Below are 57,557 nucleotides of genomic sequence, written 5' to 3' on the forward strand. Positions count from 1 at the left end.
GCCAATAATATTATCTATTCGAAATTAATTAATTACGTTGACCCACATATTAACAATTTGGTTATATGCCATTTACGCCCACATATGTCATTTGCCACATATGTCACAAAAAGCCCTACATAAGCAAATCAAATCGACAAGCTAAGCTGGTTATTTTCTAAAATGTTTGTAAACAAGAAAAAAGAATTTTGGAAAAATGTAATTTTTGTTGATGAAAACACATATAACATTTTCGGATCGGATGGAAAAAAAAAAAAAAAAAAAAAACGTTTGGCGGAAACCAAATACAACTATGCATGTCAAAAATTTAAGACTTTCTGTGAAATATGGAGGTGACAATCATATAGTCTGGGGTTGCATGGCACGCACTTGTATCTGGAACTTCCATTTTATTAGTTGTACAATGAATAAACATGTCTATTTTTACATTCCCAACCGAAATGTAAAGCAAAGTGTGAGCTCAAGACATTTTAAATTATAAAAAGATAATGAACCGAATCGTAGAGGACCCATCACTGTTATTTGCAATTAATAGGTCTTCTACCACTGTCCCAGTGCTATTAAGACTCCTGTACAAAATCCAGACTTTAATCGCATTGAGCATGCGTAGGATTATTCGCAGTAAAAACTGTATGAAAATCAAATTTCTAACAAGCAAGAGTTAAGAAAAGCAGGAGTTGGTTGAAGTGAGGGCCAATTTTGATGGATCATTTTGAAAAACATTGGTCCATTTGTAATCTTCTAATAATAGAATGCGTGCATTTGGTGGTATATTAAGTTTCTACAGAAAATGTCACTTTTAAAACCATGAAGAATTTCAGCGTTCGCTTAATGTAAGACATATCATACATTGTTTTTACATATATTGTAAATATTTTGATAGTATGTAATCTAAGAATTATTTATTATAATTTTAATGCATCACTGAGGAAATTGTTTCAAAATATACTGAATGTAATTTAATAATATATAGTAACACTAATTTTTTTTAAATCATGGAACGTATTCAGCAACAATACTTCTATATCCTAACACAGACAAATAAAAAATACTTTGCTGAAACCGTGTTGTTTCTGTGTAACAATTCATATTGTTACAATTCCAATCATTGTATCTATTCCAACAAAGTGAGTGGGATAATTGTTTCTCTTTATTCTGACTTATGTTGCCGTCCACTTCGCAGAGTAAACGGATTTCTCCTGAAATGTTATCAAGATGGTTTATTTTTTTATTAGAATTTTATTTCTGCCGAATCCAACATAATAAAGTGGAATTCGATGCATGTATTGATAATTCATAAATACACTGTAAGTTTATTTGCTGTTTTTAATGAACTACTGTTAAGCTTAATAAATTTTCAATATTTTATTTAAGAACACATTTTTATAATTGAATTTTATATTCTGCTAAAAAAAGCCCAATTTTTGAAAATTTGATTTTTTAATAATTATTCAGATAATTGAATGTCGTACTTCCCAAGAAAATAGTTGTATTGTTAAATGTTAGAGTGATCTTTCCTAAACGTAGAATTGAAATTATATGAATTTGCTATCTTTGGAATCAATCGTTATAGGAATAATTAATGACAGAAGTTGCGAAACCTCGCACATATGTTTATAATTTAGTTGAAGTCAATTTTCCCTGCCGATATCGCAGCCCCAACAATTAAAAGAAATAATACTGATACAAACTGATGGTCACTGATTTTTTTTTCAGACACACGTCATATAATGTTTTTCATTAAATTAACTCTTTGAAATCTGTGTGTCTAAAATGTAGATATTTACTGAATTGTGGAAATCAAATTTTTTTATTGATCTATTTTTTTTAAACTAAGAAAATATTTGAAATTAAAAACACATAATTGTGCTTTTTTTTATTAAATTTATTTGTGCACGAAAGCACTTTATTTTAATTTTCAATAAGTTTTCGTCAATATTAAGTCATTTATTGTATAACACAACCCTCTTTTGAATTCAAACTTCTTAGAAATCTGGCGGTTGATTTTATAATAATTGTAACACGACTGTTTTGATGAAATAGTGTATCTGACCATCATGGTGCTTTATAGAATACATAAAACTTGAAAAGAGAAAGAAAGAATTTTTTTAGATAAATATGAAATCGTATAGTGTCTATATTCTCTAAATTTAAAATCAAGTCTTCTGAAATGCGCCATTTTCTTTCATCATTATGAACATTTGTTTTTGCCATTTTTAAGCAGTTTTGCATATTCTCTACTCATTTCTCTGGTTGTAATGATTGTTATTTAAAATTCATTGATCTGCCGTTGGATTCGAAGCATTTTGACATTTAGAAAACGAGTGGCAATGGTCTATGGAGTGGGATAAAAGTCCTTAAAAATGATGGTCACTGGTGTGGGGTAAAACCCCAAGACGTTTGAATGATGGTCACTGTAGTGAGGTAAATCTCCATAAAGTTTGAATGATGGTCACTGTAGTGGGGTAACCCCCCGCAAAATTTGAATAATGGTCACTGACATTGGGCAAATCTCCGTAAATTAATCTTGAACAATGTTCACTGGCGTGGGATAAAACCCATTAAACCTTGTATGATGGTCACTGGCACTTATTAAAACCTTGTAAACCATGAGTGATGGTTCGGAGTAAAATCCTCTAAACCTTGATTTCTAAATTTTGTGAGAAATGATGTATGTTTGATGGTCACTGGCGTGGGATAAAATCCCGTAAACCATGAATGATTGCCACTGGCGAAGTATAAAACCAACCAAACTAAGAATAATGGTCAATGGCGTGGAATAATATTCCGTAAACCTTTAATGATGGTCACTGGCATGGTGTAAAACACTATAAACCATAAGTGATGGTCACACGCACGAAGTGAAATCCTGTAATCCTTTATTTCTAAATTTTATATGGAAAGATGAGAGCTTGATGGTAAATCCCCGTAAACCTTGAATGATGGTCACTGGTGTAGGGTAAATGCCCTTAAACAAACCTTGGATGATGGTCACTGGCGGGTAAAACCACGTAAATCTTGAATGACGGTCTCTGGCGTAGGGTAAAACCCCGTTAATTAACTTGAAATGATGATGACTGGCTTTTGGTAAAACTCCGTAAACTTTGAATGATGCATGGTAACTGTCATGGAGTAAAATCCTGTAAACCATGAGAGATATTGCCAGACACAAGGATTAGAGTGTGTTAGTTATGTCCAGTCTTGTGTATATGATGGTCAATGGCGTGAGAAAATGCTCCATAAATCTTGAATGATTGCCTTTTAAAGTCCTGCACGTCAAAGGAGATACTGAATGTGGTATGATACCCATTGCAAAATAAGAATTTTGGTATCCAGAGCTCTGGAAATCCATCCATGCTCGTTGAAAATATTTTCAACTTTTTGCTTTACTACATATAAATATTGACCACATGGAAAAAAAGTGAGTATTTTTGAATCTGGATATACAGATTCAGTGAATTCAGTCTGTACGAAAATTATAATTGCGTGAATGTATTTATCTGAATTTTTAAAATGATATCGATGAATATTATTGCATATAATTCTCAAATGTAGTATTAGTAAGAGACGGAAAAGAGTATTTAATATTTTATATAGTTTTAATTAATATAAATATATATTTAAATATAGTAAACGAGTGAGGAAATCTCTAGTTTACGAATATGAATTTTACAATATCAAATTATGTTCCGCAGGTCTCTTTTACTACGATTGTGTATAGTACATAGTGTTATTTTTTATTAATGTTTTTTATTTATTTATTTTTATAGTTTAATAAGTTGAAAACTGGAAATGGAAAATTTAAATGAAAAAATGATTTTATAATTTAAAATCATATTGATCATTAAGTGGAATAATCATAACCTGGAAATTATTAAAGAACCGAGCATGCAAAAAGCAATGGAACATCATATTTGTACATGCTGCCATTGCCATAAATATTTTGACGAATGACTGGAAACAATATATGACCTTATTAAATGCCCATATTTAACGCCATCAGGTGTAAGCCATATTCGAAAAGATAATTTCTGCGTCCTCGTGAATGTATATTCGAATATTTCGATCTACGATACCGAAGATTATACAGGATATCTCTGAATTCTGGGCCAAACTTTAATGTGTAAAATATATACAAAGAAGCATTTTTTCTGTTTAACAATATGGGGTTAGAAATAAAAAGTGTACGCGGAACAAGTAAGTGAATGCAAGTAAAAGCAAAGCGCAAAAACTCCAGTTGATTCTGTTGAGGACTCCAATGCAAAACTGTCAGTCATTCTGCAACTGAACACCAGGGATCTTCGAAAAAGTGTGTGCCAATCATTTGCTATATGATTCCAGAAGAGTGCTGATGTTGGCGGGGGCACATATTTCACTTACTGAAATATTTTTTTTTAAGTGAACAGCTTTCTTTTCATTTCTTGGTCATTTATTTCCCACCAAAACGTTTCAATTCCAACTTCACATTCCTGTATTAAAAAAAAAAAAGATTCTTTATACTTATTTTATTTACTTTTCTAATTTGGCCATGATTTCGAATTCACCATATAAGCAAGGTGTTTTCGTAGACAGATTGATAGAGAAAACAACGGAAATTGGAAAATGAAGCCACTACCACAAATTTTGAAAGTTAGTAGTAGATTTATTTTCATATTTTTCAATAAATTTTTTCAATGTAGTTTTTTTTTCTTCACATATTTCAATCAGTTGTGTATTTCAACAAAACTTTTCGTTTATCAAGTCCATGGGACCTCGATTACGAACAAACCTATGAAACATAAGTCAGTTGTTTTCTAATTTGATTTTTTTTTAAATTTTTGTTTTGAAAAAAATAATAGATTTTTTAGTCAGCATTTATTAACAGTGTTGATATATAGAAAAGAGCGAATGATCTCCTGGAAATATTCTCTCATAATAGATCTTATTGGTTTTTTTTCAATGTCTTCAGTTTATACGGGCTATATACCTACCGGGGAACCTGCTCTGCACATTTCGCTAAAGTGGTAATGCATTCCATGTGCCGTACCTATTGGGTGATGTGGAAAGCGGTTACATTTTGAATAATTGTATCATCCCAATGTAGATTCTTTTCATATATTTCAATCAGTTGTGTATTTCAGCAAAACGTTTCCTTTATCGAGCCTTAGAGACCTGGATTACGAACAAAACTATTGAAATAGAGTCAGTTGTTTTTCTGATTTGAAATTTTTTTATTGTGGTTTTGGAAAGACAGAATAGATTTTTCAGTCAATATTTATTAACTGTATGGATATATAGATAATCGTGAATGATCTTCTGGAAATTTTCTCTCATAATAGGTGTTATTGTTTTATTTTTTTTCTATTTCCAGTCTTCAGTTTATACGGGCGATATACCTACTGGGGAACCTGCTCTGCACATTTCGCTAAAGTGGTAATGCATTCCATGTGCCGTACCTCTTGGGTGATGTGGAAAGCGGTTACATTTTGAATAATTGTATCATCCCAATGTAGATTCTTTTCATATATTTCAATCAGTTGTGTATTTCAGCAAAACGTTTCCTTTATCGAGCCTTAGAGACCTGGATTACGAACAAAACTATTGAAATAGAGTCAGCTGTTTTTCTGATTTGAAATTTTTTTATTGTGGTTTTGGAAAGACAGAATAGATTTTCAGTCAATATTTATTAACTGTATGGATATATAGATAATCGTGAATGATCTTCTGGAAATTTTCTCTCATAATAGGTGTTATTGTTTTATTTTTTTTTCTATTTCCAGTCTTCAGTTTATACGGGCGATATACCTACTGGGGAACCTGCTCTGCACATTTCGCTGAAGTGGTAATGCATTCCATGCGCCGTACCTCTTGGGTGATTTGGAAAGCGGTTGAATTTTGAATAATTTAATTTTCATATTGTAGTATCTTTTCATATATTTCAATCAGTTGTGTATTTGAACAAACCGTTTCATTTATCCAAGTCCAACTCGATTACGAACAAAACTATTTGAACTACTTTATATCTAGAATGCAAGAAACAAATGTATAGATACTTTCATTGAATATAAATTTTTCATTTTTGGTGATATCATTGTAAAATTACTTTATTCTCTACTTTCAATTTTGTCTTACTTTAAACGAAAAACAAATCCAGAGAAACTGAAATATAAACATCATTTAGAAGAAGGATATTAAATTTAGCATTGAAAAATTCTTATTTTGGATGCTTATTTTAATTTTAAAAAATACTTTTATCAATTGAATCATATATTTTTAATGAAATGTCTATAATCTCCATCTTTTTACTTTTCCATATCTTTTTTTTGTGTGTGTGTGTGCGAAATAAAGTTTATCTGTTGAAAAAATTATGTCTTATATTATTTGTGTTTTGTTAATTTGGAACAAAATACCATGAAATCTCTTTTCCATTTTTTTTGTACCTCCAGGAGATTTGTGTCTGTAGATATATTGTGGCACTCTCAGTTTTTTTTTTTGTTTAAGTTAATAGATTATTTTATTGTATACAGAAGATCTAATTAATAATGCATTCTTTACATATACACTTTAAAACTGAATTTGAAATATTCAAACGATGTTCAAAACTATTTGAGCTGAATGTAGTGAAGACATGCTTTCTTATATTAATATCAATTTTAATTGCCGCAATATTTTCAGAAATAAAATGATGTATCTGTATCAGTGAACCTGAGCCTTCGCCACAGTGGTCTGTTCTCCGCTTTGGTATGAAAGGATTATAGGTTTTTTAACAAGATGCCATCCACCGGCTTGCCATGAATGGAAGTTCAAGTACATTAAGTAGGATTTGAGGTTCAAAGCATGATGCCATCCACCGGTTTGCCATGAATGTGAGTTCAAGTACATTAAGTCAGATCTGGGTTCAAAGCATTGTCGGACGATGAAGGTTAAATAACCTCCCACTTGAGTGGTGTGGAATTGGATGAATAAATAATAGGCGGATGTGCCATTTTTATCATGTGTTTGTGGATCAAAATTAAGAGGTACATTCTCATATAATTATTCTTAGTGTTTCGTGCTGGGAAATTTATATAATTAAAACATTGGCTTGAATTTTAATCCTTTACACTTTTCTATAAGAAAATATTATTCGTAATTAATTGATAATCAATAATCAGAATTAACAAAATAAAGTTAATATTCAGTTATCTTTTCTGATACATATGTTTGATCAATTATATGAAAGTGAAATGCCCCATAAAAATTGATTTAACAACAACTGTCTTTTAATTGTTAGGATTTGCTTAAAGATGAAACATTTCTAAAATCTATCATCACCAAATAAAAATACAACATAATTTCAGAGTTCAGAATATAAAAGTGCTGCTCATGTTGAATCCACATAATTAATAAAGTAAAAAAAAATAATTTCCTGTTTAGTTTTTATAATAAAATTTAATTAATATGCTTAACTTTCGTGGTTTCTTTCTAGGTATTGTTACTTTTGTACTTTTTCTGATTCAAAATTCTTTTATTTTTGTTTACAAAAAAATAGATATTTCAGACAGCATTTAATAGCTGTCTTGTTATAAAGAAGAACATTTATTTAACTGTAATTACTCAACTGCCTCCCCCTTATAAAATAACTAGCTGTCTTTGGTGCTCCCTAGGTTCGACAGGATGAGTGTTTGCTATAAATATCAATTAAATATTTTGTACAACTTTGTCTTAATGGATTCATCAGCAAAAACATTTTGAGCAACATAATTTGATAGACATTTTCATTGTAAGATTTTATAAACTTTACATCATTATTGCAATTTTTTTCCTAATCTTTTTGTCTATATTCAATTATATTGTAATATTTCAAATTTTTGTGCAATTTAAAAAATTTATTAAAAAACATATCAGACTAAAACTGAAACGGCATTCATTATAAGCACACTATACTTGATGGAACTGGTATGGGAACTTTTTAATTTTGGATTCATATTTACAGAAAGCCTAGACTTTATTAGCCTAGAGTTTTATTTAGATTTCCACTATAGAAATATATTAAATTTAAAATAAAGGATGTTTATTATTCGAAATTAGAAGCTGTTTACATTTTTAAGCCTATGAATTTTAATTAAATATTGATGCTATACTCGATAATTTGTTGCACTCAATGCTTGTTAACATGTGCCTGCGTTGTGATAAAGACTAATACTCTTGGTCAATATGTAAATAATCATTAGTTAAATATGTAAAGTAGGATTTAGGAAATTATTAAAACTATTTCAATGAAGGTTTATTTGGTAGAATATTTCATTCAAGTTTATCTTATTATGCACAGAGAACAATTCTATCATTTGTTCTTTCATGTTATATGAATGTTAGCCCTTAGCACTCTGATGGATCTTTTCAGGCACCATTAAAGACGGTGCATCGTTTTGACGTTTTTATTTATTTTTCAGTTTTGATTGTTAAAAATTCCTACAGAATGTTAAAAAGACGTAGATTAATTTTTCTGGGAAATTCAACTTAAAACAATTATATATTAATTTATTTTTTGGTGCAATAAACGAGCCCTTGTATTAAGTGCATAGTTATGCGTCAAACTACTTTTCAGAGTGCAAATCCTTAATACCGATCGTCGACACTTGAGCGAGATCCGAACATTTTTCAATAACGCATCCATCGAATCATTTATATGGAAATGATTTGTTGTTCTCCAACGCTGAAAGAAAGATTTGTGGCCTTGGATTCGGAGAAGTTAAGATTCAGTTCTGAAAGGTGATTACACAAAAATACCGTCTGTTCGTTGGAATCTAAAGTTAAATCTAATATAAAGATTCCTAAGCGTCTTTCTACTAAAATGGCAAGATTAAGAATGAGTATGTGTGTGTGTGTGGGGGGGGGGGGTCATTGTCGGCAAAGTGTCGCTCTCCAGTTAACTGCGGTCTCCAAATTAGAACATTTTAGAATTTTTTTCATTTCGAGATGGGACATTAAATTTCTAACCGAATCTTCATTACAATAGTCCATATGTTAATTTTCTGATCGGAAGATTAGTCACTAAAACTGCTAAATTGTGTAATAAAATAATAATGCAATTAAAGGGCAGAGAAAATTCCAGTTAGTAAACGTGGAGGCAAAAACGTGTTAAGACCTATTTAAGAAACCACAAAAGGATACTCCATTTTGTCTTAATGTTTTTAGATAAATCTGTGTGACATGAATATTCGAAAGATTTGGTTGGAACTATGATTGAATCCTGAGGACATTTCACAGGACACGGTACAAACCCTTCCATAGGAGATACGTCCTGTCATCTGTAAGAAATAGCTATATCCTTTTACAATTTCTATACCCGAAAGGACGGCAAATACCAACCAAAAAGCCATAATTTTCTCATCTACATTTTTCAAGTGTCACCGGGAGAGGGGGTGATCAGTTAAGTAGTATGGTTTGCATATATTGCTGAATATGTTTCATGTATAATTGAAGAAAATACATTATTTCAGATATCGAGTTTATTCAAATTTTTAAATCTAAAATTAAAATGTAGAATAGAGAACAGAATCAGAGTGTCTTGATGGTTTAGTTTTGATTTAGTTTCAGTTCGGATTTTAAACAAGAATTAAGTCTGTTTTGAATGGACCTCATAATGCAAAACATTAGCCAATTGAAGTATCTGACACTTAAGTAAACTTTGAATCATGACGACAATTTACGTTTATGGACGCTGTGAAATAGAAAGGCCACTTGTTTAAAAATGAAGAAAGTTCAGGAAAACAAAGACTTCCTCATTTTATTTCATTTATATTATAATTTTCTTTAATTCTATTCCGAAACAACCTTTCATACAAATCTGATTACTGAAACATACAAGGCGCACTATAAATTTGGGTAAACCTAAAGAAATAAAAATAGTGATTGTAAAAATTTAAGGGATATGTTGAGAGAACATATGAATTATTTTACCTCTAAAAAATAATTAAAAACTGGCCGAAAGATGACGATAATTAATTAAATGAAATTGTGCATGTAAAAACACAGCACAGAAAAAATGTTGAACATGTCTTCCAACACAAAGTATTTAGCAGCTTAACTACACTATTACAGCCGAGTGTAACATGCCGGCATCGATGTCTTCGACGACCTATTGAATGGCATCTTTCAGTTCCATCAAAAAGGCCAGAGAACCCCGGGAGACATAAGACTTTAGGTATTCCCACAAGCAGAGATCCGTTGGAATAAGGTCCTGCGATCATGAGGATCAACTGAAATTACATCCTCGGTTTATCACACGGTCCACAGTGAATGTGTGTAGAATAAATGTCTTAATGTAAAGAGCAGTTTGAAACAGGAAACTATTCTTCTTTAGGCATCCTGCAAGCAGTCTTTGCTGCAAATATGCACAACGTTCTTTCAGAAACGTAAAATCCCTTCTGCAATGACGGAAATGGTTTCCCAACCAAATATACTACAACGCTCTTTAAAAAAATGAATAAAATGATATATAGAATAGAATAAAAAAATGAATAGAAAATAGAGCTTTTATTTGCCTTGATTCCTTTCACAGTGCGGAACTTTCGAAATGCTTTAGTCGTAAATTCACCATTCTTAAAAAAAAAAAAAAAAAAAAAAAAAAAAAAAAAAAAAAAAAAAAAATCACTTATTTTCGTTCCTATAACTATAGCATGCTTCTAGCATCGAATGAGGATACAATTCCAGCTTTTTGTTTTGTGGTAATCCTGATTTGCATAGACCATAAGGATTTCATGTGTATGCGCTAGAAATGGGTCAATTGTAGAATACTTTTTAAATGGGGGAAAAAAAACTGAGCATAATCCTTCATATTTTTGAACATATTCTTTCACACCACAATTTCTCTCGAATATTACCTTTTTTATTACGATTTTTTGGGGGGGAGGAAATTATGACACACCCAATTTTTTAGATGAAAATAATCACAAATTTGCATTGAAGAAATGTTAAGCCCATTGAAAATGAAAAGAAAGGAGATCGTCCTTTTAAAAGATTATGGAGGAACCGAAAAAAAAACTACTTTTGTCTTATTGTTAAGAATCTGTTAAGACTTTTTAAACGAATATTAATGAATCTCAAATCTGTGAAGCAATTAGGAGAAAACAAAAGATAAAAATGTTCTTTTAAAAAAGGCGATTAAAGATAGATTCCTGTTTTTTAGATAGTCATTTTTCTAATTTAAAATCTTTAATATACACGTTGGTAAAAATCAAACAATGTATATTTTCTTTAACTGACGAGTTCTTTAAAGCTTTTAGAAGTTTTGGTTGTTTAAATCTATGACCAAAATGCTCTCAATTCTTATTTATTATGTTACTCAAGCTTCAAAGTTTCATTTCCCATTCCTTCTATACAAAATTTGTTTTAATACTAGTTTTTCTATATCATTTCTTTCTGCCAGCTCAATTGGGTGCTTAAGTTAAATCATTAACATCATAGATATTTGCATAAAGTGGAGGCTCATATGAAATATTAGATGCATAATTCTTTAGTAGAATCGAATCCATGAGCTCAAACTTAGGACACAAGGCTCTAGCACGTTATTAAAGATATAATTCATTCGTAATATATTCATTGCTTTTAATCTATTATAACTATATAGTCAGAGCTACTTAATTTAAAAACAGAGTTCATTGTCTACAGCATGAAACTATTCAAGAAACAGAAACAGAGGTCTCCAATTCAATAATAGATTATTACACATTTTTGATAAGAAGGAATTCTTGTTGAAGTTGAAAATTAAGGGAACAATATAGTTGCATGCCGTGAGACATACCCCTGCAACTTTCATACATTTGACGATACGTATTTCCACTCACAGAATATTTCAGAGAATACCTCTAAGAGCGCACAACTATGAACACCATGCGAACTTCCATATTTGTATGCCTTATCAAATATTCGGGAAATCTTTTATGGTTTCTTCAGCAAAAGCTAAATCCTGTTACAGACCTGAAAATGATTTCCCCGAAGCTTATAACATTTCACTAAGTGTAATGGAATCAACTGACGTTGAAGAGGAAAAGCAAAGAATACCAGGTAGTGAAGATGAGATGTCACGTCAAGAGAACAAATGGCTGTGTTTGAATAACGATAAAAGGGATTTTATGGATTCTCTATGGACAGGTCCTTCATTTAATTGCAACATGTCTGAACCAAGAAAACTAATTGTGAATCCTGATTTTCTACCAGAAGGAAACGAGTCTGAAGATGGCAAGATAGAGGTCTCAGGGTATGTAACTGATGAACATACTTCACTTGAAATGCATTCTAATCTTTACAGTAAGAGCAAGAAAACGGACACCAATGTAAAAGAACACATTTCTTCTAAAACAGATAACAACGCTGTGGTTAAACCTTCAGGAATGTGTCCTCGCAAAAGAAATTTCCCTGCAGTTTATATCCTAAGAAATTAAACTTGTGAATACAGGTATTACAAAATTGTACAAATGGCTCAAAATACCGGTATCTCGGTATAAAGGTATTGCAATCTCTAAAAGAAAAGTAAAAGCGTTTTGCTGTGCTTGATATTTTTATTTAAATTCCCGTTGATAAGCCTATATATATTTCAAAATGAAAGTTGTTTATTATTCGAAATGGAAAGCTGTTTACATTTTTAAACAATAAGAATATTAATTAAATATTGATCTTATACTTAATAAACAACTACTTTCATTGCTAGTTAACATGTCCTTTCGTTGTCAAAATGCCAATATTCTTGGCCAATATGTAAATAATAGGATTTAGGAAAACATTGAAAACTGTTTCAATGAAGATTTAACTTGATATTAAATGCTATGTCATTAAAGTTTATCTTTCCCAAGCACGACGAAGAGGCCATTTATTTAATCACATTATAAGAATGTAAATATCAATAATCAAAACTTGCGCGAGGTCCAAATAATTTTCAATAGCGCATTCTTATGTGGAGAAATAGGCAATTTGATTCTACCAACACTAAAAGAAAGATTAACGGATTTTTGATCTGCACTACAATTTTAAAATGCAAATTCTGCAACCTTATAGTCAAACGCTGGATTCCTGAACATTTCGATCCAGTTCTGAAAGCAGATTCCTTTAAAATATCATCTTCTCTTTGAAACCTCCTACAAGTTAAATCGAATATAAAGGGTCTTTCGTCTAAAATGATTAGTTCATAAATGAACGGAAATTGGCAGGGGGGGGGGGGAGGGGTGATTTCGTCATTCTCGGTATAATCAGTTTTCTGTGATCTCCTGATTAGAACATTTCAGGCATTTTATCATTTCGAGATGGGAAGATTAGCCACCGAACCTGCTAAATTGCCTAACCCCACGATTCTCAACCTGTGGGGCGCGCCCCTTAGGGGGGCGCGAGAATATGCAAGAGAAACCATTATTATAAAAAAATTGATTAACTGACTGGAAGGAAAGCACACATACACATAGAAAACAAAATACATTTCGACATGTTTAATAACTTATTGAAGTAAAACAACTTACTAAATCAAAACATACTAAATTAAAAACAAATTTAATAATTATTAGTGACTTCCTTGGACCTGTCTTACAAAACAAAGTTTTTCGAAGGAAGGCTTAATATTAGAAATAGCCACTCTCAGTTCTGTTTCTATATTTTGTCTTCAAAGAAGTCACAGCAGAAAATCCAGTTTCACAAAGGTAGGATGTTGAATGGTAATAGAATGTGAAATGTCTTGTTTTTAGTGCAGAAAAATCATCCTTACTCTTGCCCAAAATTCGAATAGTGATTTATTACTAAATTGTCTTTCAGTTTCGTCACGTCGTGAAGTCTATGAATTTTTCTTCCTCATCAATTGAGAATCCTTCGGGAGTCGTACGAAATGGATCCCTAATCCACTCGCTATCAGTTTGTCGTCAGCATGAAAATACTTTTTAAAATTCTTTGCCAGCATGGCTAAATGATTTTCAATGATTACAAAAACAACTTTTACATGTTCTTCTTCAGCCTTATAAGTTTTAGTCAATCACCCACATTTACAAACGTTTCTAGATTTTTTGCTTTAAATTTCTGCTTCACAAATCCAATTTTCTACAAAAAGCATTAACTTTATCACTCGTATCCAACATATCTGAATTTGCTCCTTAGAGTTGAAGATTAAAGTTATTTAATTTCTCGAATATGTCAACGTTAATTTCATCACAAATAAACTATCGCGAAAATTCTCGGCCTCCTGTCTGTTTTCTTCTTCTAGGAAATGGCGATTTCTTCTCTTAATTCATAAACACGTTGCAAAAATTTCCCACGTAATGACCATCTTGCCTCGCAATAACATAGTATCGCTGAATATACTGAACCCATGTCTTTACAAAGTGCGGAATAGATTCTCGATTTCAGGGGTCTCATTTTTATATAATTTACTACGGTTACAACCGTTAGTTACCACAAAATTCAAACCAGGACTCATTTCTTTCGAAGCCAAAGTTTCTCTGTGGATTATGCAATGTGTGTACTGAGGCGATTTTTGTTTTAAAAGTGCTTGTATATCTTGGAATCTTTCGGACATTGAACGAGCACCATCGGTGCTTATTACGAAGCAATTTTTCCATTCTATATTGGCCTCGTTCATAAAATCATATAAAATAGCAAATAATGCGAGCGCTGATGTTTTGAGTTCTATTGGTTTGCAGAAAAGTAGTTTTTCTCCTACTGATATATTATCACAAATTCGAACATAGGCAATTAAATGAGCCTTTATTACTATCTGTTGCTTCGTCAAGCTGTATTGAAAACAATTTGTCACACAACTTCGAGGAAAGCTGACACTGTACATCTTCAGCTGTATCGCCAATTCGAAGGGCAACAGTATCATTTGAAAGAGGTATGGACTGCAATTGTTTTGAAAAATTATCTCCAAACATAGTTTCTACAATCTCAATTGCTGCTGGCAAAATAAGCTCTTCTCCGATGGTGTGATGTTCTTTACATCTGGCTGTTTTATATGAACTTTCTAAGATGCAATTAAAACTTTTTTTATTCACAGACAAAGTTTCTTTAAAAAATGATTTTTGCTTATTATATGATTTTAATTTTAATTCGAAGAATTATTTGGGATTGTTGACGTACTCACTGTGAAACGTTTCCGAATGTCGTTTAAGTTTATAAGGTTTCATGCTGTCTGTGGACAACATTTTTGAGCAAATGATACACATGGGCCTTTCTTCTTCATTTACTTCAGTACTTTTAAACCAAAAATTTAAGTATTCTTGAGAATATTTCCTTGATTTTATTTTCGGAACCACGATCGTCTATGTACTTGTTAATACTTGACTATCGTCTAATGCTTGCTTACTTCCGCTTAAAAATTTATTCATGAGTCTGCATAAATCTGCTGCCGTGAATATTTTATATGGTGAATTGCAATTAACACAAAAACATATTAACATACAAATTCACAATAGATTCGATAGCGATAAAAGGATCGACTCGAAAGAGGCTGGCTGGAATTGAAACTTGCGTTATCGAATATTTTCCTTCTGCTTATGAAAAAACATTTGTTCCGCGCATGCTCGAGACGGCATCGGTCGTGTGGATTCCCTTCCACAAACATTCCTATTTTTCTCACTTTTTTTTTCTCTTGCTTCTGTTTTCCTTTATTATTCGAAAAAGGTATTCCCAGTTTCTAAATTTAGCTCACCCCATCTAGGTTAACTTTCATTGACGAATTTTTCTACTTTCATATTCCTTTAGCGTTATTTTTTCCTTATTTGGCTTTCATTTCAAATATAATGCTTAAATTTCCTCTGCTTACATTCGCTTCATCTGTTCACCGCCGGCATGTCCAAAATGTAAGATTTGGTTTCTCGCCAACGTTGGCTCTCTTTCACTCTTGTTTTGGCAGTCAGTTAATTAATAATTTAAAAACAGAATCCAAAATACTCAATATACATTATTGTTATATAAATTTTATTGTAAGCTGGGGGCGCGATGAAAATTATGATTGAAAACTGGGCCACGAATACTAAAAGGTTGAGAAACGCTGGCCTAACTAAATAACAATGCAATTTAAAAACAGAGAAAATTTCAGTTTATAAATGTAAAAGCAAACACGTGCCCCTTATGTTCATTCCTATTTAAGCAACCTCGAAAAATACCCCGCTTTGTCTTAAGACATTAAGATAAATCTGAGTTACCTGAACGCCGCGACATCATTCGCAAGAATTATGATTGAATAATGAGAATCATTTACAGGCCATGGTGCAACATCTTCCGTAGGAGGTACGGTCCGTCATCGGTTGTCAGTTATTCTTACCCACAACATTTTTATATCGGAGACGACGGTGAAAACCAATCACAGTGTTAGAAGCTTCCAATCCCTATTTTTTTATTTCTCCATGAAAATTTAAATTCACATTTCAGGACAGAGACAAGTTATTAACTAGAAATTAAATTTTCACCTCTTACTTATGAAAATTGACTATTTTGGCATCATTTGAAATTCAGAAAATTATTTTAAAGCAAAATTTGTTCTTTCAGTGTATTTCACCTAGCAACGAATGTACCTCTAAACCTTTTTAAAGAACACAGTTTTTTTCCCGACAAACGTAAATTAAAAAAAAAAAAAAAAAAAAAAAAAAACATTGCAAAACCTATTATTACTTTTTCAGTTACACCATTTTACATAATACATATTGAAAGATAGTTGCAAGGACCTTGCCCAAATTTTAAATAAAATAAAAAATATGGTCCCTGATTTGTACTTTTTAATATTTCTCTCTTCTCTGATTAAGCTCTTTTTAAAATTTTTAGATCATTGTATAGGTTTCTTTAAAATCTACGACTTTTATTTGAATTCTGAGTTTAATAGATTTACCTTTATTTCAATGCGAAAAAAGTGATGTTAGGTTTTCCACCCTATCCGTCCACCCCTTTTTAAACCGGTTGATTACTAAGAGGCTTTTTCTTAACAGTCAGCTTGCCAATAAATATTTTATTTTTCCATATTTCCATATTTTTTATTTTCCATTAATATCCATATGTGTATATTTTTCCAAGGACGAGTATACATCGAATGGACTACTAAAAATTATAAAAAATTTAATCTCACGCGATAAAAATTTTGGAATAGCACTGTGAAAATAACAGGGTTGTGATGACCTTCATCTTAATATGAATTTTCTTATCAATACTGGGTGAACTTTCTGGAGCTTTTTTCTATTTGAAAATTCGATTTTAAGTTCATCTGACAATCTTGAGGGCAGAAAAATCATCGATGAAAAGGTTTAATATAAAATTATGCAGACTAAAATATCTGCCAAACAGAATTTATTTTGTGATAACTTAACATATTTTTCAGAAGTGTATTTTCTATTCTTTTACCGGAAAATTTATTAATTAAAATTTTAAAGTTATATAAGTATGCGCTTTCATGAATTGATTCTTATGTATGTGCAAAATAAAATTTCCATAATTCAATGTCTCTGCAAATAATTTTGTTTTTATTACATTTTTTTAGCATTAGTCACCGTGTAAAATGTTAATTTGAGCAGAAAACGAAGTGCATGCTTAAATTTTTATGATTTTTACGTTGTTTGGTAAATTCATTAAAGTTTAATAAATTCTTCTAAAATAACAGATATTTTAGAAAAAAAACCCATTTGTTCTTTATTATAAATCATTTCTGAATTTTAAATTATAGAAAATAATAATCTGCATTGTATTGAAGGGAATATAATTATTACCTTTTATAATTCCAAATTTCCCTTTATACAATAGGATGGTTCGATTCCTAGTTTATTATTTATAAATTCGAGTTATAAGAAGATTCTTGTTTTATTATCATATAAATTAGAAACAGCCAAACTATCTTAAATTCCAAATACTTATACTTGTAGAAACTCAGAGTACTTTTGAGCATTGCAATTTTTTAATGTTTGGCGGAAATTTTAATGGATGGCTAGAAACATAATAATCAGCACATTAACATAAAATCTCGATTATTTAAAAAGGATTTTAACATTCAACCATTGTTTCATTTTCATATACTGGAACAATGAGTTTTAATGAATAAAATATCAAAATAATGGGACAAAGTTATATTAACTGGTTGACACAAGCAAACAAACAAACAAAAAAACAAAAACAAAAACAGGTTTAAGAGATTTAAAATGCAAATGAAAGCAATCACTTTCAAAATTTTAAAAATATTAACGAAAATGAGACCTCTATTTAGAGAAATCCCAAGTTATACAAAATTTGAATAACAATACTAAGAATAATAATAATATGATTATTTTCAAGCATTCCAAACTCCGTTAAATTCTCGTTGCGTCTTAATTCAAATAAATTTATTGGAACATTATTTGAATTTAGCACTCATTGTTAGTAGCACTTTATATTCATATACCTACGTATGTTATTACTTCAAGTATCAAATAAAAGAAATTTTAAGTATCAGAAATTAAAAAAAAATTTTTTTTAGGTTTCTTAAAATTGGCAACCTTTTTAGTTAAAATTTATTCTTTTCAAATTTCCAGAATGAATTTAAGAAATTCATCTATCCCCCTCCCCCTTCTCCCTTTTTCCAATCATGTTTTTCCAAGTTACAGAGTGAGAGCAGAAAGCACGCTTCACTGACATCAGTCAAACAGACCATAAATGTGAAATGTATATACTTGACAGCGGTTAATCCAAAAGTATATTTTTTTCGAGAGTTTTACTTTAAAAATTGTTTACTATTTATTGATTAACGTTGAGGCTTCTAATTTTTTTTGAAGGATTGAATAAATTAAAAGAAAAATCAATAAATATAAATGGAGTAGAGGATAATTAAAAACATTTTACAAGAAAAAAAAAAGTAAATTATACATGCCAGGATGAGACTTAAATAATAAATAAAATTAATAAATAATTTAAAAGATGGAAGCTTTAAAGACTGGAATAGATAATGTCATTAATTGCGATTCAAAATTATCAAAGTAATGCCCATTAAAGAAAAACGCAAACATTTTGATAACGTAATTTAATAATGAAAAAAAACACCACCTTCTTTCCATAGAACCAAACCCCCGGGAGGCACCTCGAAATGAGGATGGGATGCTTCCGGTATGGTGGTTGGATCTCGCCACCCTGGAGGGTACAGAAATAGGTGGGGGATCTGACTCCTCCCATCGATGACGGGACGTACTTTCTTCGTTGAGGGTAGCACCGGTAGCCCGTGATGGCCCTTAGAACTCAACCACACTTCCCACCAGTGTTGCTGTTGCGGCGGTCCGGTCATTTCAGACTTATGGTTTAAATCCGTGGGCCTTCGTAACAGGTCGGAGAATCAGTTGGTTGACTATATTTAATAGCCTTGTACCAGCTCTGTTCGTTATTTATTTGAACCATTTTAATACCCATAATATCTTAATGCAGTATATATATATATATGCTGCATTAGGATATTATGGGTATATATATATATATATATATATATATATATATATATATATATATATATATATATATATGTATATAAAAGTAATATAAAACTATTTGTACCTTTAATTTCACTCTGCTGTCATTTCACTTTTTTATTCGTCTTGTAAATTACACAAATATTAAATAGAAGCCATCTTTTTTAGTTTCCAACAAAGGAAGAAAATCACGATTTAAAATAATTCACAGAACGATGAAAACGGTTTCAAATGCAACCGGAAATAATGGAAATAGCAATTTTAAAAATTTTGATCTTGAAAAAGGCAATTAAAAAAAAGTTAAATGATGTAAAAAATCTTTGTTTCCTGTAATAGTTTTTGCAGTAATTGAAGAGAAAAAAATCGCTTGATTTTTATTTAAATTTTGAGACAATCAATATGAGGTGCAGTTTCCCATCTTCCAAAGTATATATGTGCAATATTTGTTATGTATTGATCTAATAGCCACTCCCTCCCTCTCTCATCCCCTAAAAATATTTTTAAAAATTGTTAGTAGAAAGAGAGAGACTAGAAGAAAACATGACAAATTCTCATGGCTTAAACACGAAGGTGAAATTTCCAAGGCAAACTGTAAAGACTGGATCCTAACACAATCAGGAATCCTTTAGTTTAGGGAGATGTATCTCTTATTCAGCGGTAATGTGCGGCCGCTGTCTCTTTAGAACAAATATCGCAAATCCATTCTTTCTTATGCCAACTTATTCCTGAAGTCATTTCAGGTGAAATAATTTCTTTTTTCTAACCCATGGATGTTTCGATCCGGTTAATTTTCGGTTCCTTATTTCATATGGAAAAATCAGAATATTTACAAAATTCAATCGCAGTGTTTTATTTCTTTTCACTGATAAATGATATTTCAAAATATGAGTACGGACGAATGAAAGTGTCTTAGAAGACATTGCTTGAAAATGATACCTTATATGAACAGGCTGAAGATGATATGAGGATAAAATTAGCTTTTCAGACTTTATCCATTTGCACTCGAATAGTGACTCTCACACACCTTGCAAGACGGTGCACCATTTTGACGCTTTATTTATTTAATTTTAAATGCTAAAAATACCTGCAGAGAAGTAAGAAGGCGCAAATTAATTAAACAGGAGAATTCAAATTCAAACAATTATATATATTTATTTTTTGGAGCAATTAACATGTCTTTGTATTAGATGAATATTTACATATCGAAAGACTTTTCCGAGTGCAAATTGTTACATGAGCTATGTACACTGGTGAAAAGAGTAAAAGAAGGGAAGCATCGGCAAAAATAGTAAATAAATGTATCATGAGATTCTTCTTTTCTTTTCTGAAAGCCGACGGTGATTTTGGGGGGGGGGGCTTATGGTGCATGAGTTTGAAACTCATTATTCCATGCTTGGAAATAAATTGCAGATGCATTGCTTAGTTATAAAGAGAAATATCACATTTCTTACAAAAGGAAGCATTCATTTGGAATTAAAAGGAAGAAACATTGAAAAAAATCAGTATTCAATGTTGCTCACAAAAGGAATAAAAGCTAATTTAATTTTGTCACATCCGAGATAAATTTACTATAAACACAATTCACACATTTTTATAATATGCCTTTTTTGTCTTGTCTTGATGTAAAACTGAATATTAGATATTTGAACGACATACCTCCTCCAACAAATATTAAATAAAATGTCCGCGATAGCCTGGTTGGTAAGGCTTGGGCTCGCGTACCTTGGGTTGCGAGTTCGAACCCGGCCGGCCAAAGACTCCCCGCGTGTGTTGTGGTTGGCGCGCATATAAATCTGTCGTGGTAACAAAGTTCTCCATGTCGAGAATAATACCACTGGGGGTACAGGATAAGGGGTGATCGTTCTCTGATTTAGGTCTAAATTACGATCTGTGAATGAAATGCATGAATGAAGTCTGCCCCTTTAAAAGGATTGTGATGTGTGTGTGTAGCTAAGTCGTACTCTTAGTGCTAGATGGCGCTACTGAAAAGCAAGAGACATGCCCTTGGCTTAAAATCACTGACTTCTACTAAAGTCAGTAAGCTTGCCTATGACAAGTGCCATTATATAAAAAAAAAACAAAATATTCCAAACGAAGACTTGTGCAGAACTTTTAGATTTAAGTAAATATACAGTTGTTATGTGCATGTACACATATTTTCTATGCTAATACCTAATCCCATATTCGATATTAAATTCTTGTTTAAACTTCCATTAGGCTATCATATATTCAATACGCTTGCAATGAAGGGTGGCTTCACTTGAAAATTCTGAGCTATTTTTTGAAGAGTATTTGAACAAAACTGAGGATTATTACTTAATATAGAATTTGTTTCTTTATTCTCCTAATTCTTTATATTTCAAAGCATTTATGAAATTTAAAAGGCGTTAATCCATATAAGTTGCATTTATTTGGATACCTTGATATTTCGTTTATTTTATATTTTCAGATTAGTTCAATTTTTTAAAAATCTTACTAAAAATCGTGCACTAAAAATTATAATCCGATTTTGTATCCAATAGATAATGTGCAGAAGCCTAAATTTTGTAATTAAAGATAAATGTGGTAAATACTGAATTTTTGGCTCAAGATTTTACTAGGTACAAAATCGACTTAACTTTTGATGAGCATTAAATTATTGCTTTCCCTTACAAGTACATAAAAGGAAAAAAAAAAAAATAGATTGTCGAAATTCATTCGACATCCTGTGGTGTATGTTACGGTATTTAATAGATCCAGCGTCAGAGGAAGGATTCGAGTACAACGGAACTAGAGTTAAAATGCATTTTTCATTATGATTTAATTTTCACGTAATGAATACCAGATCTCCTTTTATTGAAAATGTGTTGCATCATGTTTGTTTTTCAGACAAAATTTTCATTTATATAAGAATATTTATTCCTTTATTGAATCAAATTATTCTGTCTAAAGAAATTAATTTTCAGTACTTGTCATCATGTTGAGTATGTAAAATAAGAAGCAATGGTGTGCTCAGTGTTTCTGTACTCTTCTTTACGTGTTTAAAAATGGTTTATTTTGAATAGACCTTTTAATTTTGAGCAATGGTCAAAAGACGTGGGATATACTGTTAATTATCAAGTGAAATATTTGAAATAGAAACCCCCATACTGCTAAAGATGAAAGGATTGCAGGATTTGCTTCCGGTTTTTGTTTTACTGATGTTATCTTACTTCTCAGTCCTGATCCAAAATAATCCTTCAAGCATAATCTAATTCATGAAATATATCTTAGAGGCAAATAATCATAAATATGCCTTGAAATGTTTTTTTTTATCGGCAGAAAATAAAAAGGAAACCGAATCGCTTCTTTTGGTTTATAGGGAGACGAAATAAAAAAAATCTTAATTTAATCAGTAAAATATTTTGATAAATAGTTTTTTAACAGAATCTCATTCAATTTCAAACCATTTCATAGCTATTAGTGAAGTTGAGTGATTGCATTCAAAGAAAAATTTTTTTAAACAAAATGTAAATTTTTATTTAATACACATATATAATTCAATTTTAAAATCTTAAACTTTTATTTTCCTCTTGCTTTATAATATTTTTGAAATTCTTGATTGTTCAAAGGAATCACGCAATTTTGAATCATGATTTTATATTGCTCAAATGAATCATGAAAATACACTCAAAGTAATCAATTCGAACCAACTAGAGGACACAGGTTAAAAAAAAAATCTTGCATCACCGATTCTCTCTACGCTAATTCTGTTATAGTACGAGAGGTAATATTTTTTTGATATTAACTTAATTGACTTCCATGTTAAGGTAATTCAAATAATAAAATAGGTAATCACGTAAAGCGTAGACTGATGTTAAATATCAGGCCTCGTTTTCATTATTAGAATCGAGTGTAGTAATTAAATTTAGAACAAGGGGCTCTAGTATGTTATTTAAGAAACCTTCAATTCATAATTTATTGAAGTTTCAAACAGAAGTACCTTTTTTAACTGTAGAAAATCTCAGAAATATAAAAACTCAATACAACGCCTACAGCATGAAACTGCTATAACTACATAAATTCCAATTTCTTTGCTTCTATAAAAGTTTATTGTGCATTTGTGATAAGACAATATTATTTTGAGTGAAAATAATGGGTAAATGCCGTTGCAAACGTTGTGGAAATATATTAATACGTGGTGAGGATCACCCTTGCTTCATTCACAAAAAAATTGACTACAGGTATTCAATACAACAGGAAGCAAAATCCGATGACAACCTTGATGACGGAAACGATAAATCTACGGAAAGTTCGAATGACAATTCACAGAATTTAAGTCGTGCTTTTGGACGAAACGAAAGTAAAAGATCACTGCTCAGAAGTTTGCTTCTATTTCAAAATAATGAAAGAAACAAGTCTACGAATTCTGCAGGGAGCTCCAACTATTCACAACCAAGGAATCCTTCTGATAGTTCATATTTTCATCCCATTTCAGATTTTCAAGCGATTCAAGTCCAAACAAATCAAAATGTCTCTTTTACGGCTTCTTCAGAAAATGCTGAATCTAATAACAGACATGAAAATGATTGTATCGAAACCTATAACAGAGAACAAGCTGCTGCCGGATCGAGGGGTATTGATATACAAAATCTAAGAGGATCAGGTGTATCGGATCATCTGCATGCAAAACCTGATGAAGAATGCAAAATGTCTCTTGAAGATAGCAAATCGCAGTCTTTGAAAAAAGATAAAAATTATTTTGTAGATGATTTAGAATATATCAGAAATGCTCTTACAGATAATAACAATATTTTTGGAACTGCGAATTCAACTGAGAATCGTGATCTGCCACCAGGAGATTACGAGCCGAAAAATTGCAAAATGCAAGTGTCACAATGTGTAAATGATGAACATATTTCACCGGAAGTGCCCTCTCAGGTTCACACTAAGAAGACGAAAGTGGCTACCTTCGTGAAGGAACCTCGTTCTACCAAAAAAGATGACAATGCTGTGGCTGGACCTTCCGGACTCTGTGCCCGTAAGAAGAAATTTCCTAAGACGTACAGTAGGAAAGATACTTTTAAACCGAATTATCAAACACACACTGGCAATGAGCCCTTTATGTGCAATATATGTAAGAAAAAATTCTCTAAGAAATCAGATTTCGACCGACATTACATAATGCACACTGGCGAAAAGCCTTATGAATGCGCTATATGTGAAGAAAAATTCAGTTGGAAATCATGTCTCATCATCCATTATCGATTACATTCTGGCGAAAAGCCTTATGTGTGTGAATTTTGTAATAAAGGTTTTGCTCAAAAGAGTAATCTTAAAATACATGTAAGGACACACACTGGAGAAAGGCCATATAAATGTCCATCTTGTGAAGAGTCTTTCATAAACAGCAGCAATTGTAAAAAGCATCACAAAAGAAAGCACGAGTGATACTAATTTTAAAAGTACAGAAATAATTCTTTTACTCTAGTCTGAAGTAGCTTGGAATTCATTACTGAGTTTAAAAAAATTTTCATTACTACAATTTTATTAAACATTTTTTTTTACGAATTTTGCTAATTGGACGAAGTTCATTTATAGATATTAAACTTATAAGCTATTTTTTAAATTTGTTATTGACGATGAAAATGCGTTTTTCTGCTTAAATGACTATATTTTTAAGTGTTTATTGTTTTTAATTTTTTAAAAATCTTTTTTATAGTTTTTAATCCTAATGAGTTATATTCTTGTGATTTTAAACCAAACATAGAAGTCTAAACTCCCATTTAATAAAACAATCGTTATTCCCTGCTTCCGCTTTAATTCATATATCATTACGATATTTTAATTGAAATTCCCATCGACTCATATCTGTAATAATTGACAGCAATACTTCTATTTTGAATTGGTGTAATAAATTGTGTTTTTTTTTTATCTTCATGATTAATTAAAGAATAAATATTTGCTCCAATTGGACAATTTAGATAAAACGTAATATCTATAGTGAATATTAATGACTAATTTCGCAAGTTATCCCTTTTTCCGTATTTCGTAGATTATGTGCTACGACATATATTTAATGCATTTTTGTAAATAGTTTAATAAGCATTTTTATGTTAGATTTAAGATTCGAATATCTTTGTGATATTTTTTTTCTTTCTAAGAAATTGTTTGTGGTCATTTGCAATCAAGGAATAAATTATGTGAATTCAATGTGAATTTTATTTTGAATAATTTGTATATTCTCTTCTAATAGTAAAGATAAATGTGTTGATACATGCTGGACAATAAGAAACCAAGCTTCGGCAAATGTGTATTTTAAATATCGGCAGTTTGCAGATCCGAAAGAGGATTTTGTAATGATTGCTATCAGTTTAATTAGTTATAAAACAAATGAAATTTTGGCTTCTTTCTTCAATAATTTCAGAAGCAAAAAATTATTTTCAAATCATACTAAAATTCGAGGCTTATTCATTTCAAAGATACAATTTTTAGATGTATAAATGTATTTTAAATTTTTAACAAATGAAAAATAAATTAAAATTTATTTTACAGCAATATGTTTTATTGTTGAAGTGAAACTCTGATTAATTTCACTTGTATTAACTTTTTATCTTATATTTTAACCTTTTGAATGGCCAAGAAATTATGATTCGGCTTATTTTTTCATGTTGAGGATTTCAATATAAAATGTGAAGTATTCTTTTATCTAAAATTTTAAAGTAAGTATTATTACCTTTTTTTGTTTTTGAATCATAAGATACTAATCATTATTTAAATAGACCCTTTTTATAACATTTCTGCCATTCTTATAAAGTAATTGGATGAAATGAGAAAAATGAATAAAAGACAGAAAATGAGAAAAAGTTATTCAAAAATAAATAGGATTTTGTGTGACTTTTAAAATAGTATAGGTTATATATCTAAAGAAAAACTCTGAAGCAAAAATTTATTTTATGGAGGATGTTATTAAAACTATATTATATAAAATGTTAAAATAAATCTTTTTTACCATCAATCCAAACGCACCATCTGTCACAAAATCTGTTAATCTATACTTATAATAAAGCTCAATGTGTGTGTGTGTGTTGGCGCTCTACAGGCCAGACCGTTTGACCTACAGTTACCAAATTTGGTACATGTATACCTTGGAGGTTGGGAATGTGCACCTGGGGTTCCTTTTTTCGAATCTTTAATTAGAATTTTAATTATTAATTAAAAACTAACTTTCCCGCCAAAAAACTCTTCCATTTTCCCCACCGCCAACTTTTCCGCCAAATGAGTAAGGCTTCAGTTTTTTTTTCTCCCAACAGTAAGGAGGCTAGGGTTAATATTTTTCGGCGGATTATTTCAAACGATTCTGTTTATTTTCTTAATGTTTGATGAATTTAAAATTAAACATTGTTCATCAATCGATCTTTCAGATTCATTCTGAAGTACTTTTCAATTAAAATAAAACAGAATAAAGGAAATTAAAAATTTCTAATCCGCATAGCGTTACCCCAACTGGCGTAGAAAAAAAAGCACGTATTTGTGTTACGTAACTGGCGTTGAAAATTCACGCATGCGCATTATGTTGACAATTATTATCAACAGATGCGAACTGGATTTAAATTATTTTTAGGTTCGCTGTATGCGTTTGTAATTAAAATGTATTTATGTTAGTTATATATTTTTTTCATATGCTTATAGTTTTAAGTACAACGTTTTTTAAGTAGTTTTTTTTAAATCCGTTTTTAACCGTTTATTTTAAACGATTCGTTTTATTTTCTTAGTGTTTGATGCATTTAAAATTAAACATTGTTAATGAATCGATCTGTTCATGATGAATCTAAGAAAATTTTATTGACAAATTCTTGAGATAATTATAATTAAATTAAAAAAGATATTCTTTAGTGCCCATAAAGTTTAAACGCTGAGTGACTCTATTTTCAGTAATCAGATTATAAAAAAATGCTTTGTTTCAGTAAAAAATATTATTATATTAATTGAAGATTAATTCTTTCCACTTTAATTTAAAGAATAAATTCTACGGGTGCTAACAGAAAAATAGAGAGATACATATTACGTTATAACTGAAGGCCTTTATAATATTATGAATAAATTATATGACAATCAAAATTTTAAGTTTTAAAATATTTTGATGAAGAAGCTATTAAAGTAGGAAAATATTTAATTATTAAAATTTTAACGAACATTAAGATTGGCGAACAGGCTGGTCGACAAACTCTTGAGATATTACATAAATTATGAAAGATATTTTTTGTACCCATAAAGTTTAAATGCTCAGTGACTCTGTTTTTATTAATCATGTTATTAAAAAAATTAACATTTATTGACGAACACGAACACACTGATATTCACCGTTACTCTGATTAGACATTATAAAATCTGAATAGCTAAACATAAACGTGTAAACAGCTGTGCGCTGGTTTCTATGGCAACACAGCTGAAAAGGGAAAAGTAGTTTCTAAAACAGAACATCTGCTTTAAACAATTTTATAGAATAACTTTTCCCCTTTTTCGTTTCATTTTTTAAAAAATAACATATTTAATAAGAACACCTGCTTTACTCAATTTTTTAGAATAATTTTTTCCTTTTTCGCTTGCTTTAAAAAAACAACTAAACATAAAAAAGAAACATATCAAAATTCTAGACAAACTGCGCATGCGCCTGTCTCCATGGGAACAGAGCTGGAAAGGGAAAAGTCGTCTGTAAGACAGAAACCCAATTTTTTAGAATAATTTTTTTTTTCCCTTCTTCGCTTGCTTTAAAAAAAATATTTAATAAAAACACCTGCTTTACACAAATTCTTAGAATAATTTTTTCTCTTTTTCGTTTGCGTTAAAAACAAAAAGACATATTTAATATTTTGGCAACATACAGTTAAATAGTTTGAGAAAAAGAATTGAATACAAATCTCAAAAAGAATTTTTCAAATCCGATAATCAAATTTTAACGTACAAATAACTGAACCTAAAAACTTTAACTGTTTTGTAAATTTGGTACTGATTTTAAAGAAAAAAAAAATTATATTTTCTATATAAAACGTATGTCTCCCTCAAGGAAAAATAAATGTTTAAGGTCAATTCAAAACCGAGAAAGGAAAAGAATCGCGACTTCTCGGGAAAACGAAAATCAAGAATTTCATCAACAACGGCAAGTGTTTAACAGCCAAAGAATGTCCAATTTAAGAGCATCGGAAACGGACGAGGAAAGACGAAATAGACGAGTTTCTAACAGCCAAAGAATGTCAATTTTAAGAGCATCGGAAACGGAGGAGGAAAGACGCAATAGACGTGCATCTAACAGCCAAAGAATGTCCACTTTAAGAACTTTGGAAACTATTGATCATCGCCAATTAAGGCAATTAAATAACGGGATGAGGATGTCAAACAGAAGAAATAAAATCTGGAGACAAAAAGAAAATTCTGCATTTGCATATGATTCCAATATTTCTTATAATTGGGATTCTCTAATTGAAATTGGTCGAATGGTTATTGAATGCAGTTTCTGCAAGGCTCTTAAATGGAAAGGCGAATCCAGTAGCATGTGCTGTAATAATGGTAAAATTCAAATTCCTTTGCTACAAACACCTCCAGAACCACTCCTCACGCTTCTCTCGACCGATTCTCCTGATGCAATTAATTTTCAAACTAACATAAGAAGATATAATTCATGTTTTCAAATGACTTCATTCGGTTCAGGACGAGAAATTAGAGAGCTAGGTTTTATGCCAACATTTAAAGTTCAAGGACAAGTGTACCATAGAATAGGTAGTTTACAGCCACAACCAAATGAGGAGCCAAAATTTCTTCAAGTTTATTTCGTTGCTGATAAAGAACAACAGGTTGAACAGCGCTGCAGGAATGTGAATGACATAAAACCAGGAATAGTGTCGCAACTACAAGAAATTCTACATCAGCATAATAGTTATGTTCGAAGTTTTAAATGTGCAATGGAAAAAATCACGCCAGAAATGAAAATTGTCATTCATGCAGATAAAGTACCCTCCGGTGAACATGAAAGAAAATTTAATGCTCCGACAATATCAGAAGTTGCAATTATCTTAGCTGGCGATAAACATGGCAGTCGTGATATTTCGTTAGAGCTGAGGAGTAATGAAATAAAAAAGATAGCGGAAACTCATCGCGCGTACGATGCATTACAATATCCATTAATATTTTGGCAAGGTGAGGAGGGATATAACTTTGAATTGCGACAAACCAATCTTTCAGGTGAAAAAAACTACAAAAAAAATTTCAGCAATGGATTTTTATGCTTTTAGGATTATGTTTCGTACATCAAATTTCAATATTATTTTAAGGTGCAAAGAACTTTTTCAACAATTTGTTGTAGATATGTATGCTAAAATTGAAACCGAGCGACTACGATTTATACGTTTGAATCAAAAGAAACTCCGTGTCGAAGATTATATCCATTTGAGAGATGCTATAACTAATGATGATAATATAAAACAAATTGGAAAACCAACAATTTTACCATCTACTTTCACAGGCAGTCCTCGATACATGCATGAAAGAACTCAAGATGCCATGACATACGTTAGAAATTATGGAAGCCCTCATTTATTTATTACCTTCACATGCAATCCACAATGGAGGGAGATTACAGAAGAGTTGATATTAAGACAAAAAAGCCATGATAGGCATGATATAATATGTCGAGTATTTTATTTGAAACTGAAATCGCTCCTAAATCTTATAAACAAAGGGAAAATATTTGGGGAAATAAGATGCTTTATTTATACAGTTGAATGGCAGAAGCGTGGACTTCCACATTCACATATTCTTCTGTGGTTTCAGGAAAAATTTTATGCTCATAAGATTGATGACCTAATTACTGCTGAATTGCCAAATCCTGAAACGGATCCAATATTATACAACGTTGTTAAGACACAGATGATACATGGGCCCTGTGGGAGCATTAACCCTCTGTCACCATGTATGAAGGATGGAAAATGTACAAAAAGGTATCCAAGAGATTTTTTAAAAGAAACACAAACAGGTCACGACGGATATCCACTTTATCGTAGATGGAAACCTGAAGACGGAGGCCAAGTAACAATAAAGAAAGTTCGTGGCTCTGAGGTTGTGATAGATAATCGATGGATTGTTCCTTTTTGTCCATTGTTATCAAGAGCACTCAATGCACATATTAACGTCGAATATTGCAGTTCTATAAAATCTATCAAATATGTGTGCAAATATATAAACAAAGGTTCTGACATGGCTATATTTAATTAAAAAAATAATGACATTCAGCATGACGAAATTCAAACGTATGAAATAGGAAGATATCTCAGCAGCAATGAAGCAGTTTGGAGGATATTGGGGTTTCCTATTCACGAAAGGCATCCCACTGTTGTTCATTTAAATGTGCATCTTGACAATGGTCAGAGAGTTTACTTTACAGAAGAAAATGTTTTAGAACGAGTGCAAGCTCCACCAGAAACTACTTTAACTGCATTTTTCTCTTTATGTCAAAGTGATGCATTTGCTCGATCTTTATTGTATCATCAAATGCCTAAATATTATACATGGAGTAAAAGCAACAAGAACTGGGTTCCTAGGAAATCTGGACAAGCTGTGCCTGATCACCCAGGAATTAAATCAAGTGATGCTCTTGGTCGTGTCTACACCGTTCACCCAAGTAATTCGGAATGTTTCCATCTAAGATTATTGCTTCATGAGGTTACAGGCCCAACATCTTTTTCTGATTTAAAAACATTTAACGGAATTGTTTGTGAAACTTTCAAACAGGCTTGCGAACTGAGAGGGCTTCTGGAAGACGATTCTCATTGGAAAAGTACGTTAGATGAAGCAGCTACAACGCATTCAGGGCGAATGTTGCGAGATCTATTTGCCGTTATTCTTCACACTTGCTGCGTATCTAATCCTGTACAGTTATGGAATTTACATAGAGAAAATATGTCAGAAGACATTTTGCATAAAACAAGAATTACAGTTAATAATATGGATTTAGATTACAATGATGAAATATTTAATAGCGCTTTACTTGCTCTTGAAGATAAAATTAAAGCATTGGGAGGTACAGATTTAAAAGTCTTTGGACTTCCAGAGATACACCGTGATATTAATAACAGTTTAAATTATGAAATAATAAGAGAGAAATGTTACAACATTCATCAACTAACATCATATATTGAAACAAATGAACCTAATCTGACTGACGATCAAAGACTTGCTTTTGAAAAAATTACATCTGCAGTTTATACAGAAACTGGTGGTATATACTTTTTGGATGCTGCAGGTGGAACAGGTAAAACGTACCTAATTAATCTTTTATTAGCAAAAATTAGACAAATGAATCTAATTGCTCTTGCAGTAGCTTCCTCTGGCATTGCTGCAACTCTCTTGACGGGCGGAAGAACAGCTCATTCAGTCTTCAAATTACCAATAAATTTATCGTTTGTTAAAAATCCAGTTTGCAGCATCTCAAAAAGTTCAGATAGAGCAAAATTGCTTAAGAAATGTAAATTAATTGTATGGGATGAATGTACAATGGCACATAAGTTGGCATTGGAAGCTCTTAATACAACTATGCAAGATATTTTTCAAAATAACAAGTGCATGGGTGGCGTAACTCTGGTTTTATCTGGTGATTTTCGCCAAACTTTGCCTGTTATTCCACGAGGCACAAAAGCAGATGAAATGAATGCATCGATAAAAGCATCTTATATTTGGAAAAATGTTCAAAGATTTGGATTGAAAACGAACATGAGAGTTCTTCTTACAGGTCACATTTCCACCGAGCAATTCGCTCAGAACCTACTTCATCTCGGTAATGGAACTATGACAATTGATAGTGAAGGATTGATAACTTTGACAAATATTGGTAACATAGTAGCAACAATCGAAGATTTTCAAGATACAGTATTTCCAAATATCGAAAGTAATTTTCGTGATATTAGTTGGCTATGTGAAAGAGCTATTCTTTCTCCAACGAATGAGGGAGTTAAGACGATAAATTACTATCTGTTAAGGAAATTAGCAGGTGAAATTCAAATATTCAAATCTTTTGACACGGTAATTGAAACAAATCAGGCAGTTAATTATCCAACAGAATTTTTGAATTCATTGGAACCATCTGGTATACCAACACACAAATTAGAGTTAAAGATTGGCGCACCTATAATGCTTTTGAGAAATCTAGACCCACCAACTCTTTGCAATGGAACAAGACTAATTGTGAAGAAATTGATGCCAAATGTTATTGAAGCAATCATATCTACAGGCCAATCAGCTGGGAAAGATGTCTTTATCCCACGGATTCCTCATATACCATCAGATGTCCCATTCCAGTTTAAAAGAATTCCATTTCCAGTTAAACTGAGTTTTGGTATGAGCATTAACAAATCTCAAGGCCAATCTTTAAAAGTTGTTGGCTTAGATTTACGAAGGCCTTGCTTTTCACACGGGCAACTATATGTTGGTTGCTCGAGAGTCGGTGATAATAAAAATCTGAATATCCTTGCACCACAAGGAAAAACTAAGAACATTGTATACAGAGAAATATTAGAAGAATAAATAAATTAATTAAATTTGAATATGACAAAGAATGAGAATAGTAGTAAGAATTCTTTTCAAAAGGACAATAGTATTTAAAGATGCTACATCCTCTTTTAAAATATTTTATTTATACTTATTGGGTAATGAAACCTACTCATAGTTTTGTTTTTTCTTTTCACGCCTTATTTAAATCTGCTGGATGTCTCAAGTGGGTGTAATGTTGAGTAATGGTATGATAAATTCTTATTTTCTTTATCTTATTGTTTTCTGGATTCGTCAAGTGCTTACTATGAGATGATATGAACTTTGAACATTCCCAGAAAGACATTTTATGTTAAAAATTTTATAATCTGTTTGGATAATGCTATGTAGGGGTACGCCCTTTTCCTGTTGGATGAAGGAGGAATTCCTTCTAGATTTTTTTTATCTCATTATTTCCTGGATCCGGTTAGAACTATGTTAGTTGTGTGCTTTTGTCATTAAATTGTATTTATGTTAGTTATATATTTTTTGTATATGCTTATAGTTTTAATTACATCGTTTTTTAAGTAGTTTTTTTTAACCTGTTTTCGACCGATTATTTTAATCGATTCTGTTTATTTTTGTTTATTTTCTTAGTATTTGATGCATTTAAAATTAAACATTGTTAATTAAACGATCTGCTCATGATGTATCTGATGTATCTTATGTTGACAAATTCTTGAGATATTATATAAATAAAAAAAGATATTCTTTAGTGCCCATAAGGTTTAAATGCTCAGTGACTCTTTTTCAGTAATCATATAAAAAAATGCTTTGTTTCAGTAAAAAGTATTATTATATTAATTGCAGATTAATCATTTCTACTTTAATTTAAAGCATACATTTTACCGGAGCAAACTGAAAATTAAAGAGATACATATTACGTCATGACTGAAGGCCTTTATAATATTATGACTATCAAAATTTGAAGTTTTAAAATATTTTGATGAAGAAGCTATTAAAGTAGAAATTACATAAAATATTTAATTATTAAAATTTTAACGAGCATTAAGTTGGCGAACCGGCTGGTCGCCAAAGGCGGCTAGTAATATATAAATCTGAAGAGAAAACTCAAAGAAACTTATTTCTTCTAAATTCACTTAATAAATATGATTAACAGGAAATTCTCACTTTTTGATTGCAAATCATGATGTTTACAAGTCGAAATAAATCGTCTGTCTTATAAAAAGTAATAGTTGACTCAAAAGTTGAATATAATTTTGTCTTCAAAATATGTTATTTGGTTAAAATCTTTTAGTGCTTTTAATAAAATTTATTTTAATTGCTCTGATGTGAAATAGCCTTAATTATCTCTTCGAAGCTGTATAGCTTTCATTTCTTTAAAGATCTTTCTGAAAGGATCCTCAGGTAAAACATTGTTTACTACCTGCAGTATTTGCTGTCCCATTTACATTTACTTGTTATTTATTGGTTTAAAAAAAGCAAGGTACACATTGTTTGTGGTTAGTGGTTTTCGGATCATTATATTTCACCCTTTAAGAAGATTTCCGACCCTCAAAAATAATCAAGAAATATTAATGCATTACTATTATAAAGTTGTTAAATATAATATATCTTTATACAATTCGATATCTAGAATTTATTTTGCAAGCACAAGTTGTATACATACATATAAAGACTGAATGAAGTTCCAATCTAAACTTTGAAAAATATATTTGGAAGTGGAACAACTTCTACTGAAACCGATTTCCGATTCTTAAAAAATTTAGAAAGCTCTTAATTTGTTTATAAGAAATGTCCAACGAGCAGTAAATGGTAATCGGACGCATTTGAATAGAACCATATCTTTTGAAGATGTTCTTCGTATGATTCTAAAGATATATTTGGATTAGTGTATTTTTATAAATAGTATTTCTGCATATATTATTTTAGAAGAAATCATATTTAAAATTTCTTAAATATTTAGTCAAATATTGAAAAATTTGTATTTGGTCCTCGCAATATATACATATCTATATATAACTGGAAAGAAAATAAATTGTAGATTTTTACAGAAAAATTGAATTAAAAATATGTAAATAAAAATGTAAGGATTGAAAAAATTGTATGTCGGCCAATTAAAAAAATGATAACTTTGAAGGCGGAGCAATAAACTATATAATAATTCGATGCAAATATTCGAAAGTGAATTGAAATTTAATTCAAAGAACCGACACAAAAAAATCATTATAAAAATATGCGAAAACAAAAATATTGCATTTAAATTAAAAAATTATAATACATAAGACAATCTTACACAAATTCTCCTTAATCTAATATATAAAAATATCATCTCACGGTGTTTGTGTTCGTACTCCTCCGAAACGGACCAAATGCTACAAGATCCATCTGCTGACACATTCTCGGACCAATTGTTAGATATCGGCGATGGAAAAGTTGATGTCTAATAAAATACTGGATGCAGAAAATTACCCTCTAATTTCTGCACTATCGCTGATTCGCAAAATGCTCTCATTGACCATATATTTCCCGATGTACGCACATAATACATAAATCATGCGTGACTGGCAGAAAGAGCCATTTTGGCAGCAAAAAATGTGGACGTCGACGATTTAAACCTCAAGATACAGCTGTCGTTGCCAGGCGCCTTGGTATGATAAAAATTGATCGATGCAGTTTGCGATGCTAACGAAGCTCTAAATTATCCAACAGAGTTTTTGAACTCACTGATTTGCCAGACATGCCACCACACCTTCTACGACTGAAAGTTGGATCTCCGATTATTTTACTTCGGAATTTGAAAGAACCATGGCTGAGCAATGACACGCGATTGGTCATTAATAAATTGACGAGAAATGTTATCGAAGCCCCCATTTTGAATGGTAAATTCCGAGCCGAAAATGTTTTGCTGCCACGAATTCGAATGATTTTCACAGACATGCCAATCGAATTCAAAAGCGTTCAATTTCCTATTAGATTCACATTCGCAGTGACAATCAATAAGTCGCAAGGCCAAACGATGTATGTTTGCGGCTTAGATATCGGAACACCATGTTTTTCACACGTGGCATGTTCTCGCGTGGGCAAACCATCGCGCTTATTTGTGTTGGCTAAAGACGGACTGAGAAAAAATATCGTACACTCAATTGCTCTTCGAAATGAATATTGATTTTTTTTATTTCATTTTTATACTTTAGGACAAAAAATAAGTTACTTTTTTCGTTTTATGTTTAAATTTAAAGAGATCAAACAATGTATATGTTCGTTATGTTAATGAAATACATTGTATTGAAAAAATATATATATTTTTTTTTATTGGCGATCATCGTCTACAGTGCATTCCTCTTTTTGTCATAGATCCCATCCCCACACACTTACAATGCATTCGTTAGCAACCAAAATATTCAATAGAAATAATTTATAAGGCAGAACAACGTTTGCCGGGTCAGCTAGTACTGATATGTGTTTTTTGTCGTTGGGATTCTATTTTAGGATGGTTTTGATTTTATTTAAATTATGCTCTATAATTTTCATCCATCATCTATATCGCTCTGGTTTTGGAAAGCTTTCCTTCACACATTTCTTTATTCTCTTTTTTCTATTGCGCAGTTTAGTCAAAAATAACTCCTGCGCCAGAAAAAAAAAGATCAAATCTTTTCGCCATCTTTTTTTCTTATATTGAGATATTTATTACCGGAAATAATAAGTTATGAACTAATTCTGCTTTCTATTTTCTGAATATCGCATATTTTGTGATTAACTACGCTGTATAATGAGCTGAACAGCCTTTACATTTTGAAAGTATTTCCTTTGACCGATTGGGTCGAACACTCCAGAAATGTCATAAATTTATTGATCAAAACCGCGTATCGGTTTTCATTTAATTAGTATATTTGTCTTTGAATCAAATTCTCATATACAGGAACAGGTTGATGGAACACAGAATTAAAATGATGAAGGATTTGTTCAAAAATGATATTATGTACAATTTTTATGATGTAAAATTTTTGATATTTTAATCGTCGTCATTATTATTTTTCGTAAATTTGCAGACACGATTTAAATTCTTGCAATGATTTTAAAATGCCCACATCTCAACACTTGCAAATTATTACATAATTCAAATTTATAATCAGTAAATCGTACTACGTCAGCCTAAAATTTGTTGAAAAAGGAAACTGCAGATGATACAAGCAAAGAAAATTTTACACATCATTACGTTTTCTCATTCAACGCCATATTCGAAAAAGGGCTTATACTACATTCGAACAATTATAGCACTTGCAAGCACAGAAGTTATATTAATAATTTTATCAATCATTATAGTATCCATTTCAGTTTCTTCTTGTATTTTAATTATCTTAATTAAATAGGAACTTTTTGAGAGCCTGTTGACTACGAGATAGCTTTCCTTTTCAGCTGTTAAATAATTAATAATAATAATAGAAATTCATTTTGAATACAGGGCTAATATGTTTGAGGAATTATTAAGTAATACGGCATAAATTTCTTCCAATTATTCCTATAATGTGGAATGCTTCTTTTTTTAGCAAGGGCATATACAGAGAACCGATTAGTGTGAGCATTTTGAACCTCTTCTTTTTAATCGGTTCTGGTCAACACTAGATAAAATTTTCATATAATGGTAAAATCGCATTCTGAGTTATGTTCAATTAGCATGTTGCCAACTTATGTATGAAATTCACATACAATCCTTGCCAATTTTTGATATTTATAAATACGTTTAATTCTTATTATGAGATCAAATTTGTTCCCATAATTCCCAATTATGTGTGTCTTCGGAATTTTAAATATTAACTACTGCACGTGCACACAGTCAAACAACGCTTTTCAACTCATGCAGCTGGCGATTCCAGTCGTGCTTTCCACTGTAATTACGTCATAGATTTCCTTTCTAGAAATTTGTCTGGCAAATATTACATGAATTCATAAAATTCTAGAAAAGAAAATTATTTCAAATATCTCAGGTAAAAATACTCCTTAAAAAGAAAAATATATCTTTTTTATGTGTCCAAGCAAAATTCAATAAACTTGACAAAATCTGAATGAGTTTGATGAATACTTCAGTGAAGTTAGAATAGCAACCCATTTTAAAGTGGATAAAATTCGGTGGACTTTTTCATTCCGAACTTACTAAAAGACGAGAACTGCATCCGAGATTGTTTAAAAAATACTGAAAAATTGATAAAAATTATTTTTATGCAATTACATAAAGAAACAATTGTATCTCATTTACCGATTCGAATCGTTAAAAAGGACAAGCCCTAACTCGGTCCTATTATGTAATTGAATGTAAAATCTCCTGTTTTAGAAGAAACTGTTTGAATTAGAGAATATGTTCTGTTCTTTGATAATACAATTAATGATGAAGGTACAGAAAAAAAAATATTTGATTAAAATCAGAATAAATACTCTATTTTTTATTTATACATAATCCTGCATCTACTTCAAAACATGTTATTAAAAAAATCTTATTTTAGAGACAATCAGAGAACCCAATATGTTGGTCGGTTGCTTTATGGATTACTTAAAAATTATTCCTTTGACCATACTTCTTTTGACTTAATGATCAACTCGTATTTGTTTAAATGACACTTGAGCCAATGATTAAAGCTGTTAGAAAAATAAAATGAAAAAGTAATAAAATTTTAAATTTTATCCACAAAGCGTGATAAAATTGCAAATAGCTGATGAATTTAGTTAATTGAATCCAATGACTTTTACATTTTTATTTGCCTTTTTTACTGTTGGTTTGCACACACGTGTTGCATTCAATGTCAAACATTAATAGAAGGGTTTTTTTTGTCTTGTGACTATTTAAAGCCAAATTTTTGCGCAGTAGCTTCTGAGGGTAAAATAGAATTTCTTCAAACAGAGAATGAGCATCTATTTATATGCAAGTAGGAGCTGATTCTCCAATTAGCAAATATCGATGATTTGCACTGGTATATCCAACGTGCAGTTTTGTTAAAATAGTGTTCGCTTCTGATTTTTCTAGAAAGATAAATTTCTTATTATAGGTTTAACTGCATGTAACTTGATTTGGAACCTGATAAGAATTTCTATTGCTTAAAAGAATAATCAAAATATTCTCAAATTCAGTGAGAAAGAGAGGTGGGAAAATATTATTTGATTATGGAACTTGTTTTCTAAACTATATCTATTAAAGAAACGGTGACTACTAATTCTTCATACTAAATTAATTACGCAACTAAAATGATCCGAAAGACTTCACAGGGGATAACTTACTGTCACATTTGCCTTCACATTTGAGATATTATTGTAATATCTTTCCCAGGCGGTTGGATTTCAGAAGTTAAAATAGCAAAGGTTCAAATTAATTATGAATCGAATGAGCACGTAAATTATTCAGAGAGAGCGCGTCTTCCCCGTGATCTGGGCGTCCTGGGTTCGAGTTCCGGTTTGGGCATGGTTGTTCTTCCGTTGTTCTATCTGTGAGATGTGAGAATGTGCCCTCCTGAAACAGGGGTTGTGCAAGCGAATGAGTGATGCGTGAGTAGCAAAGTCGTACTCTTGGCCCTAGTTGGGCTGCTAAAAAAACAAAAGACGCTCCCCCACCGGCTTAAAATCTCTGTCTTCGTAACAGCGGGCTTGTCCATGGCAAGTTCCCAAAGAAACAACAACAACAACAACATTTTAACCGTAAATTCGTCTCGAATTTAATTTTTATTCAATAATTGTAATGCATACAGGATTCCCTACAAGAGTGAGAGATAATTTACAAGCAAATGATATCTTGATTTCGTCTCTTCGTGAATTTTATTTATTTATATTTTTTGATTATTCGTAATTTTGTTTAAAGTTGAAAAAATGGATCTATGCGCCTGACTCTATTGAAATGGAATAGTGAGTTATTGTGATATTATTCATTGTTGTAGTTCATCAACAAAAGTAGAAGAATCAGAGTTTTCAGAAAATGTTATTGACACTTCAAGTATATTATGAACTTATGACACTTATGTTTATTATGTATTCATTTCTGTAAAACGAAAGTGTCAAATATGAACTAATATATTTGTTTCCGACAGAAAAAAAATTGATTTGGGCTTTCCTCGGTTAAAACACGAAATTTTTTTTTGTATCTTCTAAAAAAAACAATTCAGAATTTACGAATCGGACTGATACTTACGTCATTTTTTTTAATTCAATCTTAAATATTCAAGAAAATGAAAATACTTCTAAAGAAAATAAAACGCTGAAAGCTTCTAAAACATTCCTTATAAAAATGCATACCTGAATTTGGTTTACCCCGGTTTCAAAATGCAGCCTCAGTCATTCCTTGATGTGCTCATGGACTAAAACAAAGATAATCTACTTTCAGTTTATTAGTTAAAACAGAGAGTGAGAAATGTGAGATGCTTACTTCAAGAGAGTGTATTTCATGGTTTAATGATAATAAACAGTCTTTTGCTTATTCACTCGAATATTATTGCTACTGAAAGAATTGGTTCAAATAACAAAAATTATTCCCGAAAAAATTAGAACGCCCTGAATACTGATTTTTGCTCGGGAATGAAGCGACTCACCTAACAGAGTCCTATCTTTCCATACTTTATAATAAGATTTCTCTTTTATGTCACATAATATTTTACATACTGAATATTAATCCACTTTAAATTGATTCTAGAAAATCAAAATTTTCTAACATCATACATTCATCTCTTATTAATCAATTTGTTCTTTTAAATACATAATTTATTTAATTTATAAAATTTAAAATTTAATTGCATAAGAAAGAACAAAATCAGAATAATCTTGATGTTTAAAGTTTCATATTATAATATCGGAATTTAAACAACAGATAAGGTCTACTTTGAAAGGAATTTATAATTTAGGATTATTGTCTAATGACGAGGCTGGAACTTGAGTAGCCTGTTAATGAATATTAAAATGTAGGCTAGTTAACGCTTTGAAATTGGAAACTCCATTATGTCAAAAATGATAAGATTAAAGGAAGAAAAAAAAATGTCCAAATTTTATTATACTGAAATTATACTTTCAGTAACAAGTACTGATATTATAGTTGTAAACAATCTTTTATACCTTATCTGATTACATAATTATAAGTTATAGGCAAATAACCATAAAAATAAATTCGATTATATTTTTACCCACTCAAAATAAAAATTTAAAAAAACGAAATATTTTTTTTTAAATTTTCAAAAGAAAAGAAAATTTGATTTTATGATAAAAATTTTAGCAAAATATTCATTAACAGAATCGCAAAAAATTTTAAACCATTTCTTATTTGCAAGTACAGTTAAGAGGGAAAAATTCACAGAAATGTTTCTGATAAAAGTATGTTTAAGGTAAATTTCTATTTTATGGACAGTACGTTTTTATTTTAAGATCTAATTCACGCCTTTCATTTTTTTAAAACAATACCGGCTTTCATAGACAAATATATTTTAAATTGACAAGAATTTTGATTGTTCAAATGAATCATCAAAATACACTCAAAGTTATAAATTCGAATCAATTATGGAACTCATATTATAAAATTTCTATGCTTCCTCTGCCACAGTAATAGGCATTCTAGATCATAATCCATTATTTTTAAAACTCAGTTGGTATGCAGATTAAGATAAATGAAATGATATCACAAATATTTAAATAAAGCGAATGCTGATTTTAAATATTACATATCAGAATTTTGAATTTAGGGAAAGTGCTCTATCACGTTGTTTAAGAAACGAAAAGTTCATAATTTATTCATCGTTTGAAGCTACTTTAACTACAATCATAGGTACGAAACTAAAATCTCGAGAAAAACGTTTATAACATGAAATAGCTGGAAAAAAAATCCCAGTTTTTGCTGTTATTTAACCATTTATTATAAATTTGTGTTAAGTCGAAATTTTATTTCAGTTGGAAATCAATGGCTCGATACCTGTGCCAACTTTGCGACAACGTAGTGACTTATGGTGAGAATCATCCTTGCTTCTTTTATAAGAATGATGACAACGTGTATTCACTACCAGATTATTGGAAGGACAGTTCTCGGCTTTTAAGCCAAGCTGACCAACAAAACGAAAGAGAAAATTATGAGCTGAAACATTTATCAATGTTTCAAAATAATGAAGAAGTTAAGTCGCTTTTCTCAAAGGGAAACTGTTTTAGGACTTTTGCAGAGAGCTCCGACAGTGCACAAACACAGAATCATTGTGAGATTTCATATTTTAATCTAATTTCAGACGTTTAGGTGATTGAAGTCGAAGGTAATGAAAATGAATTTGTTACATTTTTTTTAGAAAATGTTGAATCTGATTACAGACCTGAACACGACCAGCGCGAAACTTATGAAAAAACGATAGCTGTCATCGGACCAAGTGATGTTGACTTACAAATGCAGAGAGTATTAGATGTATCAGATCTCATGCATGCAACAGCTGAAGAAGAAGGTAAAATGCCACTTGAAGAGAAAAAATGGTAAACTTTGAATAACGATAAGAATAATTTCATATACTCTCTAGAATATGTTATGAACATAATTATTTCAGATAGATATAAGGTTTCTGGAACAGCGAATTTGATTGTGAATCTTGATCTCCCATCAGGAAATAAGGAGTCGAAGAATGGCAAACAAGTGTCAGAAGGTGAGATTGATGAACATATTTCACTGAAAATGCACTATAAGGGTCACAGTAAGAAGAAGAAAACGGCTACCTACTTGAAGGAACCTATCTCTACCAAGGAAATGACAATGCTGTGGCTGGACCTTCGGGAGAAGATACCCTCATAAGAAGAAATTTCCTTGCAATTTATGTTCTAAGGAATTTAATTATAAACGTCATCTCGAAATTCATTATCAAACCCACCTTGGCGACAAGCCCTTTAAGTGCAACATATGTGAGAAACAATTCTCTCACAAATCAAGTCATAATAGACATTACAGGACCCACACTGGCGAAAAGCCTTATGTGTGTAATATATGCGGAAAAGAATGCAGTGAGAAAGCACATCTCATCATCCATTATCGAATGCACACAGGCGAAGGACCTTTTGTGTGCGACGTCTGTAATAAAGATTTTGCTGAAAAGGGTCATCTTAACGAACATGTTAGAATACACATCGGAGAAAAGCCATATAAATGTCCAGCTTGTGAAAAGTCTTTCACAAGAAGCAACGATTGCAAAAGGCATTACAAGGGAAAGCACATGCAAAATTAATTCGCAAAGTACAGAAATAATTCTTTAGCTCTAGTATGTAACGACTTCGAACTCTTCATTGAGTTGAAAAAATTCAAAATGTTACAACTTTATTTTCAAAACTCCTTTATGAATTCTACTATTTTTACGAAGCACATTGTTAGATTTTAAACGTATAAGCTATTACTTTTTTATTGGCTATTGACTACGAAAATATGTTTTTCTGTTCAAATGACTTTTTATTGAAGTGTTTGATTTTTTTAAATTTTGTATCTTTTCTTATAGTTTTTAATCTTAGCTATATAAATTCTAGTGAGTTGAAACCAAAAATAGAGGTTTCCGCTCCCTTCCAATAAAATAATCATTATTTCTTGTTTTAGATTTCTTTCGTAAAATAGTCTTTCCCAATTTAATGATATTCACGTTTAACTTTCTCATTCTTAAGAGCATTTGAGCAGAAATTGGTATAACAACTAAGCACCGGTTTTAAATAATTGCACGCATTACGATAATTTAACTGCACGAAAATACTTAGGTTTGATTAATAAAAATTGTAGCATAATAATTGACTGAAACATTTTAATTCTGATTTGGGGCAAAGAATATTTTTTAAACTGATGATTTATTAATGAATAATATTTGCTGGAAATGGAAAATTGAAATAAAAATTAAAATCAATTTTATTATTAATGACGAATTTCGTAAGGAGCACCTTTCCTCGTATCCTCTACAAAAAATTACTCTACAAGAGATCTTAATGCATTTTTGTAAACAGTGTAATAAATGTTTATTATAAAAACTTCAGATTTCAATGTCAATATTCAAGAAATTATTTGCATTCATTTGCTAGGAAAGAAAAATAATCTGCCATGATTTATGTGATCTCTTTTAATATTAACTACAAATGTTTTTATTGATATATATACAGAACAAATAAAAATCAAAAATTTGACAAACGTAAGTTTTTATTCCTTGCAATTTGGAGCTTCAAATGAGGTTTTATAAATGTTTATTTGCTATTTAATGAATTAAAAAACAAGCAAAATTTTCGCGTCTTTCTAGAATAAATTTAGAAGCAAAAATAATAATAATAATAATTTTACGCCATACTAAAATTCAAAGCATAGCCATTAGAATGATACATGTTTTAGACGTGAAATAACATTTTTCATTTTTAACAAATTAAAAAATATATTAGTAACTTTTATTAAAGCAATATGTTTTATAAGTGAACCAAAGATTTGATAGTTCATTTGTTTTTATTGACATTTCATCTTGGTTTTTATCCTATTGTTAATGGTTAAGATATTATGATTATCTTTTCGTGGTACTTTGTTTTCAATATAAAGGATTCGTTTATTAAAATTTTTGAGGATTTTTTTTTTTGTACATATAATTAACGTTTCATTTCGAATCATGCGAGTCTAAAAATTTCTTAAATGCGCACATTTTTATTACTACTACCCTTTATTGCAATATAATCTCATCTTGTTTCGAAGAGTATTGTTTTGTGCTGATGTGCCGAGGCATTTGATCTTCAATCTTTTTTCCTATACATAATGAATTATCATGTATTCGAATCATTTTCCTGGGAATGAATTTAATGGGCATTATGTTGAGCAACGTTTGGATTTCGACCAGTGTAGAAGTGATATAGCATCTGTTAGTGATAAAGTGGTTACAGGAAAACCAAAGTTTTAGAGTTTAAGCTAAAGGTATTAAATCCCTGTTATTGCATTACAATATGTTTGCGAGCAATTAGATACTAAAAAAATTCTTAAAAGTTTAAACCGATAACGATAAACAGAATACACACTAGCGAATACTCCTTATATTATACGATATATACATTCAATTAATAATTGCTATTTCAGTTTGCTCCAACAGGAAAATTTCTGAAAATTAAAAAACTATTTTTATTGGCACGGATGAATTTTACAAAGATTTTCTTTTTTACGCATTGTACTTTACTTTGAAGATGATATATTATTTCTTGAATAATTTTAAAGAGGTTGCTTTAATTCTATTTCACTTTGCTGCTTATTTAAAAAAGCCTTACGGGTTACCAATTTTTTTCAAAATCCTCTTCAATAAATTCAGTGACTATTTCCCTTTCATTGAATTTAATAACAATGTATTAATCTGACAGAAACGCCTTTTTCTCAAATGATTGTTAAATGTTCCAATTATGTAAGAATCAGAAAATCTTTATATCTTTGCAGATTAACATGTGTATGTATATAAGTTGAAAAAATCTTATAAAACTCTGACAAATATAAGGATAGTTTAATATTTGCTTCTTATTTGCAATCAAATATTTTGATTTACATGAACAAAAACGAAACCAAGAAAACATTCGTGTGCGAAAATTCAGAAATTACAAGATTCTTCTTTTACATTTTTTAAAAATTCTTTAATTCAATATCCTTAACTCCTTCAAATACAATGACGGGTTTGATTCGTGCATCGAATTACTTAATTTTTAAATTTATATCTGAAATTGAGAGAAAGTTCAGAGTACTTTAAAATGCAAAATTCATTAAAACAGCTTCAATATTTTAAATGACCTCACATTATTATGAGAGCCAAAATAATGATAAATGATATAATTTCAATGTGTCATCTAATTAGGAAATCAAGTAAATTCTTAGGTCAAAGAGTTAGTTAGCTATTCAAAGTTTTCCCGAAATCAATATTTTTTAATTATAATTCAACATTTTTTGTCTGTTATGTCTCAATTGTGTTGTTTTAAAGAATTTTTCAGTAGAAATGTTTTTTACTGGCCGCTGTACCGATACATCATATGCGTTTGTTTCATATGCGTGTCAGAAAAATTTCAATTATAAGAAATACATTATAGAATTTTATATTCATTTATATGAAATTTTTTTATATTTATTTTAATTTTATATAAATAAAAATATATATAAATATTTAAAATAAATATAATAAAAATTATAAAAATTTATAAATATTTATTTTATATTTATAGTTTATATTCATAAAAGATAAGAAAAAAATAGCATTTTATCTATACCTATAATAAAGCTCAATGTGTGTGTGTGTGTGTGTGTGTGTGTGTGTGTGTGTGCGTGTCTGTGTGTGTGTGTGAGTTGGCGCTCTACAGGCCAGGTCATTTAACATACAGCTATCAAATTTGATACATGTATACCTTAGATGTCGGGAATGTGCACCTGGGGTCCCTTTTTTTGAAATTTTAATTATTAATTAAAAACTAACTTTACTGCCAAAAAAATCTTCCATTTCCCCCACCGCCAAATGAGTAAGGCTTCAGTTTTTTTTTCTCCCAGCAGTAATGAGGCTAGGGTTAACATTTTTCGGCGGATTATTTCAAACGATTCTGTTTAGATTCTTAATGTTTTATGCATTTAAAATTAAACATTGTTAATTAATCCATGTTTAAGATTCATTCTGAAGTACTTTGGAATTAAAATAACACAGAATAAAGGAAATAAAAAATGTATAATCTGCATAGCGTTACCCCAACTGGGGTAGAAAAATTTACGCATTTGCGTTAACGTAACTGGCGAAGAAAATTTACGCATGCGCATTGTGTTCTGATTGTTGACATGACAACCAACGGATGATTTAAATTAATTTTATTTTAGTTGCATGCTTTTGTAAGTAAATTGTATTTATGTTAGTTATATATTTTTTTGTATATGCTTATAGTTTTAAGTACATCGTTTTTTAAGTAGTTTTTTAAACCTGTTTTCGACCGATTATTTTAAACGATTCATTTTATTTTCTTAGTGTTTGATGCATTTAAAATTAAACATTGTTAATTAATCGATCTGTTCATGATGAATCTGAGAAATTTTTGTTGACAAATTCTTGAGATATTAAATAAATTAAAAAAGATATTTTTTAGTGAACATAAAGTTTAAACTCTCAGTGACTCTATTATCAGTAATCATATTATTAAAAAAATGCTTTGTTTCAGTAAAAAATATTATTATATTAATTGCAGATTAATCATTTACACTTTAATTTAAAGCATAATTTCTACGAGGGGTAACAGAAAATTAGAGAGATACATATCACGCTATGACTGAAGGCCTTTATAATATTATGAGTGAATTATATGACTATCAAAATTTGAAGTTCTAAAATATTTTGCTGAAGAATCTATTAAAGGTGGAATTGCGTAAAATATTTATTGGTAGTTTAACCCTCTGCTTGGCGCAATTCTTAAAAATCTCCAACAACGGTCTTGCGAAATGTTCAAAAGCAAAGGAGCAGATGTTCAATTATAGTGCATAATAAAAATTGCCAGCTTTGGTGCGTTATCGCAACTTGGCGAAGAAGTGGGTTAAACTTCGGTTCAACCTATTAAATTATTAAAATTTAAACGAACATTAAGATTGGCGAACCGGCTGGTCGCCAAAGGCGGCTAGTTCTTAAATAAATTATAATTTGTTATTTTCTATTTCAATAATTTGGTTATGCATTGTTAGTACTTAAAGACGTGAAAATGCTTCAATTATTCTGTAACGCAGTAAGTTCAATTACGATTACGATACTTTTAAAGGTTTTATTCATAATTCAACTCTTTCCCGGGTATAACGATTTTATGTTGTTTTAATAAATTTAAACTGGTTTTAATAAATTTTATAACTGGTAGTTTTACTTTTAGCTTCTGCCTTTATATGTTCTGCATGTGTGTAAGAAAAAGCAAGGTACACATATTTTAAAGCAGAAAAGTTTTCTAATAACCATATTCAAAGCCTTAAAAGATAATATAGAACTTTCATCTACAATCAATATCTATAGATGAATTACTTTTACAAATCTCTCAAATAAACGATAAGCCAGCGTCCTTGCCTAGTGCTAGCACGTCTTCCCCGTGTTCTGGTCGTCCCGAGTTCGAGTCCTGCTTCGGGCATGGTTGCTCCTTATCTTGAGATCTATCTGCGAGGTGCGGGAAAGAACACCCCTGCAAAAAGGAGTATGCAGACGATTATGTGATTATCATCTTCATGTGATATAAAATCAGACCTTTCCCTCCTGTGCTCAGCGGACTTTACTCTCAGAAGCTTCTGCACACCACCTTTCCTGATTCTCTTGTCTTTCTTTGAATTGGTGTTCAGTCCAAAGGGGATAAACAACAACATAATTCATAATCTTAGAATCGCCATTTGTTGCATAGATGTTAAGAATGATTGGCTTTTTTAATATAAAATTTGGTAAACATATTTGGCCATGTGAAAAACAAATATTTTCAAGGTTGTCATTGGATAATAATTAAAAAAATGATATTTTTAATATAAAGAATAAATAATGTAAAATAATATAAAAAAACTATTTAATCATAAATATTTAATACTATCTTTATTTAATAACATATTGTATTATTTATTAATTAACATGTTGTATTAACACTTGTAGTCTTCTTAATATGAACAGTCAAGGAAACCGTTATATAACTTAAATTCCTGACACAATTGCAACGAATGCTCAAAGAAATTCCAAAGCACATGAAATGGAGTTTTTTAAAAGTATTCTTGGTTATGTTATTTATTTTCTTCGTGAATTTTTACAATCTTTATAGAAACCCACAATATTTATGATGAAGAGAAGTAATATTTTTAAAAAATTGCTAATAAAAATGCATGAAATTTAATACTCCCGACATTTTCACTTATTGGTTAGTTACGGTTAAGAGGAAAAATTTCCTGATTTCTCAATATTATGAAAAAAAAAGAAATATAAAATATTTTATTAAAGAATTATAATATTGAAAAAAATGGAACTGACAACTTAATCGAGTGAAACAATACCTTATTCAGTAACCACAAACAAAGACACAAAAAGATGAATTATGAAGAGGTCTCAAAAAAAAGATTTGAAATCACTCTAGTTGGTTCAAAATATTAGATAAGCCGCACCCAAGAATAAGAGAAATTGCAGTAAATTTAATTGTAAATTAGTGGTTTCATATTTTAAATTTGCAAAACTAGGAGATTCAGAAGTTTGATTTAAAAGCTGATATATGTTTAAAATTTCCACAAATGATAAATTTAAAATTTCCACAACATTATGATAAGCTACTTTCCAACAAATTCAATTTAAAAACGGTATACAAAATATAAGATCTGTGAAGCTTTTTTTCTAGAGTTTAGAACAGTTCCCGATTCCTTAGAATCAAATATTCTATGAAAAATGATATCGCTTTCTCGAGGGAAAAATAGCATAATTATTAATTTATGATATACAATTGTTCAGAAGAAATATCGTAATTGTCAATCTTCGATCTGTCAAGTTTTGTTCGAACTCTACATTTCAGACACCCTCCCCTGAATCCAAAAATACACAATTTTTATCATTACATCTTTCTGTCGATCAACACGAAAATGAAATTTTGTACCTACTTTTAGCATCCAAAATATGCTGTTATATTTTATTTTAAATCATATTTCTCAAACGATCGACTGTCTATTGATGTATTCTAGCGTACATTCAAATGCAATAATTCATGTACGTAAAGACTTAATAAATAAAAATCCCTATGCCCTTTTAAGCGTACATTTATTGTTCTGGTTAAAATTTTAATGTTAGTTGGCCAGAAAAAAGTTGTTTGAAATATACGTTCTCGCTATAGATTCAGTTCGAATGTTGGATCAAAACACTAAAGATCTATTTTTCGTAGCTATCGTTCATCGTTGCCGTACAAGATATTCGTGGCTTTTCACAAGATCCATAATTTTATGCGATAGAAAAGGGGTAAGACCTTTACTGGAGAGTACGCGAGAAAGTGTTTGGAATACTTTTAGAACTCGTTTAAATCGTGATTGAAGTATAAAAAATATATACATATAATTGGAATAATTAAGCGTTTGCGTTCTTATGTGTATTGAAATAGATATAAATGTCCTAAAGAGAAGGTGCGATCTAAGTAGTTTTAATGAATTCCAGTATGAAATTATTAATGCAATTCACTTTCTGAGTCGAATTATGTATTTAAAGACCAATTCTAATAATAAATGTTATCAAAGTGTGAATGCTATTTCTCAAACATCTGATTACACTAATATATTGAAATCTAGAAGACGCCACTCTGATATTAACCATTTATGAAGTCCTGACATCTTTAACTCTTTCCACTGGAGAAGTTATCATAGTTCACCGCTTTATTTTTCGTGGCAACTCGAGCGGGAATATTTCCGTGGGCAAAGGGTTAAATTATATCATTGCTTAGTGTATGACAAAACATTTAAACATTTATTGAATAACAATAAAAGTTTGTGGTATTTGAGTATTTAAGCGAATGTTTTGAAATCAGAATTACAGTATATATATATATATATATATTTAATTTTTGAAAGTTGTATAAAGAATGAAATAATTTCTAATAACTGAAGGGAGGAAAATGTAGCATTTATTATTATTTGTTTCCGTATGTCCATTTATTTAAAGCATAATATGGTATAGTATCCATTAATAGATTTACCATAATTTATTAAGAACAGAATTCTCAAGAATTCTTGTCTGTACAATTTACTTTATTTCTTGGGGAATTTTTTGAAGATGTAAGCTTTTTTAGTTGAAAATTTTGATTCTACTTTTCCCAATTGTTAGAATTTTATTCCCGTATTTAATGACTTTTTTTTCTGTTGTTGAGCATAGAAATATAGGGGTGGTGGTCACTTCATTTCAGTAATTTCTACCCTCCGTTGGCTATCAAATGGCTTATTCACTGATTGTGTAATTTCTCTTGTCTTTTAACTTTCTCATATACGTTGTATAAAAAAAGTATAGTAATCGTAAAAAAATTCGAACTCGAATTAAACGCAATCAAATTCGAGATTTTAGGAAATCTCCGCATTCTAGATTTCCATGAGTTCGAAAAAAATATTTATGGAAATATCCGTCTGTTTGTCTGTGACAAAGATAACTAAAAAACGCTTTGACTTAGGGAAATGAAATTTGGTGATCTGTCTTTATGCGAAATATGCAGATTTCTGTCAAATTTTGAGTAAACTTTATCCTGAGGAAGTCTGTCTGTCTGTCGGTTCAAATATAAGTTAACACGATAGCTATAAAACGAAGAGGGCTAGATGGATACAATTCTGCACACACATTTAACATCTATGCTGTAGACATCTATCAAAGTGTGAGTCAAATCCAATGAGGGGTTGACCGTCTGTGCTTTCAGAAGCATATAAACGCGTAACTCAAAAGCCAATGAGTTCAATATATTACATTTGTATGGGATTCTATGACTATAAGTAGAGCTTTTAACATACTTTTAATCTATTGGGAGAACGATTCTAAAATACTGATTCGATTTTTAGATTTCTTTGATATAACATTTTTATTAAAGAGTATGCGAGAAAGTTGAGGAGAGACCACTCCCGCTGGTTATAATAATTCTTCTAATGAAATCGTATCCCATTTACATAAGAAGAAATCGTATGTGGATTAGCTATTTCAAATTGCATGTTTTCTCTTATAGCAAAGTAAATTCCTCTTCTAAACTATAAGAATAAATAGTAAAATTTTTCTTCATTTCAATTTGTTTCATTTCTTACATTTTTACTGTAAAAAAGTACATAAAGAGGTATTAAGTATTCAAACAAAAATGGAATTAATATGCAATAAATAAAATCGAGCGTCGAATATCAACAAACACACATTTTTTTTTAATATTACAAGAGAACTAGATATCAAGAAAGCAGAACTTGAATATACAAATTTTAAATAGTCAAAATCAATTTTTCCAATTTTTTTTCCAGAATTATAAGTGAAGAGGCAAAATTTCGCTAGCTTTTTAATTAATTAATTTTTTTAATGCATGTTGTTTCTTAAACTAATGTAATTTCCGTTTCTAATTTCTTTTCTAAATATTTTCAAAAATATTCTTTTCTAAACAGCGCAGAATTCTCTTCTAATAGCAGTCATTCTGTTAACAATGAAAATAAATCTTGTGATTGAAACAGTGAAAAATCTTAAAAATCTTATCAATAGTTTATTTTCAACAATGAAATGCAGTATTGAAAATGAGTGAAAGAATATTTTTTTTTAAAGTTACTGAAATTCAAGAAAAAAAAAGTTACTGAAATTCAAGAAATTTCATATAAAATGGTATTAAAAACATACATTTTTAAAAAATTAAATCAAATTTGTAAAATAATATTTTTGGGAGTTATGTGGAAAATATCAAAAATACAAATATTTTTTATTAATATAAAAAATAATGGATTTATATTAATAATTCGCATAGTATATTAATTTATTATATATTTTTGATAAGGAATTTAATTTAAATTGAAAATTAATGGATCAATACCGTTGCAAACGTTGCGACAATATAGTATATATTGTCGCAACGTATGTATTAACTACAACGGTCAGTAGAATCGGATAAAAACGTTAAAATAAGAGACAAACCTACGGAAAATTCAAATGATAATTCTCAGTATGGAAGGTAAGTTGTCAGACGAAAGGAAAAAAAAAATGATCTCATGAATTTGTCGCTATTTGAAAATAATGAAAAAATTTCGAACATACTTTCGTCAAAGAGCCAAGGATTCAGGATATCTCCAGAGACAACCTCTAACAGCGCACAACTGAGGACCCCATGTGAACTTCCATATTTGGATGCCTTATCACATATTCGGGAAATTGACGTTCAAACGGAAGAAAATGCACCTTTTACAGATTCTTCAGAAAATATTGAATCTTGTTATAGACCTGAAAATGATTTTCACGAAGCTTATAACATTTCACCAATTGGCATGGACTCAACTGGTCAGATAGGAACCCTTCGATCCCGAGGTCAAATCCTTACTAACAATTCGAGGCAATTTATATAAATAAAAGGAGCTAAATTTCACAAAAAATTTAATATTTATGTACTCCTGTGAAATATTAAATTAGTGATCAGATTGGAATTAAAAAAATAATTAGGAAAGAAATTTTAACTTTACGAGATGAAATCATCTTAAAATTGTTCTATCATATTTTAATTCTTTTATACTACATTATATTTATACTCATTCTGAATTATTTTAATATTACAGTTTGTGAGAATAATTGAAAGCAGTGTGCAACTTTATTCCGAATTTATTCGAATAATAAATTCTTATTATTCGAAAATAATATTGTCTTTAAACTTATTTTGATGGTATTATATATGATACGTAATAAACACACCACAGATTATAAAAATAAGGAAACGTTTCTACTTAACAGTTAAATTTAATAATTAATCAATTCATATTTTAGAATATTCAGCAATTAAAGGGAACACATTGAATTCAAATTAAGAATAATTAATTTAATGTATCCATTTATATTTAGATCATTATTATTATAAAACAAATATAAAAATAAAGGTGCTCATTTATATATTTAACAATAGGAAATGGTACATAATACATGAGACAAAGATAAGTCATTTAAAACAATAATGGATGTAATTTTCAGCTAACATTAAAACAAGTGACTGAAATCAGTATAAATACTACTCTAAAAAGTTTAAAAGAGATTGCCAGTATAATATAGGAACTTCTGTTTGTTTGCTAGTCTGAAATTTATTGCTATCAATTTGGAATAATTGATTGAGTTTTTAAGATGTTGCAGGTACATTTCTAAAAGAATTGTTATTCAATGAAAAAACAATATTTTTAGAAAAAAAATAGGTTCATTTTTTTTTTCTCAAGAAAACTGTTGCAAACTTTGCGTCAATATAGTGTCATACGGTGAGAATCACCCTTGCTTCTTTCATAAGAAATTTGACTATGTGTATTCACTACAACGACCAATAGAATCGGATGAAAACCTTGAAGTAAAAGACGAACTTATGGAAAATTGGAATGATAATTCTCAGTATTTAAGTTAAATTGTTCGACAAAAGGAATTTTAAATAATTGAACCTATGTATTTGTCGCTATTAATAATGGAAAAATAATGGAAAATCTCGAATATGCTTTCGTACAAGAGCAAAGGATGCAGTATATCAGAAAAGACTTTCAATAATACCCAACTAAAGACTTCTTGTGAACTTTCATATTTGGATGCCATTTCCGATTTTCCGTTAATTGACGTTCAAACGGAAGAAAATGCATTATTCACAGCTTCTTTTGATAATGGTGAAACTGGTTTCTGATCTAAATTTGAATTTGAGAAATTTATAAAAAAATGAAATGCATTTCTGATTTTGTAGAAGCGGAAAAAAACACTGATTCGAAGATTTCTACTTGTTTTCGTATAATATCCAATATCGAATGCAAAATATCGCAGGAAGAGAATGAATGGTGGTCTTTTAATATTAATAAAAAAGTATTTTATGGACTCTCTAGAATGTACCACTAAAAACATTCGTTCGGAAGAAGAAAATATTTATGGAAATTTGAATTGTCTCTTACATTGTAATTTTCTATCAGAAAATGAGGAAACAGAAAATGACATGTTCGAAGATTCGGGAGATCCACCAAAGGAGGAACGTAATACAATGTAACTACCTGCTGAGGCTAAAAAGGGGAACAGAGGAGACGACTGCCAAAATGATGGAATCTATTTTTCCCATTAAACTTGATAATGGTGAATTAGGACCTTCCGGAATGTGCCCAAAGCATGAACAAATTCGATTGCAATTTATGTCCTTTGAAATTCAATAAGAAATATAATCTTAAAATTAACTATTGAACACACACTGGCGAGAGGCCTTTTATGTGTGGTGTGTGTAAAAAACAATTTACTACAAAGAGTAGTCTTAAGAAATATGTTCTACTCAGACTGGCCATAACCCTTATAAATGCCCATTTTGTGGAATGGCATTTACAACCAGCAGCAATTATAAGGCTCATCTGAAGTTAATGCTTCTGTAAAATTAATCTGCAATTTACAGAAAAAATTATTTTACCCTAGTATGAAACTGTTTCAAATTCTTTATTGAATTGAAGAAATTGTAATTGTGACAATTTTATTTTTTAAATTTTTTTACGAATTTTAACTTTTTTTCGAATTCTACTATTTTTAAGAAGAATATCTCTTTATTTCAAACATATAAGCTGTTACTTTGTAATTGAAACTTTTCTAACGATGCAAATATGTTTTTCTGTTCAAGTGATTTTATATTTAAGGTAACCGACTACGTTCGAAGGAATATTTTTGAAGAATTGGATTTTTTTAAAAAAAAATTATGGTTTTTAGATGTATTGTCAATTATAAACACTATAACTACAAAAAAATTATTTGGAAATATAATATATTTTGAGAAACAGGAAAATTTGTAGTAAATTTTAATGAAATTTAACCAAAACGGTTAACACTGTACGCAAAATTTTAATGCAACATTCCTATTTTTCTTTGTACACAAGTTATAGAATATAATGATGAATGAAATGAACCAAAATCTAAGAAACATTTTGAGATGCAAAGAAATTATGGGTGAAAATATACGTATATATACATTTTTCCATAAATTTACAACTTAATTTTTCTAAAAACATCTATAAATGAAAAAGTATTTGACCAACAATAAAACTTTTGGTTCATTTCATTGCCCACAGTATTTAAAACACACGCTGAAATTTTTATGTAAATACCTCTATTAGTTTTTGAGATATCATGTTAACAGTGGAGAATTTTTAGGAACATTAAATTTTGAGAAAATTGAAGTTAAAGAAAAATTTTAGCTAAAAAATTGTTTACAATTCCCCTGGACGATAGGTCAGACCTTCCTTTTCCTAGAAAATACTATTTTGTAAAGAGGAAAGCCTGAACTATAAGAAATAATAATAAAAAAAGAATTCGCCAATGTGGTCGAAAACCAGCGGTTTTAACGTAGTTGGATACCTTAAGGCCGTTTTCTTTAAATTTCATATGTTTTTCATAATTTTTTGTTTTAGACAGTTAAATCCCTGTCACTTGAAACCGAAAATATACCTTTTAGCTCTCTACCTATAGAAAAATTATTATTACTCATTTTTGTCTTTAATTCATAAACTAAATATTTCCGAATTTATTGATATTTACCTTTAACATTCTATTTCTACTAAGCATCTCAGCAAAAACGTAAATGCCATCTAAGCGCCAGTTTTAAATAATGGTAGGTATTATGACATCCATTAATAATTGTAATAATTGAATGCAAAGTTCTGATGTTTAATTCGAGTTAGTAATATTTTCAAGTTTAAAAAATATTATGATAACATAAATAAATTGATGTTTAATTATTGAATAAGATTTGTTAAAGTAGGAAAAATCTGCCAAAATAGTGTAATTTTTTTTTCTTTATATACGCATGACGAATTTTGCAAGGATTGGTTTTCTTTATGCATTGAAGATCCTGTTCTGTAAAAGATATTTAATGGATTTTGTAAATATTTTAATAAATATTAGTCCCGAGACTAATATTTATTAAATTATTATTAAATATTAGACTAATTAAATATTATTTATATTAGTCCCGAGTATTCAATATCTTTGTGATATTTTTTTTTCAAAGAAATTCTTTGTGATTATTTTCTATGAAAGACATAAATTCAGTAAACTCGTTTCAATTTTATTTACAAGGATTTGTGTAATATACTTGAATAATAAAAGATAAATATGTGTTAACATTTATAATACAAACTGAATTCTTAACTTTCGAAAGTGCTAATTTTCAATGTTAGAAATTGCTATGTGTATTTATATTAATTAAAAAAAACAAGTGACATTTTGGCATGTTTCCGCTATAGTTTAAGAAGCCTAAAAATTATTTTAACACCATCCGAAAATTCGAAGCATAATGAATCCAATGACAAAAGTTTTAAACAAATACCAACTATGTGCCACTTTTGAATAATAGCACTGATTGCGACATTTCAACCAATTAAATGGACTTACAATTGTGTAACAACAGTTATATTCGACTTTAATGCTCAATTTGTTTAAGCAATAGTTTTAAATTTGATGTTAAATTAATAAAAAAAATATTAGTGTTTGGTTGCATTATATTCAAATACAACATTATTATAGAGAGTGTTACAAAATTCATAGGAGGGTTGATAGGAAACATCTAAACAAGCAATTTTCACCATACAATGCATGGTCGGAGAGCAAGCAGTGAGCCGCTAGGAGGTATCCGTTACTGTGACATGAAAGAATAAAACACCAAACGGGTAGAGGAGGTACTGAATAATTTTATTGACAACTTGTATGACAAAATTACAGAAACCGCCTCCTGTAATGCAGGCATTATGCCCTGCGACGTAGTGAGGGGCGCACTTTTTCAAACACATCTGACATTTTTCGGACAGCGCCGGCAGCAACAGAAATCCTGGCAACTAGGTCCTCGTCGGAGACGATAGGGTTTCGTAGACGAGACTTTTCTCACAAGAAATCGGGTGAGCGTGCCGGCCGAGGTGTTGGCCCACCCCGACCAATCCTTACAACGTGTCGTCTCGGGAAACTCTACCTGTACAGTCTTGTGGCTTCCAAAGTAAGAAATTTCGCACTT

At 30.2% G+C, this 57,557-nt stretch overlaps 2 protein-coding genes across 2 annotated transcripts; both read left to right on the plus strand.

Moving 5' to 3' along the window:
* Window positions 1–23,516: 23,516 nt before the first annotated feature.
* Window positions 23,517–24,812, plus strand: LOC129971992 (zinc finger protein 569-like). Its single transcript, XM_056085971.1, has one exon. It carries the CDS (start codon window positions 23,517–23,519, stop codon window positions 24,810–24,812), a length of 1,296 nt encoding a protein of 431 aa, XP_055941946.1.
* Window positions 24,813–28,543: 3,731 nt separating this feature from the next.
* LOC129971993 (uncharacterized) lies at window positions 28,544–32,933 on the plus strand. Its single transcript, XM_056085972.1, has 4 exons — window positions 28,544–29,555; window positions 29,722–29,927; window positions 30,189–30,443; window positions 30,648–32,933. Exons 1-4 carry the CDS (start codon window positions 28,544–28,546, stop codon window positions 32,931–32,933), a joined length of 3,759 nt encoding a protein of 1,252 aa, XP_055941947.1.
* The last annotated feature ends 24,624 nt before the right edge of the window (window positions 32,934–57,557 follow it).

This window comes from Argiope bruennichi, chromosome 6 (genome assembly GCF_947563725.1).
Source record: "Argiope bruennichi chromosome 6, qqArgBrue1.1, whole genome shotgun sequence".
In the NCBI taxonomy this organism is placed as follows: domain Eukaryota; kingdom Metazoa; phylum Arthropoda; class Arachnida; order Araneae; family Araneidae; genus Argiope; species Argiope bruennichi.

Excerpts from the sequence above, each read along its gene's own strand:
- LOC129971992 (XM_056085971.1), top strand. The coding sequence starts at position 23,517 with ATGGGTAAATGCCGTTGCAAACGTTGTGGAAATATATTAATACGTGGT.
- LOC129971993 (XM_056085972.1), top strand. The coding sequence starts at position 28,544 with ATGTCCAATTTAAGAGCATCGGAAACGGACGAGGAAAGACGAAATAGA. Across the intron at positions 29,556-29,721 it reads TCCATTAATATTTTGGCAAG|ATATGTATGCTAAAATTGAA; the intron begins GTGAGGAGGGAT and ends AATTTGTTGTAG. Across the intron at positions 30,444-30,647 it reads AACCTGAAGACGGAGGCCAA|CATGACGAAATTCAAACGTA; the intron begins GTAACAATAAAG and ends AATGACATTCAG.